Source organism: Onychomys torridus, chromosome 1, assembly GCF_903995425.1.
Source record: "Onychomys torridus chromosome 1, mOncTor1.1, whole genome shotgun sequence".
Taxonomy (NCBI): Eukaryota; Metazoa; Chordata; class Mammalia; order Rodentia; family Cricetidae; genus Onychomys; species Onychomys torridus.
Window position 1 is genome coordinate 57866077 of NC_050443.1, and position 72089 is coordinate 57938165.

At 37.5% G+C, this 72089-nt stretch overlaps 2 pseudogenes; one reads left to right on the forward strand and one right to left on the reverse strand.

Moving 5' to 3' along the window:
• Positions 1-7467: 7467 nt before the first annotated feature.
• On the reverse strand, positions 7468-18968 carry LOC118571303 (annotated as a pseudogene).
• Positions 18969-18975: 7 nt separating this feature from the next.
• Positions 18976-55546, forward strand: LOC118571382 (annotated as a pseudogene).
• The last annotated feature ends 16543 nt before the right edge of the window (positions 55547-72089 follow it).

Here is a 72089-nt window from a genome sequence, read left to right on the forward strand (position 1 = left end):
TCTCTTTTGCCTACTTTTTCCTAGAGGAAAGGTCTTACCAAGTTGTCTTTAAACTTAAGTGAGACTTTCCAAAGTCCTGGGATTATAAATATATGCCACCACACCCGTCTTAAAACTGAGGTGTGGTGTGTGTGTGTGTGTGTGTGTGTGTGTGTGTGTGTGTGTGTGTTATTGAGTATAGAACCCAGACTATGCTAAGCAAGTATTCTGGCACTGGACAATGAACCCTAGTGCTAGGCTTTTGTGCTCACATAAACTCCAAGGAATTACACTATTGCTATCCCCATTTACAATCACGAAAATGAGAATAGCATTCTGGCTCTATATGTCCTATCTTATGGAACCAACACTTGCACATTCAGTGGTGGAATCCCTAACAGCTCACATTCAGAACTTCCTATCTTAACCCCCACCTACTGCTTTGTCTTTTTAATAATAATGCTGCTATCATAAAACAGCAGAGGCCCAATGGGAAAAAGTAATTACTCCACTACGCATCCCTAATCCAATCAAATTTTAGTATCCATAACGTCTAATACATAACCATGCACACATCCAATTTTACATATTCATAATAAGTAAAATTATGAGTGGAATTAGATTTTCTGCATTTCTCCATTAACATTCTGTAAGTATGCCATTTCTCTGGTCATAAATTAGAAAACCTGAATAAAACAGATGATTTTCAAGCGACATATCAGTTGAAAAACTGACCCAAGAGAAGTGGAAGTTTTCAATATTCTATTTGTTAGAAAAGGGAAAATAAAAGGCAGTACAATAAGGTGAGTTTTCAGGTGAGTTTATCTAACCTATAAATAGTAGGGAACTCCAAGGTCATTAAAACCAGATGCAGATAAAATATGGGCAAGTTTTAAATCTATTTCTACTAGGTTAACTCTAATAGGTGGAAAGAAGATACAGGGAAGGAAACATATCACATCCATTCCATATCATTCCATATCAAGTGAAATATTAAGACAGCAACCTTACAAAGTTATGAGAAGAGTAACACTCTAGGACCACATAAGATTTACTCCAATAAAACCAGGATGGTCAACATCAGAAAATATATCTTCACGATATAATACGTTAAGAAAATAAAAGAATAAAGCATTTAAAATACTGATTTTTTAAATAAAAATTTACTACTATTTTTTAATAAACTGTTAAGTAAAATTGAAGAACAGATACATGTCCTGCCAATCTTCTGAAAGTAAAATAAGAAAAATGCTTGTATGCACTGCCCTTCCCGTGTGCCAGGACTAGTGTAAGCCTTTTTTTCTTATTAGTTAAGATTCTTATGATGACACTGTCATCTAAGGACAATCTCACTTTCATTTGCAATGGAGGTACAGAAAGGCTTTAGAATGCTCCTTTGGATCATATACTCTCTCCCTGATGTTCAAACTCCATCCTCAAACTTCAGTACCTGAATACTTACTCACTAATCATTCACTGCTGATAAATGCAAAGGAGGAACAGAGACCAAGTAGATGTATGATAAGCTGATGCTTGACTTTAGTCTTGGGAAGATGTGGTGCAGTGTTATGAGAAATTTGCTGGGTTTCATGGAATGGATACTCCCTATACCTTTTATTTGTATCACATACATTTCATTGAATAGATTTTCACAATTACTGTGAAATTGATTTTATGGGTCACAGTTTTGTCAACTAACTTCAGCTTTTCCTGAGATATGTTTAGGGATCATGGCAAAGAAATTAATCCCAAAGTTAACACACCATGCTGGATAGAGAAAGAAGAGATGCATCTCAATGGTAAAAAAGCTACAGGGGCCTCCAGAGGAGGATGCTAGAAACTGAAGGAAGAGCAGAAAGTATGTGGGGAAAATGTGGTCCTATAAACCATAGGGCAAACCCTCAAAACAGAGCAGGCCCACACCCTGAGAGGTCTGAAAGCCCCAAAATGCCCCTGAGCACTATTCCCATTTACATGAAATAAAGCTGAATTTTTCACCTAAGATTACATATAGGATGAATATATTATAATATATTACACCATATTATTTTCACAGTTCTGGGAATTGAACTCAGAGACTTCCACATATTAGGCATATATTCTACAAATCAGCTACATCCACTGCCCAACTGTTCTTTAAATACCCCAAACATAGTATTTTACATTCATGTAAAGCTCTCCTCCACCTTGCTTCATCTTTCCCAAATTTCTCTCTTTTAACTGTGTCTTCCATCTACCTGAGGCCTTTTCCAATTAAGCAGCTTCTACTTTCTTCCATAATTCTAGAAACTGTTTTGCATCAAGTTTTTCATCATTTACGGCAGCGGAGGGGGGGGGGGGATGTCATTCCATAATGTCTGCTTTGATCTCCAAACAAAACAAAAGATCCCCATTCCATCCTATTCCATTCTACATAAAATAGGCAGAACAGCTTTGATTCTTCCTAACCACAATATGTGTTCACATATATTATATATAATTAAAATTCATTTATGTATGCTCAGTTGACAGAAAACTGAATCTTATGTGCCCAGACCATGCATTCTAACTTCCACTTTTCTTAAAAAGTCCCATGTTCTGAAAGATGGAATTATCTCAAGAAAAGCATTAATTATGTCAAGGCTCTCATGAGATGTAGCACTGATTGCTACCCAAACACAAAGTCTTAAAGAAATGAATCACATTTGTCTCCACCCAACTAATCATAGTACAAGTTTCATTTCCTTTTTTCTTGGGAAAATTGACCTAGTTTCAAAGAAAAGTTCCAAATATATTTTAAGCAATAACTACATTATTGCGATGAGTGTAGAGCCTTGGGCAAAGTCCTGACATACACAACACAAATTTGCAAGTAGAGGTTCCTTTGTGTTTCTTAGTAGTGCAATCAGTTCTTCTAAACCATGGTCACATCTCATATGCTGCACAGTCCCCAGGGGCAGTGAAATTAGAGGTAAACTACACAGCCATTTGCTGCTAAGAATTTACAAAGAAACAGAATATAGTGCATAAGTGCATGCATAATTATCGCCAGCAACAGAAAAAAATCATGGAAAACTTCACAACCAATTAGCCGTCTGCATACATGCTAATTGCTATCTACTAGAAGTGTGCCATCAAGAATGGCATGCTTGTCTATGTGAATGGGAAACTTGTGAATGAGTGAGAGTGTGCATCCCTAGGTAGAAGAAATTCTTATCTCACAGGTTCAAATTCTCCAGGCTCATGAATATGACACATTAATATTCATTAAGTGGAACACATTATCATTTTAGGAGATTACTATTTTCATTCCATCACATTTTCCAATTAGAAGTCCCACTTTTGCAAATAATCAGCTTTCTGTTGCCAAGGGCTTTTCAGCTGCTTTCTGGTAAGGGGGTCTGGAGCCAAGTTCAGTATCCATTTAAGAAACAGGAGAACACTGAAGTACAATTCTATTTTATAATGACAGGTTAATCTCGCTGCCATGAACCTGATCAAAGAGAAGCCAAATACAAAAGCAAAAATGGCAAGACTCCTTTTGAAAAGAGGCACTCAGACAGGGAAACTGGTGTTCACAGGTCTCCTGGTGGCCTGCAGTTATGAAGAAATAAATGCACTATGTGAAGGAGTTACGAACTCTCACAGCGCCAAGAGGAGAGGATGAGTAAGGGAGATCCCAGAGGTTTAGAAATGAAGGCAAGGGTAAGACTGACAGTCATCCCTAGAAGCTAATAACAGAACACAGAATTCAATTAACAAATATGCACATTTCTCCCAGATTAAAATTTAAACTCTAAAACTTTGATGTTTTATCAAATTTTATGATCTTGTTAGTGAAAACAAATGTTAGTTGAAACAAATGAATATGAATTAAAGGCTGGTTTGCTTTTAAAAATGCCAAATACATTTGGAATGATGTATTTTGAAATATGACTGCTTACCAATTATTTGATTCTAATCAAAGCAGAATTTCTAAATAAAGTAACTTAATTTTATATAAAATATACATTAAAGAATTTAAATAAGAATACTTCACAGCTGCTTTTACAATAAAAACTTATTGTTTTACTTTTGTATATTAGATATATGGAGAACATATAAAGAAATATATTTTCTCAGTTTCCCTCTCTCTCTCTCTCTCTCTCTCTCTCTCTCTCTCTCTCACACACACACACACACACACACACACACACACACACACACACAGGAACATCTATTCTCACAACTGTTTTTGACACCAAACTGGGAGTTCTAACCAAAAAAAATGAAGTAAGTAGTAAAATACAGACGTCCAAATTGTAAAGAAAATTCAATATTCCTCTGAAACAGTAAGTCCAATTAAATTAAATATGTTCTTTTATAAATTGCCTTGACCAAGGGGTTTTAACACAGCAATAGACTGTTATTTTGTCTTAGTTACTGTGTCCTTTGCTTTACAGAAGCTTCTCAGTTTCAGAAGGTCCCATTTATTAATTGTTTTTCTCAGTGTGTGTGCTGCTGGTGCTATATTTAGAAAGTGATCTCCTGTACCAATGCGTTCAAGACTATTTCCTACTTTCTCTTCTGTCAGGTTCAGTGTAACTGGTTTTATTTTATTTTTTTTTATTTTGATATTTTGGCCATGGAATTTAGCCTTTTGTGCATACTAGACAAACACACTACCACTGAACTATGTCTCAGCCCCCCCTTTTTGTTTATTTATTTATTATGTATACAGTGTTCTGCCAGCATGTGTCCTTGCAGGCCAGAAGAGGGAACCAGATCTAATTGCAAGTGGTTGTGAGCCACCATGTGGTTGCTGGGCATCGAGCTCAGGACCTCTGGAAGAGCAGCTGGTGATCTTCACCACTGAGATATCTCTCCAGCCCAAAATTTCCTTTTCCTTTTTTTTTAAGATTTATTTTATTTATCATGTACAGTGTTCTGTCTGCATGTATCCCTGCAGGCCAGAAGAGGGCACCAGATCTCATTACAGATGGTTGTGAGCCACCATGTGGTTGCTGGGAATTGAACTCAGGACCTCTAGAAGAGCAGTCAGTGCTCTTAACCTCTGAGCCATCTCTCCAGCCCCAAAGGTGATACTGAACTTTTTTTTTTTTTTTTTTTTTTGGTTTTTTTGAGACAGGGTTTCTCTGGGTAGCTTTGGTGTCTGTCCTGGAACTCACTCTGTAGCCCAGGCTGGCCCTGGTTTTATATTAAGGTCTTTGATCCACTTGGACTTAAGTTTTGTGAATGGCGATAGATATGGATCTATTTGCAGTCTTCTACTTGTTGACATTCAGTTATGCCAACACCATTTGTTGAAGATGCTTTCTTTCTTCCGTTGCACAGTTTTGTCTTCTTTGTCAAAATCAGGTGTTCATAGGTGTATGGGTTAATGTCGGGGTCTCCAATTCAATTCCATTGGTCTACATGTCAATTTTTATGCCAATGACTGATGGAAGAAGATGTAGAGATCGATAGCCAATCACCAGACAGAGCTCCAGGAGTCCAGTCAAAGAAAGAAAAGAGGAATTCTATGAGCAAGTGCATCAGGATCATGATGGAGAAACATATAGGGAAACCAAACCAAGATAGAGGGAACTCATGAGTTGGATCAATGCCTCTGGAGCCTACATGGGACTGGACTAGGCCCTCTGCATGGCAAGACAGTTGTGTAGCTTGATCTGCTTGGGAGGACCCTGGTAGTAGGATCAGAATCCATCTCTGGTGCATGAGCAGGCTTTGTGGAGCCCACTACCAATGATGGGACACCTCTTGCAGCTTTAATGCAGGAAGAAGTGCTTGGACTTGCCTCTACTGAATGTACCTTCACATGGGAGGCCTTGCCTTCTGGTGGAAGGGAGTGGGGCATGAGTTGGGAGGGGAGGATGGAGGGACAGGAGGAGGGAAGAGGGGGAATTTAGACTGGTGTGTAAAATGAATGAAAAAAATTCTAAATAAAAAAACAAAAACACAGCAATGGAAAAGTAACTAATATATACAGATAGCATTGAATTCCAAGTGTATATATGTGTGGCATTAAGAAATGCAGCTGGGTGGTGGTGGCACACGCCTTTAATCCCAGCACATGGGAGGCAGAGGCAGGCGGATCTTTGTGAGTTCAAGGCCAGCCTGGTCTACAGAGCAAGATTTAGGAAAGGTACAAAGCTACACTGAGAAACCCTGTCTCAAAACAACGAAAAAAAAAAAAAAAAAAGAAAGAAAGAAATTCAAAGTTGTCTGTGGATATATTGATATTGCTGATTAGGAATCTCCTTTTCTAACTGACATGAGTCTCTATGCTCAATCCCCAGTTCAAAATAAATAAATAGATAAATAAATAAATAAATAAATAAATAAATAAATACAAAAGCATTTCTATGTCCAGGTTCTCCCCCTCTCTTCCTTCTATATACCTCCTCCTTTCTCTGTCTCTCAGTACCCATATTTCCTTCTCTCTTCTCTCTAATATGTATACATGCATTTGTAGATAGAGAATATTTGTATATAGGATGATAAGAAATACATGAGAATATGTAAGAACTAATACAGATATTTAACAAGTGTGAAATATGTAATATACTAAACCCAAATCATTTCAATAAAATTGCTTTTTTTATATAGAAACACAATGTATTCCATCACGAGCACTTACACAGTTAGTCACGGAGAATAAAAGGCCTGATGGCAAGACAGGTCAACCAAAATGGAGACTGTGTCAAACTATAGTGGTCAAGGACTAATCCCTGAAAAAGCATCTCTTATCAAGTATTAATTTAAGTTTAAAAACAAATACAAATTAGCAATTCAATTTTTTCAACTTGACAGCTCACCAGTGGTACGACTGTCAGGTAAAAACATATATCTTTACAACTTGGCAGTCCCAATTTTAAACATGCACACACACACACACACACACACACACACACACACACACACACACACCAAAAACCATTCCACAGAAAAGAAAAGAATAATATGTAAACAGCTCAAAAAATGCATTAATGAGCAAAATATAAGAGAAGTCTGGATTTATACAGGAAAAAGAGTGTTCTGGAAAGCCATGTGTGAGAACCTTACAGTATATATCTGTAACTTGAGTCTCTCTAAATTCCTGAATAAAAAATGGTATCTTGCAATATTTATACTCAAGGCTTAGGTACCTACCTCACTTGGCTCTATTCCTTATCGACTCTGGCCTCTTAATTGAGAATCTGAAAAACTTGCAGATATAGTTTAAGAAAAAAAATAATCCCACATAATATGTCCCATTTCTGAAGCTACCTTAGACCTGGGTTAGCTATTAGAAAATTCCTGAAGAAAATTTTAAATATAAGTCTGTGGCTTTGTTGAATTAAGTCCCTCAGTCAGTATTTAGAAAACACCCATGATTTGAAATAATGGCATTGTTGGTGGAACCTTTTGTAGATGGATGGCTGAACAAAGTCTGTGACAACCCAGTGTTCAATCCATCTAGGGTTCAGAGGAAAACAAGGGGAGTCTAAACCACAAGTGCAGACATGTCTAGGATCCTTGTCCTTCTGGATCCACACTTTCTTCAGGGACTTTATCACTAAAAATATTCTCTGCCACCTGCCACACTTGCATGATACTGTCTCCTGATACAGCACAAATCACCCAAGTTTCGTTGGAATTCTAGGAGAAATCAGTGTGACCACTATGAATAAATGACAGTTCTGATGGGCCATCTTCTGCATCTTCTGGGGACTGTTCTCCAATTTTTCTTAAATCTCAGACTTTCAGCTTACGATAGAAGAAGCCAAAATAGTCTCACTGGGAGGTGAAACTGAACTCAGAATATTTCATCCTTTTGTGATTCAAAGGATGCAACTTGGGTTTCAGATTTCTCAGATCCCACAAGGCAACAGTCTTGCCTGCTGATCCTGTGGCAAGAATGAACTCACTATGAGAGTTGAGAGACAGGCAGTTCGCTTCAATGGCAGTGTGAGCATTGACTGAGTGGCTTGGCTTAGAAGTATTGTTTGGATGAGTATTCCAAATCATAAGTTGCTGATCATTAACAACTGACCCAAACTGAGACTTTGGAGCAGATGCCAGGAAACGTCCTATAATACTGTACACCGTTTTCCCTTTTTTGGACCTGCACTGATGATGTCCAATAGGCAGATGGTATGGTTATCTGAAGCACTGAGTACCCACTGAGCTCTGGATTTCAAGAAAGACTATAACCTTCCTTCTGATTTCCATGGAGATACAAATCTGGGTTGCACTCTCCAGAAGGCTCTGGTTTAGAAGGATGCTTTGTGTACTCAAAAACAAGATCACTGGATGGAGTCTTTGATGCAATGATGCAAGGGTTCTGGGGCATATACTGAGCCCTGCTTATTTCTCCTTCATGGTTGATCTTGATTTCTATTCAATTTTTCCACTGACAGAGCCCAAACTTCCAAATTCCATTTCACTGTCATAGTATGATGCATCAAACTGAGCATCACCATTAGGGAGTTTGACACTGGCTATCACCAGGAATTTTTTTTTCATCCAATGTGTGTATTCCCAGGTCAAGCCAAGGAATGCTGAAATCTTTCCTATCATGCCTGGTTACATCTGGAAGCCACTGGAAAGTTAAACTGGGCCACTCCAGTGCATGGGTGATCACCAAATCATAAGGTAAGGGGTGCTCTTTTGCTGTATTGTGTACTCCTCATTGATCACACATTCTTCCATCACATTGCCAAAGGCACTTCCTTGTCAGCCAGGACAGCAGGCAAGCCAGTGTGGGGCTGGGAAATACTGGGGTCTTGAGCTGCAACGGGGGCAGGCAGGCTACAGGCCTCAATACAATCTTTCACTGAAAATATTTTTCTATATGATTTTTAAAAGAATCCTAAAATCAAATTAAGAGGATAATTCTGACTATGATAATCAAAACAGAATTTAATTTTAAGAGCAAATATAGTAAGTATAAAATTTATACTCTGATGATCGTATTTGTGAAATATATTTAAAATTGTTAAATAAGTACAATGGTATTCTTTCTGTGGACCAAAAGACTGAACATTGTTCAGATTGTAATAGTTCTGAATTGGTTTGTGTATTGTGCACATTCTCCACCTGACTTCTATAGAAGCCGACCTCCAAAATTTCTGTAAAACCCAAAGCCTCAAGTTTGCCAAAAAAAAGTCTTGACTTAAGGGAGTAAGAGAGAACTCACATTTTCTAACTTTAAAACTTAACTACAAACAATAGTTGGATGTATTTATTCTGTAGCCAGGAAATAGGCCTCACCTATATCTCCATCAGCAGATGTCTTAATACTAAGGTTCTCCCAATTCAGTAATAAATGCATTTATTAAATTTCATAAAGGCATAGGATTGGTTGATTTTTGTTTTCTCAAATCTGAAACTCAAGCCTTTTCATCATATTAACTACTGCTGGATGCATTTCAATGAAAATTAATGGTGTGCATTTCTCCAACCCTTTTCAGTCTCTGTGTCTTTTTGTCTATGTCACACACACATACACACACACACACACACACACACACACACACACACACACCATGCAAAACGACAATATGGTATACATATACAGCAGAATTTTAGTCTGTACTAAATCATAATGAAATCATGTAATCTGAAAGAGAATGGAGTTAACCAGAGTCCATGAGTGCAATAAGGCAGACTCAGAAAGACAGCTATCACATTAAGGATACTTCTGCCATACATGGAATCTGAATGTAAACATGATAGATTATAGATAGGTAGGTACACAGATAGGTAGCTGATAGTGACATAACTTGAGAGTGGAAGAGAGCTGTGCGGGGATCAAAAAGGGTAAATGGTGGGAAAAAAATCCCATGCTTTCTCTCATATTTAGAAATCTGACTGCACACACACACACACACACACACACACACACACACATTTGTATAATAGATATATCTTTGACAAAAATGGCAGAATGGTGAGTATTTTCAGGGAGGCATGAGATCAAGAGGAAGCAAGGAAGACCAGGAGGGAATGGCGGCAAGGTGCAGTGATGTACATGCACAAAAATACTACACAATGAAACCCACTTGTTTACACTAAGTAAAATACTTTGCAGAATAAAATTAACATTTTAAGTGTTTGTGGCATAAGAAAAGACACTAATCAATGAAATATACTGAGAGTTCAAAGGTTAATCCAGATAATATCTGTAAATTGAATTTCATTAATGAAGTAATGATGGCTTCACAGGCCATAAAGACTACCTTTTGTAAGTAAAAGCCTTGGGACCAATATGGCAGGCCAATGGAGAAGAAAGGCTTTGTACTTCTGCCTCTCATTGTATACAAAAATTAATGCAAAGGAAATCCAAGATCAGGTTTCAGAGAGAAAAAAATCATGGTTTAGGTTGAAGCAAAGAGGAGAATATTAAAGACAATGGTTTTTACAGCAGATCCTTTCAAATGCCACTAAACAGGCACAAAACAGAGAAATAAGTAAAGTTTACTTTCTCAAATTAAAAATGTTTTTACTAAAAATTCTTAAAAGAAATGAAAATCAAGCTACTGCAGGGGAAGAATATTCACAAATAATATCACATATAAAATAAGAGGTCAGTGCAAAGCCTATATGAAGAAGCCTATAAACTCAGTTATAGAAAAGAGAAACAACCCAATTAAAAATGTTCAATGGCCTTAATAGGCATTTTCCAAGGAAGATGAAAAAACGGCCCCCCAAAATACTTGTAAAGATACTAAACATCACTGGTCATTAGAAAAATGAAAATAAAAATTGCAAGTAGAAATCACTCCATATCTTCTCCACTAGGATAGATAAAATGAAAAGAAGTTTGGGTACTGAATGTAGAAATTGAAAATCTTGTAATTTCTATTGAAAATACAAATGGATAAAAGGCATTGTGAAGGAAAAATGCCTGTTAGTACCTCAGAAAGTTAGGTCTAAAGCTTTTATCCATCCAGGAAATTCCACACCCAGTGGATTTGCAAGAAATTGACTCATGCTGGTGAAGATATAGAGTAAGAGAACACTTATTCATTGCTGGTGTGAGTGTAAACTTGTACAACCACTATGGAAATCAATATTATATCAGAAAGATGGGAATTAATCCATGTAAAAGTCCATCTATTTGTCGGGCAAAAGTGGAGCATGCCTTTAATCCTAGCACTTGGGAGGCAGAGGCAGGTGGATCTCTGTGAGTTCGAGGCCAGCCTGGGCTACCAAATGAGTTCCAGGAAAGGCGCAAAGCTTACACAGAGAAACCCTGTCTTGAAAAACCAAAAGAAAAAAAAAAGAGTCCAGCTATTCTACTCTTTGGCATATACCCAATGGATGCTTCATTCTACCACAGAGACACTTGCTCAAATAATGTCCATTGCTACTTTATTCATAATAGACAGAAACTGGAAACAACCTAGATGTTTCTCAACAGAAGAATGGGTAAAGAAAATGTGATACATTTACACAATGCAGTATTACTCAGCTGTTAAAAAATGATTGTGAAATTTGCAGGCAAATTGATGGAACTGGAAAAAAATCATTCAGAGTGAAATATCCCAGACCCAGGAAGACAAAAATGGTATGTATTCTCTTATATGTGGATAACGGTTGTTAAGTCATATAACAATCTGTCTGTCTGTACACTGTGAAGACGTGATGCTCTCATTGTTAATAGAAAGCTGATTCACTGATAGCTAGGCAGGATTTGGGGGCCGGACAGAATGCTGGGAAAAAGGAGGGCAGAGTCAGAGGAGTCTCAAGCCAGATGCAAAAGAAGGAACATGGGAAATTTATAGATGAGGTAAACAAGGCTTGGGGCAGCACATAGTTAATAGAAATGAGTTAATTTAATTTAAGTTGTAAGAGCTGGTCGGAGACAAGCCTAGGCTATAGGCTGAGAATTGATAATTAATAATAATTCTCTGTGTGATTATTTGGGGAGCAGTTGATGGGACAGAGCTGATCAGGAGTCTATACTGAAAACTCTGCCTACAGATAACAAAGATAGACTCCATAGAACCACAGATGGTAGGTATACAGTAAGACACTAGAGTAAACAGATGCATCTTATTAGGAAAGATAAAATAATAGAGAGATATGGATGGATAGGGAGGATTTAATAGAAGTATCAAGTGGAGAGGGGGAAATTAAAGGACATTTGAGGGGGAGTATGGAAAAATAATGCAGTGGAATTATGGCTAAATAATCGGGGAGACAGTCCCAAATGATAATCTCTTGTCACCGAACAAAGCTTCCAGTACCCGGTTTGGGTTACATCTAATTGAGATGTTGGCCAAAAGGGCCCTGTGGGAATCCCCAAACAAACAGGCTGTTTCTCTCCACAAGCTGACACTAAGGCCCCTTTGCTGATGACAGCACCTATGCAGTTCACTGAAGATGGAGATGTTGAGCTGGTGCTTCATAGAGCCTTTACTACTGTGTTCTGGCACTTTGGGCATAAGAAGGTACTATACCAAAGCTATCAAAACAGAAACAGAAACACCACGCTCACAACAAAACCTTTATCTACAATGCCATACTACCTCCAAGATATGCTAGGGCCATGTTTACACAAAGTTTGTAGGAGTTAACAACCAATAACTTATTTGACTTAAGGCTCACTATACAAGATGGAACCTATACCCAAAACTATTTGGATGACCAAGAGCCTGAGATTAAATTGCGTAGGGTAAAACCAAATAACACTAGTCTAAAAAGTGAAAAAAATATAGGAATAAAATGATTCCTAATGATATTCTGCTGTATGTATCAATCAGCACCTTATTTAGCTATTATAGGAGAAACTTCCTCATGCACTCGATGGGAACAAATATAGAGACCCACAACCAGCAATTACACAAAGCGTGAGACCTTGAAACTTTCACAGTTCATGGGATGTCTCCTCAAATCTCTCCCCTCAGAGCTCAGGGAACCCTGTGGAAGAGGAGGTAGAAAGACTGTAAGGTCCATAGTGGCTTGAGGATACCTAGAAAACAAAACCCTCTAAATTAACATGAGCAAACCTCATATGAACTCACAGAGACTGAAGCAGCATGCACAGAGCCTGCACAGGTCTGCACAAGGTCCTCTCTGTTTAAATTATGGCTTCCAGTTTAGTATTTTTATGGGATTCCTGAATGTGCCAACAAGGGGGTTTCTGATTCTTGGGCCTTTTCTCGGTCTCTTTTCCTTCTGTTGGTTTGTCTTATCCAACTTTAATGTAATAATTAACTGAACTGTCATTTATACCTGCTGGGAGAGGGAAAAATCTGTTTTATTCAATGGAGTTGATACCGATTATATCAGGGCTCATCTCATGTTCATCAGTAGCTGAGCAACATATAATAGACTTCACACACACAAAAAATGTGAATATCAAAACGTGTATGTGAACATTTCATTCCATATTATTTGTAACAGCGAAGCAAGAGAAGTAAATCACATGGCTGTCAACTCATGAATGGATTAAAAATTGCTTAACTGATAGAATAATGGTATATTCACACTAATGGTATATTCATAGTATTTGACACCATTTAAGCATAAAATGGTGACATCTTTATAAATGTTATAACTAGATGAACCATAATTTTATCCTTATATTCACAGAGAAGTGTATTCCTCACCCCTCTTAAAGGAAATTTCTCTTTGCAACAGACAGACAGGGGTGATTATAGAAAAATACAACCAATCACAATGTACTCTGCTGGAGCCTACTTCCAATGGAAACATCCACCATTCCACTCCTGCTTATAACACTCAGGAATCATTGCAGAAGAGGGAGCAGAAAGATTGTAAGAATCCTCCCAGAGGATCAAGGGGTTTGCTGTGAGGTTGTTTCCTAGAATGTCAGAAGCTACACTCGTTAAGTCTCACTACCATGACTACTCAAACATGAGCTGAACAGACACAACAACACTAGATATTCTAAAGCGGACAGGGAAGGCCCAGAAGGCCTCAACTCTACACAGAAATCTACAAGCAACCAATAAATGCCGAGAGCAAGAAAAAAGTTTTCTCCAGTTGTGAGCACACCAACTGGTTATCCAATACCAAATGGTCATCCCAGAAAATATATGCAAAAGTAACATCATACAGTCTGATCAGGTTACGTTTAGGTATATATACACTTGCCTGTATGTAACAACAATTACTAAAAAAAAAAAAAAAAAAAAAAAAAAAACAAAAAAACAAGGCCATGAATTTGAAAGAGAGCATGGAGGAGTATATAGAAAGGTTTGAAGGAAGAAAAAGGAAGGGGGAAATGAAAACATCCACAATAAAATAAGTAATTTAAATAATCCAAGTGGTATTAGTCTGTCCAAAAGAACATTTTCAATTTTATTTATGTAAAATGTTTGGAATACATAAATCCATAGAAACAAGTTTATTCTTGTTTGCTGAAGGTTAGAAAATTTGGTGTAGAATGGGGAAAGAAATGGACATGACTTCTAATGAGTGTGTAGTTTCCTGTAAGGAAATAAAATTGCTCTAAAATCACATGCAGTAGGTCTTATAGATGTCTGAGTGCATCTAAAATCATTGGTTATGTAGTAAAATGATTTGAATTTATAGCATATTAATTGTATCTCAACAAATATGAGGGGTGTGTGTGTGTGTGTGTGTGTGTGTGTGTGTGTGTGTGTGTGTGTCTTAACTCTTCACAGAATTTCTCTTCTTCGATCTATGTTTCAATTTATAAGAGAGATATGCAATAATCACTTTCCTAGGAGAGATCAGTATTATTTTACCGAAACTTAGAAACCACCAGACTTCTCACCAAAAGATTTAAAGCACAGAAGCTGTGATGCTGTTGATTTCCAAGACCAACACTCTGAATAAACTTCTCTCTAATAAATAAAGCATCTCCTTTGTCATTCAGACCTCCACAGAAACAGCAAGCCAGTGGAGGGCACAATTTCTAAATTGTTATTTAGGAGAGAGCACAAGCAAGTAACACAGAAGAATTACAACTATTCACACAGACGAAAGTTCCATGTATACTTAAGAAGGCGTTTGTTTTCAAGACAGGATTTTTTTTTTTTTGGTATAGCTTTGGCTGTCCTGGAACTGGCTTTGTAGACCAGGCTAGCTTCCAACTCACAGAGATCCACCTGCCTCTGCCTCCTGAATTCTGAGATTAAAGGTGTGCACCACCACTGCCTTGCAATACCTAAGAGTTAGCCTATTCCATTGTGGAAAGTTGATAAATGGAATCACAGAAAATAAGAGCTGGGAAAGTATAGAGATAATCCATTCCAGATGATTAATTTTGAAATATGAGGATATCAAAAGCCAGGAAGAGGAAATATTCTGTTCAAGGTCATATAGTCACACTTCTTTTCCTTAGGTGTCCTGTATAGTTATAGACAGGAAAAATTTTAAATTAGGTTGCTTTAAAAAATACTCCTGCTATCTATTACTATAGATAGTTGTAGCTGCCATATGAGTGTGGGGAACTGAATCCAGGTTCTCTTGAAAAAACAGCCAGTGCTCTTCAACACTGAGCCATCTCTTCATCTCCATACAGAACATTTCAGTGAATGCTCATGCAGAGGAAAGAGGCAGGAAAAGTCTCCTTGCCTGAGTGTGCTTGACCTGGAACACAGCTGCAACCTAGGAAACCTCTGAATGTATACAAGAAATTCAGAGACCAGTCAGATCCTCATTCCAAATGTAATCTTTAGAATAGTTATCCTTGCATGCATTGAAAATACTTTTGGTCCAAGAAGATGGTTCAATGTGTAATAGTGTTTGCAGCTCAAAGCTGATGACTTGAGTTTGGTACTGGAATCCATGGATAAAGGAGAGATCTCACTCACCAAAGGTAGTTTTGACCTCCACATGTGCTCTATGGCATGTGTTTATCTGCACAGGGACCCAAACGCGCACACACGGCGGACACACACACACACACACACACACACACACACACACACACACACACACACACACACACACACACACACACACACACACACACACAAATAGAGGGGGAGGGGAGAGAGAAATATGCAATAAGAACACATTTAGTTAAATTAGTAAAACATTTGCTGCTTTAAATTTTAGGCCATTTCCTATCCTAGCTCTTTTCAGATCCATGTAAACTTACTGTGCCTCTTCTTCCACTGAGCACTTTTAATACTGAGACAAAATTTACACATATACCTAGAACTGTTCTTTCTCTAAATAGGTCATTCCCAGGTCTGTATGCAAATAAATCCTCGGGCAGGGCAGAGAAGCTTTTGAAGCATCCACAGTCTCAGCCACCTCATCTGCTCTTACTCTTCAGCACTGTGATGAATAATGCTTCTAAGAAACCATTATCTCGTTGGTCATTGGTGGCACATGCCTTTAATCCCAGCACTCGGGAGGCAGAGGCAGATGGATCTCTGTGAGCTGGAGGCCAGCCTGGTCTACTGGAGGCCAGCCTGGTCTACAAGTGAGTTCCAGGACAGCCTCCAAAGCTACAGAGAAACCCTGTCTCAAAAACCAAAAAAACCAAAAAAAAAAAAAAAAAAAAAGAAAAGAAAAAAAGAGAAAACCAAAAAGAAACCATTATCTCAACTCTTCTGACCTCTAGCTTAAATTCAAAAGATAAACTCAAAATCGGTCATGATGTTGATGGGTTATGTAGTGTTGACTTTTCAAAAAGTTGACTGTTCAAAACATGCATGGGATAGTAACAACTAAAATTAAGACTTCCATAGACTTATAATTCAAAGTCACATTACTTATCAACTGCATATGTCATTCTGTGCTTGAAGAAGCAATGATCAATTGAAAATATCCAGGAAGAGAGGCCTGGAGTCATTATCTAGCTCTCATTTTTATAACAGCCCACTAAAACAGATGACCATAAGTCCCTCACATGATTAATGGGTGTGTGAGGAATAATAAGGACACTGTAAGTTAGAGTAAGTTACTTTGAGAAGAACATGGTCTTGGCCCACAGGATGCATGTAGATTAGTCATAGGGATTGCCACACCAAAAATGATAGATACTGGAGAAATACGGAACCAAAAGAGGTCATATAGGTGTAGTGAGTCAGAGATGTCTTGAGGGCAGGAACTTATGTCATTCCCCACAGTATCCTAAGAAATGGTCATTATTCAGAGGTAATAAATAAGCCATGACCGCTTTAAATTGGGTCTAACAGGTGAATTATTGCCTTCCTCTCCCATGAGATAAATATGTTTCTTTTTACATATTACTTAATTGTTCAAGGATGCATATATTATAGGACATAGAGTGATGTATAAAACTAGTTCTATGTAACCCCAATGGTGGTATTCATTTTCCTGAAGGCACAAATGATCCAAGTTTAGCCATTATCACTTTAGTTTTAAAAACAACCAAGATTCCTTATCCTGTTGGGGTGAAGAGACCACAAAGGATCTTACTGCTAAGGGTGGAGATAACCCTGATCCCAGAATGCAGTCTGCTCTACCACATTCTGCATTGCACAGAGCAGACTACCTTCTGCCTAAGGTTGTGGCAATCCTTTACAGCTACTTTAATTTCAAATATTGATTAAGGACAAATGGATCTGGGGAAAGATTGTTTTTGTCGCCAGCAAATGATCATTAAGAGACATTAAATATCTTAGACAAATTGAGTTTCTAATTGATGTAGCATATACAAGTCACTTACTTTATTTAAGTAAGGTTTGTTTTTAATATTGTTTTAACAAAATGTGTGTGTGTGTGTGTATGCATGTGAAAAAAAAACAAAGAAAAAAGAAAGGAAAGAAAGAATTGAAAGACCTTGGAAAGATGGCACAACAGCCAAGACGTCTGTCCTGAAAGTTCTCCCCATCCAAGATTCCTTGCAGCAGAGCCAATTTTCAGTGGAGTCCACTCCAGTTTCTCAGAGTCCACGGTCACACTGTAATGTGACTATAATTGATACGTGTAGAGTACTTCAGGGGTTTTGAGTTTGCAAGGTATTTTCACTTTATATCATCCTTGGGGAAATTCTGTAACAGAGGGTTGAGAGAGAATTATGATCCCTGCTTTTACATGTGAATCAGTCATGGAAAGACCAGCTCTCTTCCTCCCTCCCTCCTTCCCTCTCTCCCTCTCTCCCTCCCTCCCTCCCTCCCTCCTTCCCTCCCTCTCTCCCTCCTTCTTCCATCTCTCTCTCTCTCTGTATTTGTGTATTTGTGTGTCCCTCTGTGTCTCTCTTGTCTCTGTCTCTTGCTCTTTCCTTTCCTCCCTCTCACATGTACTTACATGTGCATGGGTATGTGTGCATGTACATACATACATCAATCCCATAAATACAGAAGGAGGAAGGCTATTTGAGCAGACTCTGACTCCAGATTTGTTGTTTTACTACTATATTAGGCAAAGTTTTCTGTGGTAAAGGATCAGTTATTCATGCAGCCTTGAACAATGTATGAAGGTTGAATGTTTCAAGGTTACTGCAGAGAAAGAGACATGGGTGCTGTTCCATGTGTACTCAGTAAGGAATTAATAAGTGTTGTGATGAAAAAGAAAGAAAAATGAAAGCTAAATAAGACAACCAGAACAGAGGGCTGGGAAAAAGTGCCTCTTAATATATTCAGAAATAAAACTTATTATATGTATTAGTGGGATACAATTCATTTAATAACAGTAGGGGAAGAAGTGTATAGTAAACGCTTTTCAAAGTATTATTTATGCACTATAATAAAATACCATACACCAAATAGGGATTCTTAAGATCTTTTCATCCTGGTCTATGCAAACAGAGCTATATACTCAAAGTGAACTGTAGTTCTGATTCTAACCAATTTCTAAATCAGAGCAGCAGAAATATCTGTTCCCCATTCTGCACTTTATTCCTCAAATACAGAAGAGTACAGTAAAGATAAGAAATACCCCTGGAAACATGACAATGTCTAGACAGAACTTTTTAGAGAAAAATAAATTGTACATAAAAGAAGTACTTGTTGTAAGAACAGTAGGCATGGGATTCTGGAACACACGGAGTTTGCATTACCACAGTGGCTCCATGCATCATCTGTCACTTTCCAGGGAAAGGCATGCATTGAGGCGATGACAGATTATAGGACTGGTGAAAGCCCTCCAGTCGACCAGCATCATTACCTTCGGCCTGCCTCAGCTATCCGTCAGCAATTGGAGCAGGCCCCTCAGAGCCTTTGTGACAGCTCATTCAGGCCCGCTTCCCTTGCCGATCCCACAGACTTTGAAGTCTTCATACTCTCAACAGGGGAGTAGAAAAGTGATTTATGAGCCCTATTGAAACATCACAAATAATTCAAGAGATTAAGGAATATGGAGAAAGGAAAAGGAAAATACCCAGTTCTAATATGCATCCATGATATACTTATCAAGTAATCACTGAAGTCTACAGTATCTTCTAAAGGTTCATGTAAATATTTCCCATGAGGTTTCCGTTCTCTGTCTTATGTTCCTCTAATACCAGACCTTCCTCCTAAGTCAGTGTGCATCAAGGCAGTTTGTCTTAGAAGAGAGACGGTGAACATCTTTAGCTTACCTGTTCTCATTGATCAATGAGTCATGCCTACCTGGAGAACCAGTTAGAAGAGCATCAGGATGCATTCTGCTCATGCAAACTAGAGGCTTGGTTAATGATCACCATGCTCATTTGTCTCGGGAGAAAGTGGATTCAGAACTGGTGCTGTGATTTAGAAAAACCGAAATGCTAAAGGGAAAAGTGACATTGCAGATATTCAGGCAGTTAAACTTTCAGAAATATTGTCATCTATTTAAAGACTCACAGGTATGGCCAGCTGAGATATGAAAAATCAAAAGGACATACCCATGTTTACTTATGTTAAGATTAAGTGATGTCCTGAATATAAGGGAAGTGACAGACAGCACCTGGCAGAAAGCAAGAGACTCAGTAAAAGGCAACGATTCCTACTCTTCATCATAGTTCAAGGTAAAACAATCATTCTTTTGTCTATGCTTTCACAAAAAACAGCAACAACAACAGCAAAATTGATGTTGATTCTACAGTAAAGTGACTGTGCTGCAACACAGCTTTATTCATTTTCTTTTGTCTTTGTTTATCCAGAGCTTTGTGGAAACTAGAACTGTGATGTCATTGTATTAGATCCCCTAGATGGAAGCAGGACCTAAGCAAATAGTAAGCATCAATACAGGTGAGGAAACAGGGGAAAAGATCGTGATGGTAGGGGATGGGAAGGAGGGCTAGAAGATACAGTGAAAACAACAGTACAAGTACATTTTCTCCACTTTCTAGAGTATTCAATTGGAAATACAGCTCAGGTGGCTGAAGCATTCTTCCTGAGCTTATTTTTCTTTGGCCTGTTCTGTCTCTGCTGCAAGATAGAAGTTCAAGCCACAGAGGAAAGCTGAAGCAGAGACACATGCTTGAAGTTCCCTGCCCCTACATGCCATTATTGTCACATTGAACTATAGGCTATTCCTTACTTGTGACCCAGTGTACCTTATTATTTTTTTTATATCAAGCCCAACTTTCAACTTGTCATAATCTTTTCTAAGAAAATTAACTCACCCCACCTTAAGATCTGTTTTGTCTTGAAATACATTATCATCATAGTCCCAGGGAAAAGCTGATGGCCTAGGCCACCCGAATTGCCCCTGATGTTTAAAGCACAACAACTCTGCCCTAAGGCACTGTGTCTTGAGCCTCAAAGTTCTATATCTTTTATATGTTTAATGCTGAAAACAATTTTGGGGTTTTTTTTTTCCTTAAAATTTTCATTTCTGTATCTACTTCGAGGTTTTCATTATTTTTAGTCATCCTTGCTCTCATTTGTATAATAATCCATTCCATTGTTGGGTCAATGGCTCCTTCTTTTGCTTTCTCCTTTTTTATCACACTCAATGGATTTCTCAACTGTCCACTTAGATGCCTATCTAATTCCCTGGTGTCTCAGTTCTTTGAGATCTTCATCTCCCTCATAGTTCCTTTTCTAGTTTCTACCAATTTCCAGCCATCTTCTTCGCAGTTTAAGCCTTGTTCCTCCTTCTGTTTCTTCATAATTCCATCCAGACACCCAAATGAGCACACTCTCCTTTCCATTTGGATTTCTAATTTTCTACCTCTAAAGCATCCCACTCATTTGACAGATAGTTTCTGCTTTTGTTTACATAGAGACAAAGTAATCTATGAAGAAGGAGGAGGTAAAGGATGAGGAAGAAGAAGAGAAAGAGGAGGAAGAGGAAAAAGAGGATGAGGAAGAGGAGGAGGAAGAAGAAGGAAAAGAAATAAATCTAGCATGCTCTGAATTCTGTGGGCTGCATTTCTCAAACATAACTGGACTTCTGACATAAAACATGAAATACGCCTAATAATAATCTCTCCCATCCAATAGTCAAACCCTAATGGACTTGTGTTTTAAAATCTCACCATTCTCATGCTGTCCCTTTACTCTTCTCTTGTCTTTCATTTACAGCTTATTAAAAAGAGTTATGTAAAGTTTGTTTGTATTTCTGGCATTTCCCACTCACTGCAGAATAAAGAATAGTTTATTTCTCATCCTGACATCTCTACTTATGCTACCATCACCAAGATCACCTGTGTTGGTCCAGACTATTGCCAAAAGCCATACCTGTGGTTATTTCCCAATGGTGATGGACATGTTCACAGATGCTTCACACAGAAGAGTTCATTACTCCTTCTCTGAAATGATACTGTATTTTGTTGGATTTCTGTCCACTGTACTTCACATTCAAAGTACATTTGGAACCCTCAGCTCTTTGCAACCAGAGGTGAAAGAATGCTCACTCACATGGTAACCACAAAGAGTATAAGTCCTTCTTTACTTTGTCTTTAAAAATATCTGTAGATAATTAAACCACATGATGATTAAGGAAAATATCTGTGTATACTGAATTATAATTTAATTATAATCAGAAGTCAGTCTTGAAGAATTTGTAGATAACAGCATTCTAGAAGGTATATATTAGACACAAAGTTAAGGCAAGAGACAATTTGACATGGCAAGGAAGGAGAGTTGCCATTTGCCTAGACCACACAAAGTCACCAAATGGGGAAAATAGGAAGCTATGTAGGAAGAAAGCAGTCATCAGATATTTATGAGCTCATAATAGCATAAAAGTTTTGGACCGTGTTTTATTAAAATACTACCACATGAAAGCCTACACAAATCATAATTAGACAGAAGGCATGTTTCAATATGTATAGTTTTAATACTACTTAATGATTAAAAAAATATAAATATCCACAACCATGGGACTAATTGAGTTCCACAATGAAATAGGATGCTACAGTTAAAAGTGTAGCGGTGAAGTCATGATGTTGTATGAGTTAATTCCAGGATTTGAGAGGCAGAGGTAGGAAGTCTGTGTGTTTAAGGTTGGTCTGGGCTGTTTAATGAATTCAAGCTGAAAAAGGACTACACAATGAGACTCAAGGGAAAAAAAGGATAAATGAAAGAAAGGGGAAGGGAAAAGAATGGAAAGGAAGAGAAGGAAGGGAAAGGCAAGGTAAGCCAGAAGGAGGAGAAAACTATACATGGTAGCTCATGCCAGTAATCCCCAAAAGGAATCCAGGCTATTGTAAGTTCATGGCCATCTTGAGCTATCTATTGATATCCTGTTTCTAAAACAAAAAAGAAAAACAAGAATAAATCCTACTATATTATGAAAAAGAATCACTCTATGTTACTAAGTCACAATACATGATTCAGAAAAGCTTGAATAATACTTTTTTTTTAAATCAAATATGAGCATACACATGCTACTCTCTGAAAAATGACTTGGGAGGCAGGTTCTGCATTGTTATGTTGATGACATGGTTTTCTGGGTTTTTAGGAGTTGAAGGGAGTTTCTCCTTTTGTGTATTTGGCACTTTTGCATTGGAGAATGTGTTCATATATTAGTAAATAAGTTAAAGCTAAGCATAGTAGAAGAATGAATTACCATCCAAATACAACAACAATCCAGAGCTGATTTCTGAACTGCAGGCACATTGTCAGTCAGTGAGACTACCAGTTGACCCCACAACTTTATTTTGACCAAAGTCAAAATCAGCATCTTCTTGTCACTCATCAGGTTAAGTCTCAAATAGTATCTGTTTAGAGTCTTCTGTGGTCTTCCATGTGCTTCCTGGTAACCTCAGACCTTGTAATTCTCCTCTGTTCCTTTTATAGAATTCTTACTTGGCACAGGAATGCCTGCTTGTTAACCATTGTGTCTCTGCTGCTTGAAAAAAAAAATGAGTTTCAAGGAATATTTGTAACTTAATAAAGATAGTCTTTCCCAACAATTACCTCCTAAGGTGCCTACCTTATTATTAACAGAACTAAAATACCACTTAGAGGCACTTCTACAGCTCTGTTACCTGTTGTGGAAAGTAATACAGTATTTCCTATCATTCACATCTCTAATTGCTTCTTTTGATTTCATGATCTGCTTCTTAGTTCTAGTCTCTGAGATTTTTAGGAACAAGCTATAATTACTGTTTCCATAATGTCAATTATTTTTATGGATTTTAAAGTGGAAGATTAATATTGAAAAGTGATATAATTTAAGACATGACATAGGGGATATATATATTTAATATGATTAAGAAGGAAATGTCTCCATAGTTTAAGCCATAAAACAATTAGCTAAGTTATTGTATGCAAGCATGCATGCATACATAAATACATATATACCTACAGTGAGAGAGAGAGAGAGAGAGAAGTGAACAGGTGATTCACACACAGATGAACCAGTACTTGAGAGAGGGGAAGTTCATAGTATTTAGTCAAAGAAGCCTAGAGGAAACACAGTTGAATCATGAGGAACTGTAAAGCCAGGTCCCCTGATGTCAAAATTTCATAATCACCTTTGGGGCTGAAACTATAGCAAGAGAGTTGCTATTACAAATGAGCATAAAGCTGGCCTTACTGAGGACCCTGTCACAACTAAATTGAGGTGAGGCTAACACACACACACACACACACACACACACACACACACACACACACAGAGAGAGAGAGAGACAGAGACAGACAGAGACAGAGACAGAGACAGAGATGGAGAGAGGAGTGAGGTCCTAATAGGTAACACAATTTAACATCTTTCAACAAAATTATGTGTTAAAAGATTTACCTGCAAAAACAAAATTTAGGGAGTTAAAGGTTTCAATGTTTGAGGCTTACATTTAAATTTTCTTCATAAGTCATAAACATCTAGCAGATACATCAACTTCAAGGTTACCCTGGAGTTGGACACTCAGGGTTTCCTTACTTTTGCCCACAAGTCCCTGTTCAGGAAGTGAGAGACTGCCTCAGAAAGCTAGTAAATCCAGGACTGAGCTTACGTCCCAAAATACCACTGCCTTAAAGTAAAGCAAATATGGTAAACTCAGCAGAGGACTGTTGTCTGCTCCAGTAAGGAGGAAAGGCAGTTGTGAAAGGGGACTGATAAACAAGAGCTCCTGGGAGCATCTCATGTCTAAACATTGAAATTTATTTTATAAAGGAGAAAAATTGAAGGACACATATAGAATATAAAAGAAAGTTTATCTTTAAAATCTGAAAAATTCTACATTAGAAGTATATAGATACCTTGAAAGCAAAGTTGAAACTGTCTCAGGAATGAAGGGAAGTGAGGAGAAGGGTGAAGCAGGGTGTAGGGGAGGTACAGGGGGCTCAGGTGCCCTTTCTAAGTACATTGTATACATGTATGAAAATGTCCTTGTGAAACCCAATTGTATGTGCAATAATTATATGCAGTTAAAAATTTTTCAAAAGTTATGTTTTGACGTTTAAAAAATGAAATAAAGAGGTAAGCAAGTGGCTTTGAGTTCAAGGCCAACTTAGTTACATAGTGAATTCCAGGCCAGCTGTGGTTATATAGTGATACCCTGTTTCAAAAGAAAAATACAAAGAAAAGAAATAAAATTTCAGTGCACAGTGTGACTAGGAAATATGTTATAGCTGAATGAAGAAAGTATGGATTCATAGATTGATCTGAGAAAGTGACCCAGCAATTAAAGTATTCTTCAGTAAAAGTTACTGAAAGTGAAACTTATTTCTGGTTCTAGTTTGCTCAATGGATAAAATTGCAATACTTTTTGTCTCTATATTTTTAATGTTTAAAATAGAAAATATTAACTTATGTCTTAGGTTCTCTCTGAGCCACTATAACTCAATGAGATGACAGCTATGAAAAACTATTCAAAGTGCATGTATATACACTTACTATAATTATTATGATTTTGTTAATAAACTGAAGACACCATTGCTCCAGGACCTTCCTCTAGAAGTGCTGTCCTGTCACTTATTTAATAATTAGAAAAATGTTTCGAATTTATATATGATATTTTCAAGGTACCTTAGATTTTGCTTTTAGAAGGATTATTTCTGTAATTATAATAAATATTTTTGACACTCTTAGTTCAAGTTCAGGAAAACATCCTAAACTGATCACCAACATTTATGTCCCAACACTCTATCATTTTGAATTACACTCACTGTTTATGAGTAGCATGGAAGTGCAATGTCAAGTTGACTCTGTAGAAACATGTGAGACTGGAATGAAAAGAATGGAGGTTAATTCCTACCTGAGAGTAGAGAATAGACCATTGATATACACAATACTTGACAAAGGCAGCTTAAAAATGTAACACATATGTGTCAATCCTCAATATAAATTGGTTTATTAAATTTTCTGATATTTCAAGTAATTTTTCAAATTTCAATTCAGCAAACTAGCAAGCCACCAACCATTCTTGTTTACATTCCTTTCTTTCTTTCTTATTTATTTATCTATTGCACAGAATATATGAGCATACATGTATGGGCATTTGTGGTGGTCAGAGGACACCTGCATGGATTCAGTTCTCTTCTTCCACTATGTGGTAATTAGCTTTAAACCTGGGTAGTGTGGCTTGATAACAAGTACTTTACCTCCTGGGCCAGGCACTGACAATCTGGCAAACATCTTCAGGGCTCATCCTGGAAAACTTTAACTTCGGGTTTCTTGCTCAAGTCCAACTACTGTCTCTCCATATCTCAGTCAGTCTCATATCTATTTTCTTACATCTGCTCTAAACTGCACCCATGCCTCTTCCTGAACTATACTGTACTATAGAGTGTAGACAGTAAGAAGCATTAAGACAAGGCTGCTTAGGTGAGAATTGGAGGCCATCTCCTCATGCTCTAAGAACCTTTCATCTTTAGGTTCAAAATGTCAGAGAGATTTGTAGAAAATTACCAGAGCACTTTAGGAAGAACTATCTAAGTTTTTTGTTTGTTTGTTTGTTTCTTTTGTGGTGTGTATGTTTCAATGGACTAGATGAGAGAAGTACTCAGCATACAACCACAAAGCAAGACTTTGCATTGATTATCCTGGCTCATACTTCTCCCTAAACAAACAACAAGGGCTATGGCCTCCTCCAGCTAGTCACTAAGTCCCAGACTCCTCCCTTGAAAGAAGATGATGGTACTTCCCTTTCAGAGTTATGTATGAGCCTTGGATATGACACTATATTTCTGAACATGTACTGGTTTTGGTAAAGACAAATGTGTTAAAAATAATATTTTTAAAAATACAAAAATAGATAAGATTTTGGATGAATGGTTAAATGCTTTATGACACCAATTACTTTTCCTTCTGACCTCATGGGTTCTTACAGGGTCAAAAGTCCAGACAGCTTTGTGTAGCTCTTCTGCAAGTCTGCTGGCAGGGTGTTAGCCAGGTTGTAGTCTCCTTTAAAGACTGAACTGAGGAAGGCTACTCCCTTCTCTTTCTGCCTGTCATTAGGAAAGCTTCCCATGGCTCCTTACCAAATAGATCTCATTGTTGCAGCAACATACTTCATGAAAGTCCCAAAAGGAGAGTCAACAGAGACACTCACTTAGGAAGAGAGAAGTTAGAGGTGACATCCCAACACTCTGCCGTCTTCTGCTGTTTAGAAATAAGTCACAAGTACATGTACATGGCAGGAAGAAGATTATATAGGATATATAACCCCCTATGGTGAGAAGTTGGAGTCATCCTAACAGGCTGTCTGTCATGGATAAGACCAAATCACATGTGCTATACCTAATTTATATTTCCCTTTTGTACCATATTCCTCTCCCTTGACCCTTCCTGATATCACTCTGACATGAGCCATTTGACAATCTCATTTATACAATGTCATACCAGTCTCTAGTCAAATACCAATAGGTAGATAGGTTAGATGCATGATACATATGCACATGAACAAATACATATGTATTTGAGAATACTTATGTATATATTAAGTGAATTGTAAATAAGATCATATTAACTGATTTTTCTACACAGTAATGCATCAGGGAATTGTTCCAAGTCAAGTGATATAGTAAAGCATTGCATAATTTTCTGTATTATTCACAACAGCCAACCATTCCTGTACTAATAAGAATCCATTTAGCTACTAGGTTTATTTTTTCAAAACAAACAATGCAATAATTATTACTGCCAGTGTATTCTTACCTACTGAAGCATTTGTTTCTCTGGGATAGGTTACCTCAGTGGGATGTCTGGGTTAAAGATGTTTTTAATTTAATAGATATTGCCAGATTGCTTTCCAAAACAGGCTATAATAGTGCACATTTCCACCAGCAATATATTAAAATACTCCTTTCTTTGCAGCATGCTAGCAATAGGTGCTATTGCTCTGCTTCATGTTTGCCAGTCAGATGAGCATAAAGGGATATCTCAATTCTCTAATTTGCATTCACTGATGATTGGTGAGGTTGAGTATCTTAGCATTTGGTGGCTGTTGGGAAATACCTTTGAACATCATTCCTTCAAAGACATTGCTAATTTTTCTATTCGGATATTTGAAAGGGTTCTTTATATGAAATGGATGGAGCTCATAATATTTATATTAAACTTTGCTACAGATTCACTATTGATTATTCACCTTATGTACAGAATATTTTTACATATGAAGTTTGTTTTTGAGAATAATTATTGTATTTATTTGTGTGTGTGTGTGTGTGTGTGTGTGTGTGTGTGTGTGTGTGTGTGAATGCATGCCTGCATGTGTGGGGCAATGTGGGGAAAATGGGTTATGACACATATGTACAAGTCAGAGGATAATTTGTGGGAACCAATTCTCTTCTTCCACCATGAAGGTCTGTCTTCAGGATCAAATCCAAGTTATAAAGCTCAATGGTGAGTGCCTTTACATGCTGAGTCATCTCACTAGCCCACAAAGGTTTTGAAAATTTGTGGACAAAAGCACATGATTTTCCTTTATGATGACCTTAAATAATAAATCGAGTGTCCTAAATATTTTTTTATTTTATATTTTCACTAATCTTTGAGCCCTCTAGCTTTATTGGATCTTTTATGTAAGCCAATTCCCTTTCTGTTCTTTTGCATGCCTTTCTTGATGTATTTTTTTTCCATCCATATAAATACTTAGGCTAATCTTATCCAATTTTATAAATAAAGATTTGGGAATTATAATGGGCATGTGAATTCTATGAACGACAGTATCAATCAGCCAGACAAGGTGCACCCAGTGATGCAATTGTGACATGATGGCTATGGGGCAAAATCACTCCCTGTTCAGATTTGAGGCATGCTTCATAAGAGAGAATCAGTGACTAGCAATGTACAGCCATTTCAAACCTACAAATGAGGAGATCCTAGGTCCTAGAGAGGCACCTAATATTGCTGCTTAGCTGAAGTGGCATAGCATCAAACATAGTGGAAATGTCCGTGTTTATTCTTACAGACAGGTGACTCATAGATTATAGGAAAAGGGAAGGTATAGTACACAGTCATGTACCTACTGGTGATCCCGCTTACAGTTCCAAATTGTCCCAGGATAGTTCCAAACTCTTGGTCACATAGATGGTCCTTTAAATTCTGCAACAACAACAACAACAACAACAACAACAACAAAACCAGGACTATTGGAAAGAGATTAGAAAGGAAGAAATGCTAGCAGATGTGGGAAGGAATTAAGAGAGTAGCCAGATTGTATTATATACATGCATGCATGTAACTGTTAAAGAACAAAATTTATTTAAAATAAACATTTAAAAATGCAAAAATTCCCAATACATTGATTTCAGAACAACTGACATTTGCATTAACCTTATCAAATATTTCACGTACTTCTCTTTGTTCAGATTTTAATTACATCATTAAAGAACTTATTAGGAAATATATTTATTTATAAAGTGAGTATTATGTTACATTATTGTTATGTTTATTCCTAATAATAATATTGTTGAATTTCCTGCATGGCTTTTTGCTATTATTAATATAATTTTGATTCTGCTCTAATTTTGAGTGTGTTGTTATATCAGAAAAAGGTTTATTAAAGTTCCTATTAAATATGAAACCATTTACCAAGTTCTCTTTATCAATTGAAAAAGAACCATTTTTTTTTTTAAATTATAGTCTCTTTGGTTCCTTGGTTACAAATAATTGTATGCAAAAATAAAATAATTTACCACTGTTTCTCTTATTTTTACAGCTTTTTAATTATATTTCTTATTATATTTCTGTAGCTTCCAGGAAAATGTTGGGTGGTAATGATATCCTTATTTTTCATTTAAATTAAAATGACTTTAGTGATTTGTTATTGAAAATAAAACTTGTTGATGACTGATAATATTTAATTAATATTTTATCTTTATTTTGCTTTATAAGGTCTAGCTAATTATTTTTACCATTTGATTTCCTGGAAGAAATGCTGCTTTGTGGAATATTCCCATTGTATTCATGAAATTTAATAATTCATTTATTTAGGCTTTCATAATTCTCACAAAACAGTCTTGGTTTTTCTTTGTTTGACATTCATTTATCTTTAAAAAAATGAGCTTCATTGACATGCAGTTTACATAATCACCCAATTTAATATAGGTTCCAAAAAGTTTTAGTGAGTGTGCAGTTACACCACCATCACCCAGGGGAAGTTCTGAGACTTTTCCATGTTTCCAATGTAGCAAATTCTTACCTGACTCTTACCCAGAGACAACCACAACTCCTTTCTCTGCCTATAGATCGTCCTTCTTCTAACACTGAAGATTAATTAACCACACACCACATAATCTCTGTATTTTCTTCACTTGTGTAATGTTTCGATATCATAGATTTGGTATCAGGCATAATTATTTAATTCTATGTTTTATGGGGCTCGTTTTCTTTTAAAATACCCCTATTTGAAGTTAAAAATTAAAGAAAAAATTTTGAAATGATTTGTAAAAATATTTAACCTTTTGATTAGCATTAAAGAGCTTAATAATGTGCCAGGCAGTGGTGGCGCACACCTTTAATCCCAGCACTAGGGAGGCAGAGCCAGGAGGATCTCTGTGAGTTCAAGGCCAGCCTGGGCTACCAAGTGAGTTCCAGGAAAGGCACAAAGCTACACAGAGAAACCCTGTCTTGAAAGACCAAAAAAAAAAAAAAAAAAAAAAAAGAGTTAAATAATGTTGAAATAATCTTTTTTAAATAAATAAGACAATTTTTATCTTTGAGCCCACTGATAACATTACCATGTCATATATACAATTACTTTTCTATTGTTTCCATAGCAATTGATCAATTTAAATTTATATTTCTTTCTGGATCAATTCCCATAATATATACCTGCTAAATGATAATCCCTCTCTTTTCTAGGATTTCTGGTGTTGGGCTTGTAGTCTCTTATTTCAAATAAAGTGTTTATTTCATTTGCCACAAACTGAAAATATGAAACTCCTTATTATAGCGCACTGAAATTTTTACACTCTGTTCAAATTGTTCCATATTCCATGTTCTTCTAGGGAATGCTGTGTTGTTCACATCAGCACTTCTCTACATTGCATTCTTTATAAATATTCAATATTTTCAATGTTTTAACAGAAACAGTGTCACATCACTTGCTCCCTCCATTTCTTCCTTCTAGTCTTTCCTAGCTACTCTCCTGCATTCCTCCCATATGCTCCCTCAAGTAGATAGTCTCTTTTTCTTTGAATATGTGTGTGTGTTTTTAATATCACTTCCTTATTATTTCTTTGAATTTCTATAGTTATAGAACATGGTATGACAGCTTGACACATGTGAATATTGTGTAATGTTCAGTTTTGGTTAAATATGTGTATCTCCTCATATATCATGTCTTTATGTTGAGGGCATTAACTGTGTTTTCTTTTGCCCCCCCCTCAATGTGTGTGTGTGTGTGTGTGTGTGTGTGTGTGTGTGTGTGTGTGTGTGTGTGTTCATGTTCACACACATACATATAGAAGCCAGGAAAGGACTTCATGCATCTTCACCTATATACTACTGCCTTATTCCCTTGAGACAGGTCTTTCACAAACTCCAAAGCAGACTCTCTCTCCCTCTCTCTCCCTACCTCTCCCTCCCAACCTCCCTACTTCCCCAACTCTCTCTTTCTTTCTCTTGGTCTTTCTCTTAAACAAAGCATACAGTACATTTTCACCATCTGGCCACAGTACTCTACAACTCTTGTTTTTTTGTTTTTTGTTTTTTTTTGGGGGGGGGCTATATGTAATTCAATACCTTTGATCAACTGTCTTGCCATTTCTGTTCACATGTTCCTGAGCTGATGACAACCATTGTCTACTTGCAGCTTCTTTTTAAGCTGCATTTTTAAGTTCCACATGTGAAGAAGATCATGGGGAATTTTGCATTTGTTTTCTTTTGAATTCTTTCTAGCTTGTGTTTTGTTTTGTTGATTGATGCTTTGCTGATGTTGTTTTTCTAAAGTCATGAGATGAATGGCATGAACTACTTTAGGTTTCATTATCTTTATAAATTCATCAAAACGTAAATTATGCATTGTGTCAAATTTTATGGGTTTTGTTAATCTTTTTATTGATTTTGGGTAATTTGTAATAAGAAGTTTGATTCACTGTTGATTTAAGGAATATTTATTGCATTACTCCCTGTGTTAGATTAGACTAGTAATCTTTTGAATACTGTGTTTAATTTATAGAACATAAACTATCAAATTTTCTTTATAATCAAGTTCAGAATAATTTATGCGAATGTTATATGAGCTTACAGAACATATATTTCTTTTAGTCATGGATAAGTCTATATTCTATTCTTTTTAATCATCAAGGTTTTTCATGTCCTTAGTTATTGATGCCTGCTTGGTCTACATAACTTCAGAATTAAAGTAATGAAATCTGCTTTATTGGCTAATTATTAAGTTCTCCTTAATTCCATTATATCATTTTTAATTTATCTGTTATATGTATACAGGTCTTATAGACTAATCATCTTCTGTATTCACTTCATCCATTATCATTATGTTATGTGTTTACATTTGGTGACTTTGATTTTAAATTTCATCTTGGTTTGGAATGGTCTTTTTGGACCATGGTCTTTGCTGTGAATATGTGTTGCTACCATTGGTTAATAAAGAAGTTGTTTTGGCCTATGTTAAGGCAGGATATAGTCAGGTGGGAAATCCAAAAGAGATACGGGAAGAAGAGGGCTGGGTCAGGACAGATACCAGTCAGCCACCCAAGGAAGAAGATGTCAGCAGACCGATAAGGCCACAGCCACATGGCAAAATACAGATTAATAGAAATAGGTTAATTTAAATGTAACAGTTAGCTAGCAGTAAGTCTGAGCCATAGAGAAAACAGTTTGTAATTAATATTAAGTCTCTGTGTGTTTACTTTAGAATCGAGCAGGACATAGAAAACATCCGACTATGTCATCTGGGTTAAATTAGTAATGTCATTTCTCTCAGTTTTTCCTTCAAATAATTCATCTCATGCATCCTTCATTTCTTAGGTCACAAAACAACTTAACCACATCTTTAAAAAATGAATGGCATAGAAAGTATTTAGTACCAAATATATGTATTGACTTTAGTCCCTTTTTATTTATAGTTAAAGTTCTTAGTGCTTTCCTCTTTTCTTCTTTTCAATTGAACAAGGTTGACACCCATTCATTTTTCTGACTTTTTAATTTGGAAATTCTATTATACTTTCCACTCTCCAGGTGACAACTTATCCCTTCCAAAGCCTTACAGCCAGTATTCTAATATGCTTATTTTATAATCTGCTTCTATGCTTCATCCCAAACTCCATTAACAACACATTTCTCACAATTTTTAGATGAATGTTTTCATTTTCTCTTACTCATTTTATTTCTTATTACCTTCAAACCATCCCAAGTTAGCATGAGATCACTCCTGTTTTTCTTTCTACTAGCTATGCAGAGCTAACTGTGGTCAGATGTGAGTTACTCTCACTTTTCTTGCACATACCCCCTCTACCTTAGTAAGTCACATTAGCATTGTGTTCAGCACCACAGATAGATCTGTCATCTTCCTCTTAAGATCTTCCCATCATCTACATGAAGAACCAAGGTTAATTACTCTCTATTTGTTCTTTTCTTCCTCTATTTTTCTCTCCTTGAAATCACTATCTGATGGATTTGGCTGGTGGCATTGGCAATATGGTTCTTTATTTGGATGGAATGCTACCATCAGAATGAGAAGAAAAGATATTTCTGTTGGTTAAGTCAACAGCTTGTGGTGTTCTGTTACAGCAGTTTCTCTTTCTTTATATCTGAATGATTGTAAGATTGTTCCTGCAGAATTGAGGCTCCAGAATATTACAGGAATGGATCTAAATGTGTGCTTTTTCTTGTGCAATCTGTCCAGTGTTAGTGTCATTTTCATGTATAGACATATTCAATAGCCCTATACTTCAGCAAATATTTTTAATCATTTCTTTGATATTTGAGATTATAGTTACATCATTTTTCCCTTCCCTTTGCTTCCTCCAAACCCTCCTATGTATTGCTCCTTAGTGACTTTCAAATCTATGGCCTCTTTTCTCATTATTATTGCGTGTGTGTGTGTGTGTGTGTGTGTGTGTGTGTGTGTGTGTGTAAAACCCTAAATACATAAGTACAAACTCCTAAGTCTGTATAATGTTATATGTATGTTCTTGTTTTTAGGGTCTACCAAATGGTGTGTTTTTTTCTGGGGAAGACTATTTCTCCTGCTCTCAGTCAAGTAAATATTCTTAATGGTCACTTGCTATCCATTTCAATATGCTTTTCATTTATACCCCCAGAAACCATAAATTGCATTTCTGGACAACAGAGATTTCTCCAATCTTTATTCATTGTTTCAAGTTTTCTGTCTTGTCACTAAGATATTTCTTCTCACAAGCATCCACAAATCCATCAGAGACACAGCAAGGATTCATTATTTGACCACATTCTCCCTCAATTGATTTTCTTTATCTACTATGATTGCCACAATTTTCCTGAATATAGTACTAGAACCATGCCACTTGTGTTACTCAAGAAATTATAACTTTTCTGTCTCTGTTAGTGTTTATCTGAACTTAACTGGCATCATAGTACTCTCACTTTCTCAAACAATGTGTTACACAACTACCATGACTGAGAACTAAGTTAAGGAAAACGACAGTTGCCTTGGCTTATCTTATAATCTAATGTGAAGACAGACAACATATAAATGCATAAACAAAGTTCTGAAAATTCATTCTAATATATCCCATGAGGGTAAATAAAAGACTGACATTTGGAAAAGCTACGGGACAGTTGGGTGTTCAGGAAATACTTTTGAAAGAATAATCAATACTGAGAACTATGGTATTTGTCTATTCTTAAAGTTATTACTCATGTATTTGGCTTAGTGTTAATGAGCCACCTTACTGACCAAGACAAAATTGCAAAGAGACAAGGAGTAACCTGTGTTAGACAATTATCTTAATAGAAAAGATGATTCAAATCTGCCTTAGTTGGCCTCCTTCATTAATATCTCATATTATCTTATCAATGTATATAATAGTGCTTAATTGATCTTGTCTTGGAATTTATTAGTATACATTTGGTTTCAAGAAATATGTATTTAAATAGATTCAAGTTTATTCTTTTATCAGCTATTTGATATGTAAGATATCTGTAATGACACCTCTAATTTATAATATTTAACTGGTGGACCTTTGGAAGGCTAATGAATACAGCAGCTTACACAATACTATGATGCTGGAAGAGGGTAGAAAAATATGGTATATTTATTATCACTGTGTGGGAGACATGCTCCTGATTACCACAGATGAAAGGTGAGCAATAGATAGAACTGTGAAGAACAATGGGTTTAAAGTAGGGATGACTTTCCCATCAGTACCCCATTGTGGCTACTCCATTGGGAAAAATGATCTTTGCACACATTGTGGTGTCTCCCTGGAGAAGTGCTGAGCTTTGCTAACCTGGGCTTGAAACTGGAAAAGGTTCATAAAAGTTTATGTCACATAAAACAATTTAGTTCTTCTTAGCTCAGCTTAAGATATCATAGAAAGCCCAAAGTTCCAAACAGCCAGCTCATGCACTAAGGACAGGTCCTGGTCCCACAGCCTGGATGCCTCCCAAACAGTTCAAGCTATTCAGTTGTCTCACTTATCCAGAGGGCCTGATCCAGCTGGGGGCTCCACAGCCCTTGGTTCATAATTCATGTGCTTCCATTCATTTAGCTATTTGTCCCTGGGCCTCTCCAATCTTGGTCTCAACAATTCACGCTCTTACAGTCCCTCCTCTTTCTTGACAATTGGACTCCTGGAGCTCCACCTGGGGCCTGGCTGAGGATCTCTGCATCCACTTCCATCAGTTATTGGATGAGAGTTCCTTGGCTTACACAGGGACACTTTGCTCAGCCTGGAAGGAGGGGACTGGACCTGCCTGTACTGAATCCACCAGGTTTAAATGAATCCCCAGGGGAGTCTTGGCCCTGGAGGACATGGGAATGGAGGGGAGGGGCTGGGGGGAAGGTAGGGGCGGGGGCAGGAGTGGGGAGGACAGGGGAACCCATGGCTGATGTGTGAAATTAAAACACCAATATAATACAAAATTTTTTTTTAAATGAAGACTATTCTGGCAAAAAAAAAAAAAAAAAAAAAGATGTCATAGGAAGCACTCTGTGGCTAGTAGATCCTGTTGGCCTCTTTTGGTTGGATTTCTCTTTGTTTTTGTCATACCTCTCTAGAGACTCTAGGGGTCATGGTCATGAGTATTATTTTCTTTACTTAGGAGAAAAAAAAATCACTGTCCCCTTATTCCAATTTAGCAGAGTTAACATAACTTAATTTTTTTTTCAAACTTTGGAGAACTTTTGTGTTTCAATTTAAAAAAAAAAGTAAGTGGATATTCACATAGAAAAGTTGAAAATTACAAAAAAAGAAAAGAAAAAAATGAAACCACTTACCACTTGCATACATACTGGTAGCACAAAGTAGAGTCCATGAGTTCAAGCGGAAAATGTGGGGAGGGCAGGAGTGGAGATAAATAATGGGACGTGGGCTTGATCAAAACATAGTATATGCATGTGTGACATTCTCCAACAAAACTCAAAACCGTTCTGTAGACAGAACTAGTTTTATACAAAATCAGAATCATGGCAAAAGGATTGCATTGTGATCTGTTATTTAAACTTCATTAAATAACTTTTCTATGATATTGACATTTATTCTCAACATAATAAGTAGTTTTACGAAACTGGACTTTGCCAATTATAGCTTTTTAGACATGTTGTTTGACTCTAAGCTTTCACCATTTAAGTCATATTAAAAAGAATGTTTAATAAAATTATTTTCTAAGTATTTCTCTACTGTAATTACCAAAATCACAAAGGGTAGAAATCTTTTGAAACTCATGACACACCTTTAAATTATTCTGTTATACTAATGATGCATTTGCTCTGAGTGGTATAGGAATTAGTGGGTATTCTGTAATCTCCCCAATTACTGAAAACTGCCTTCAATGTTTTTAAATAAATGAGATGTGTTTGATGTGAATTTCTCCTGTCTGATTTAAAGCATTTTTGGTTTTTCAAATTTTCACAACTGGTTCTATTACTCAAATATGTTTGGTAGCATGTTTATTTTAGGGAAAATTGTATTAGACTTTTAATTGTCTAAATGTAATGTTGGGCACAATTTTAAATTGTACCAAATATTATCCCACACATATGTAGTTTCTTGGATTTTTCAAACTGCATCAAATGATCTATTATTTACTCACTAAAACCTGTCTGCAAACAGATGGTTGTTACTTGCAGCAAGGACCTTAGGACACAGAGGTGCTCAATGGCCTGACTGAGGTCAAACGCCAGCTGGTGAGTGACAGAACTGAGTTTTAAAATTTGACCATCTGCCTCTTGAACCCACTTTATTTTTTAAGGCTTTTTCCTAGAAAAACCCTGTTCAGACTAATAAGTAATTTCCTTTTTCTGACACTCCTCCTTCTAAATAGTATTATGTTTGCTATTTATTGTACGCATGCATGTTGGCACCTGTGTATGTAAGTGTATGTATTTGTGTGAACGTATGCAATTTATAGCACTCAAGTGGAAGTCAGAGGACAGTTTTCAGTAGTCTGTTTTCCCCATTTACCAAGTGGATCCTAGAGATTGAACTCTGGTCATCAGACACAGTAGGAAGTATCTTTACTCCCGAGCTCATGCTTAATCACCACTGTCCAAAATCAGCACTCTGGAAGCAAGCAACAAAAGCATTTCAGTATCATTCTAAAGTGATGGGCTTAAAAATACGGATGTACTTCATTTATATGTTGATGCTTGAAGTATCACTTTTGATTTGGCTTCTGTGTAAATCCTAGTAGAATGCAGAATTCCATATTTCCATACTGTCGATGATCAAGACTCATTTTCTACATTTCCTAGCTCAGAATAGAATCCTACATAGCTCTAAGAATTTTTGAGACTACTTTACTAAATAATCATCACCTCTAAAACCATCTAAACATGTGTCCTTTTAGCCACATGTAAATATGGTCTTCATTGCTCAACAATGGCTCTTTGCAACAGGCAGAGATGGTTACAGAAACACACAAACAAAGTACTGAATTGTGAAGCCCAGTCTGAATGGATACAACTATAACACAATTCCCACACGTAAGGCTCTGGGATCATTGCAGAAGAGTAGCCTGAAAGATTACAAGAGCCAGAAGATGAGGGCATTCTCTGTGAGATTGTGTCTCCTAGCAATGTCAAAAGCTATACCCATAAATTCTGACCAACATAACTGCCTGAACATGAGCTGAGCAAGGATCACACCAACAGAGAGTTATACCAGAGTGGATGGGGAAATCCCACAGTCTCAATCCTACGCCTAGAACTAGGCAACAAAGAAACACTGAGACTGGGAGAGGTAGTCTTCCCCAGGTAGGAGCACACCAGTTGGTCCTTAGACACCAAATGGTCAAACCCTAAGACATGCATGCAAGTGGCATTGTACAGACTGAACATGTTATATTTATGAATAATTACTACAATAACTATTATTGAAAAGAGAGGCCATGGATTTGTAGGAGATTGGGGCCGTGGAGGGGGAGGTGAAATGTTGTAATTATATTATAATCCCCAAAAATAAAACATTAAAAGGCTCTCTTCAAAATGATATTCCTGGTTGGGGCTGAAGATATGGCTCGACAGTTAAGAGTACTTGTTGCTCTGGTTAGGTTCCCAGCACTCATATGGTGGCTCACAATCATTAGGGGATCTGATGCATTTGGTGCATGTGCATACATTCAGAAAAAAACACTAACACATATAAAATAAATAAATCCATTTTAAAAATTAGAATTGTTGGTTAATTGTGAGATTAATTTTTGCCCATGAGTTCTCCAGTCCCAGTGGACAGAGAAAATTTACTTTAAGTTTTACAGTGGTATTTCTACTAAATGTGGGGTTATGCCCCTCATGTTTCCTTAGTCTCTTCTCTCTTAGACGAAGGTCTTATACATTAGCACACTCATTTATTCTGTACATATACACACCTAACTGAATAGCAATAAATTACACTATATTTGCTTTATGTTTTAGCTCTTTTTATCTTTAATATATAGTCCATTAAGGGAATGCAATAAAATTGCTTTGTTTTAAAGTTATTTAGCTTTATTTCTTCCTACTTAATTTTCCCAGCTACTCAATTTAAGGACTTATCTCCTCAGTTTACCTTAAGTAATTAGAAACTTATTTTAGTGTAATTTATTTTTCTCTATATTTGATGGCTTCATACAAATACATGTAATGTATTATGATTATATTCACCTACCATTACCCTCTCTCAAAATCCTCAATATCTTCCTAAAACCTATTCTTTTCCAAATTAGTTGTCTTTCCAAACTTATGGATTTCTTTCTTTTCTTTTTAATCTACTGTGTTTGGCTAGAGTTACATGCATGAGCATGGGTAGAGGGCTCATTTGCTAGACCACAGAAAACTTACTAGTTTGCCAGACTAAAACATCTCTCCTGTCCCTAGTAACCATCATCTCACACCAGCTCCTCAGTAAGGGGTGAAGCCCTATGGGTACCTTCCCCAGTCATGATGTAATGCCAAAGGACCCCATCTCCTGCAGGTCTGTGGAGTTCTATATACCTATAACACATCTCTGATCACAAATGCTCTGTCATATCCAGACGGCAGTATTTCACAGCACTCCTCCTCTCCAGTTCCTCCATACTTCCCACCCTTTTTTACTAGATATTTCTTGTTTATTGGAGAGGGTTATGCAAGTGTCTGGTTTATGACTCAATTGCCATTCATTTTCAGCATATTCACTAGAAATAAGTATCTGTGTTAACTGTAACCCACTGTGAAAAGAAGCATCTCTGCCTAAGATTGAGAGCAACACTAACCTCTGTGTACAAAAAGAAACATATAGAAGGAAGGCAGTTTGCCAACATGTGCATTCAGCAAAACAGTGGTAAAAGGTTCCTCCCTGCCCAGGATACTGGACCACCCCAACAGTAGCATTTTGGTGTGGCTAGAGTACCAAATGTGTTTTCCCTCACATGGAACAGGCCTTTAATCCAATGAGTTGGTTTCTTACCAAATATTCACGGCACCACTATACCAGTGGAAATATTAGAGTTCACAAGGTGCAGAGCTCAGTAAGACTGCTGATGAGTTTTTCTCTCCCTGCATACTATATAGCAACTTCCGGCATCATGGATGGTATCCCACAGGGGAGGATCCTCTAGCCAAGGTACAGTTTGATTAAATGTGTTGTAGACAAAGTATATGATGTCTCCAGGAATATGATAGTACCATGCAATTCCAGTAGGCAACCAAGAGCAATAGCAATAGCATGTCTTGTTTGGGATATCTACAAGCTATCTGGCCAACAATTCATTGGGTGGTGGCCTGCTCCTGGCATAGGGATTCTTGTTTTAAAAATTCATGGATTCTGGGGTCAGTGGTAATTACCCATGCAGGGTACTTCCATCCTAAGCTCTTTTTATTTTTCATTGTATTTTTGGTTAGCTTACACATAAGTAGGTTTGCAGGGGCTGGGGAGATGGCTCACTTGGTAAAGTGCTGGCTATACAAGCATGAGGACCTGAGTTCAGTCTCCAGCACTTACATAAAAAGTTCGTATCAGTAGCATGAAACCAGTTCTGGAAGGGTTGAGACAGGAGGGTCCCTGGGGCTTTTAAAAGAAAAGTAGATCTTTTGGTTTTGTTATCTGCTTCCACATCTTACCCTCATCATTCCGCTATCATGCCCCATTTAAACCTTTTCATGTCTATCTCCCACCACTTAACTATCCTGTGTATTGTACTATTTCCACCTCTTTTTATTGTTATTAAATTTTTAAAATTTATTTAAACCAGTTTTCCTTCCTCCCTCTCCTCCTGTTCCCTCCCCCTAACTCCTTTCTATCCACCGCAACCACTCCTCAGAAAGAGTAAGGCCACCCATAAGAGTCAACAATGCATGGCATAGCAAGTTGAGGCAGGACTAAGCTCCTCCCTCTGCATCAGGCTCAGTGGACCATCATCCCACAATAGGGAATAGGTTCCAGAAAGCCATCTCATGCACCAGGGACAGATCATGGTTCCAATACTAGAAGCTCTTCAAACAGACCAAACTACACAATTGTCACCCTCATGCAGAGGGCCTAGGTTGATCCCATGTAGGCTCCCTAACTGCCAATGCTGTTGGTCTAGAGTTCTTGAGCTCCCATGATCTCAGGTCAGCTGTCTCTATGGGTTTCCCTGTTGTGATCTTGACCCCCTTTGCTCATATAATCCTTTCTCCCTCTTTTCAACAGAACTCCAGTTCAGCCTAGTGCTTGGCTGTGGATCTTGCATCTGCTTCCATCAGCTACTGGATGAAGGTTCTATGATGACAATTAGGATAGTCACCAATATTATTACAAGAGAAGGCCAGTTCAAGTGCCCTCTCTACTATTACTAGGAGTTTTAACTGGGTTCATTCTTGTGGATTCTTGGGGTTTTCCCTGGTACCAGGTTTCTCCATAACCCGATAATACCCCTCCCCGCCTCTATCAAGATAATAGCTAGAACTGGAAACTGCTGAATCAGGTAATTCACACCTAGAAGTACGAATGTCGTTTGTTCATTCTGATGTGTAGACCAAGCTTTGAATTTTAAGTTTCTGAGATTAAGTTGGAATGACAGTCAATAGAGCCCAGAAAACAAGAAGCCAGAGAAGGGTAGGAGCAATTATCAAGAGAGGGATGTAGGTCTCATTCCAACTTAATCACAGAAACCTGAAAGTCAAAGCTTGGCCTACACATCAGAGTAAATAGACAACATTTGCCATTCTGGATGTGAATTAACTCATTCAGTAGTTTCCAGTTCCGGCTATTTTTCCTGGAAATTTCATAATTTCCTTTTTTACAGCTCAATAAAATTCCATTGTGTGTTTGTGTTACATTTTCATTATCTACTCATCAGTTGATGAGCAACTTAGCTGATTCCATTTCCTGGTTATGGTGAGTAGGGTAATTTACATCTCCCCGATGGATCATGATGTTGAACACTTTTTAAAGTGTTGCTTAGTCACTGATATTTTTTGCTTTTGATAACTCTATGTTCAGTTCTGTATTCCATTTTATATTCTACAAACTAATCATCTCTCAGATGTATAACTGGCCAATTTTCTCCCAATTCTGTAGGCTGCCACTTAGCTCGATTGACAGTTTCCTTTGTTACAATTTCTTTTAAAAGATTTTTAAGTATAATTTTATTTCAAGAACATATCTACATATATCATATTAAGATCAAATCTAAAGAACATGATATATTAGAAAAGTCTAATTTCTATCTATATTTTTCTGCCCCTATATAAAAATCCCAAAATACACTTTTCCTAAATTTTTAAATAGAGGCTATGGCTATATATTTATATTTATATAGATAAAGGTATAGAATACATACATTACATTCATGCTGGTTAAATATTGACAAAATATACAAAAATTTCTTTCCATTTTTATTTTCCTTGCTTAATTTAATAATTCTTTTCTCCCCCACATACAAACATTATGCAAATGGACTTTTAATTATATAGCCTTAAAGCTCTTTATTGTATATATATATATATATATATATATGTATATATATATGTGTGTGTGTGTATATATATATATATATATACATATATATATAGTGTGTGTGTTTTATTAAATTAGTACCCTAATGATAGATACATGGCTATAAAGAACTATTTCCATTATTAATATGTGAAAGTCATATATGTGAATATGTCTCTTTGTAGTTTGCGAACACATACTTTGACAAACTAATATAAATACGCCTGCTTAATCAAAGAGAGTATATGCAAAGGATTTTTGCTGGATATTACCAAACTGGTTGTGAGATGCTATTGGTAATGTATGAGTCATTGACATGGCAATCAATAGCTATTTGTCAAGTTTTTGAACCTGGACAATCTGAAAGAAGAGAAATGGTATATCTTGTTTCTATTTTCATTTTCTTATTATTATGTTAAAGAAATTTTACTTTTTACTTTCCATAAATCTGTGCTTTTATGTATTCCTCATTTGTCTTTGAAGCTGATCATCTTCCTTACTTTTATTTTTTAATTTATTTTTGATAATTATATAAATGTTTACAGTTTTTATTACTTAGAAATTTTTATGGTCAGATTACTGACACTTTCAGGATGATTTATAAACAAACTGAAAGTTGTTTTGGTGCTTGCAAAAAAAACCTATATATCTATACAGCTGTAAGCAAACATGTCTCATTTTATAGTCTATACTTTATGTTACATATATATTATAGGTGTATTTAGTGATTCTATCATATATTATACTGTTATCCATTATATTCACATGGATCAAATTTCTCCCATACAGAATTTGAATTTTTGAATCAATGTTAGATAAATTATCTCAGTTATATCTATAAAATAATTGGTCCATATTGTGTTTCAATGTGTGAAGTTTTACTTTCACATTAGAACCTCTATTTCATTTTTAGCACTTAATAATAAACTATGATGAACAAGCCAATCGTTTTCATTTGGTTATTCATATATTTTGTTAAAACTCAAACAAATTAACATTTTTCACATGATGTAAAATGCGCAGAATTATAGGTTAAATTTGGTGTGTGGGTTTGCTCTATTGTTTATACATTTTTTCACATTGGTTTTGCTCACAGTTTTTTAGACAAAGAAGAATTATTATTTATTCTTTGTTTTTTGCAAATGTAAAATGCTCACAAGTTTTTAGTCAAAGAAGAATTATTATTTATTCTTTGTTTTTTGCAAATGTACTTTACAATTTACTTTTCTAGCTTGAGGAAAAAATTTACAACATTTTAAAGTTCTCCTATAATTTTAGTATATTAACTTAGAAGTAATGTTTTAGTGATATTAAATATTTCATCCATAATATAGACTATAGTTATGTTTTTCTATTTGCTCACCTCTACTTTTATGTTTTTGAGATTATTTTATGAATTTCCTTATTTAACATTTTGTACATCTTTCCTAATATTTATTTTGTGTAAGAGTCAGTTCTCCTCTTTCTACTATTTCCCAGACAACCTTGTTAAAATGTCTGAAGATCCATGCTTTTGTGCACACGAGTACAAATATTTCAATTTTATTTCTTTTTATGATAGGTAGGCATTGATTCTTTTTTGAATTTCCAGTTAATCATATTAACATCAAGTAAGAATAAATTTATCTCTTCCTTTTTAGCTCTAAAGCTTTAATTGCATTCTTATCTAATTTCATTAATAATAATTCTAATACAATGATGGAGAGGTTTGGGCAGAGTGTGCCTTAATTTTTTCCCCAACTTCAGAGGAAAAACCTTTATGTTTAAGTTTAAAATTGTCTAAGCCTTGGGGTTGCTGTAACTACAGTTTATCCTATTAAGCACCTTAGAATTAAAATATTTTAGTTAAATAATTAAAAATAAACTTAATTATGTAAATATAAATCTGTATCAGACAGGGTATAACTATGTATTTCCAGCTAGCCAGGACCTCACAACATAGTGTAGGCTCGCTATAAGGCCTGTCTTGGCATCTTGAGTGCTGAGATTAAAGGTGGGTGCCGCCATGACTAACTTTTAATAATATATTTTAACAATTTTCAAGCGAGTATATTTTATCAGCTTATCAAATTCAAAAATCACAATGAAATCATTCACATACATGCACATGTATGTGCACACACACACACACACACACACACAGAGGAAAACGGGATATTTGTATATAATTAGAGTTTTCCCCTTTAAAAATGTATTATTTATCTCCTCCGATGGATTATTGTGAGGTTTTAAAATGTAAACTAAGATTATTAGTGTTTCTCAGTTTGTATACATCAAAGCCCTAGTTTATGACCACAATAGTATAGATTCACAACAAATGTTAAATTAACAGAAAGAAGTGATAGTTACTCTTTGCATGTTTATAAACATTTACATTGTGACTTATTTTAATGAGATGTTTTGGTTAACCTTTTACATTTTTGCTTTACATAATTGCATATATATATATATATGCTGTTGCTTTTTAAAACACATCATTATGGAAATGTAATTTACACATAATACAATTTGTCTATATACAGTTCAACTGTATTTGTAGAACTGTGCAATCATGTTAAAAGTTTGGATCAGTTTTCTCTAGGCAGTAAATTCATTCCAGTTAGCAGCTACTCTCTGTTAGCCTCCAGTTCCTGGAAACAACTGATCTACCTTTTGTTTCTATAGATTTGTATATTGTGGGCTTGTGTTGTGAATGTCGTAATACAATATGCAACCCTTCTCCCTCCTTCCTGTGCTTAGCAACATGTTTTCAAGGTTCATCCATGTTATTCCATGCATCACCACTTCATTCTTTTTATTATCAAATATCATTGCATTGTAAGAATATAGTACATAGATGTGTCCATCCATCAAGCAACAGAAATGTGCTCTGTTTCCATATTTTGGTTATTAATTGCTAATAATGCTGTTAGAAATATTCATGTGTGAAATTGGATTCATATTTTTAGTATTTAGAAATTATATCTCTATCCCTATATATCTATATTTAAAACTATATATATATATATATATATATATTTATATATCATGCATGTGTATATTTGAGGAGATTTGCTAGGTTACATGGTCCCTAGATACTGGACACTCTAAGCAGCTGTGAAATGTTTTTCAAAGGGACACCATCATTTTTAGTACCACTTCAACACATAAGGGTTCTAGTTTCTTTCATTCTACTGTCTTATTGTATCGGAATGATATCTAATTGGGGTTTTAGTTTTCAACTCCTTTTCAGTTAATTGTGTTTTGGGTATGTTCATTTGACTTCTGACTACTTGTACACATTCTTTGGAGAAAATATGAGATTTTTTTTCCCCTTCTTTAGTCTAGTGTTGTGAGAGTCTTTTATACATTTAAGATCCCAATTCCTCATTACACAGATTCTATCTCTCCCTGTTTATTTCTTGTGTTTTTACTCCCATTTTCTTGAATCATTTACAAGTGACAATTTATTTTAATTTATATGAAGTTTAATTGTCTATTCCTTATGTGCCTTGACCTTTGATGATTTAACTAGGAGAGGCTGGCGTAATCCAAGGTCACAGAGATTTATATCTTTGTTGGGGCTTAGGCATGGTAACTCAGGCCTGCAATCCTAACACCTGAGAGGTTTAAGGGCTCCATCAAATCATATTTGAATTAAGAAAATAAAATGAAAAAGAAAGAAAAAGATAGACCTATTTCTAATGGCTTTACAGGTTTGGATTTTACATTTGACCTATGATCTATGGTTTTGTGTGGGTAGAGAAAACATTCAACTTGGTTTTTCTCCCTTCCATTGTTGCAGATTGAACTCAATCAGAGCCTTGCACATGCTACTCAACCATCCTGACACCAAGCTACTGCATTCCCAGCCCACAGCTTCTTCTTCTTCTTACTATTAGTATTGCAATGAATTTTCAGTAATTTCAGCTTCATTAGCAGTAAAACTTCCTGTTTACTCCACAATGATCTGTCCTTGGCAACAGAAAAAAAAAAAGAATAAATTGATTATTTCTAAGCTCTCAATTTTGTTGTTTCAACCTAGGTTTATCTTAATACATTTATTTATTAAAGCTGTATAAAATAAATTTTAAAGTCAAAAGGTTTGAATTCTCTAACTTGGATTTTCTTTTTCAAACGTATTTTCTCTGATCTGACTCCTTTCTACATCCCAAACTGTGGCTTTGCATTCAGAATATGAAATGAATGCACATTCCTAATTCTCATGTTTGATTTGTTAGACTTTTTTCTTTGGTTCCTCTGAATCTGTTGAGAAACCATCATGAACTTTTGATCCTCCCTACTGCTTCTTAAAGCACTATCTTAATATGCCCCCCACATTTGCATCACCAAAATCTCAGATCAATGCTAAACAATGGTTGTGAGTGCATGAGTCTTTAGAACACTCCTGACTTCAATGAGAATTATTTTAAAGGCGTTCTGCTAATTATGATGATAGCTATTAATTTTAAATGAGGCTCTTGATCAAACCCTTCCTGATTCATAAAGATCTTTTGATCAAGAATGCATATAGGGTTTGCCTAGATATCTTAGTCTCCATTTTCTTAACTCTGAAACTGGGGAATTGAGGCAAGATTGAATTAGTGTCCAGTTGAATCAATGCTGGCTTTGTGACTAAAGACAATTCATTTAATTTTCTTCTTTAGCTTTTCTAAGCTATTCTAGGATACTGGATCTGTTAATTATATTTTCAAGCCAAAATTCCTTATTGATGAAACTGTATAGATAATTGTATTTACCCCATAGTGTTTTGGCATTAGAACTAATATATGTAAATATCATTGTAAAATAAGCAACCAAGGAATAACAAATTTTGTTTATTTTGATACCTACAAGCTATTTCTCCCTTAAAAAAATTATAGATTGCCCTGTGTTTATTGTCAGTCTTTACTTAATTATATAAGAAGCTGTGCTGATAAGCAAATACTTCCTAACTAGAAGGGAATGGAAGTTTAAAATTTGGCCCGTGTATATATACATGTGTTTATACATTTGTATTTTTTTTTTTTACAAATATGTGCATAGGTACATGAGAACAAGTTTGCAAAATATAAGTAACTCAATCTAAAGATGAGCTGGCAGCTTCCTCCTTCATACCTAGCTTTCAGAGAATCAGAAGTTACTGTGCAAAGGGATGAGGTAGAAAAGGCATTAATGGTCCTACCCATCTCTGAACCCTACCAACTACAATAGTAACCTCTTAGGAAAAATCTGCTTACTGCTGTAATAGAGGCACAATGGTTATGGGGATAAATCACAGCTCTCTGCTTGGATTTGTGTCCTACTTCACAAAAAGGTAATTCATGCCTGGTTCTACAATCCTGATTTAAAATTCATGAATGAACAGATCTTACGTCTAAAAGGGAAATTACTACGTTTGCTTAACTAAATTGATATGGTGTCAAACCGTCTTCTAGATATGTACGTTCATGACCCTAGCATTAATTCTACTCTCCATCTAAATCAGAAAATCTTCTCTTTGAAATAGATTGCAGTGAATGCCAAGACTCATGGTTGCTGAAGGTGTTGAGAATAAGTGAAGGCTGAGTGCTTAGCCCTGACAGGTCATTTTTACCACTCTGTATAAGGCTTAAGGAACAACAAATACATAGAGAAGATATCTACAATGTCATTTTCCTGGTGAGACAAAGCCATTGCAGTCATGAAGTGATAACATCTAAGCTTAATTCTCCTGAGAGCCTGAGATGTTTTGCACAAAGCAGCAAGCCTATCCTCAAACCAACTTCAGGGACTCTTGTCTTACCATGTGATTGACCCTCTCACTCATGTACCTACCATCATGTTCCTACCCTGATGTCATGTGACTGATCTAAGGGGAACCCTTACCAGAGCCAAAGTGGTGTCAGAAACATGTTCTGGAACCTCCTAAGTTGTGAGCTATATAAATCTCTCTTTGCATAGAAATTTTCTGGCTTCAAGTATTTTTGTTATAGTAGTTGAAAACAACTAATAAATCTTTCCATTTTAGTTCCAAAAATTTACTTATACCAAATAGATCTACCATGCAACAATGAATATAACTTGACAATGAAACTGAAGCAAGTTTTTCTGTGCTATTCTCACAAACCAATATCAATATGAATTGACTATTCCACCTAGATTCTGAGATTTTTTGAGTTGGTAGCTGTCATGTAGTGATTTCCTCTTTGGAGTGAGTGAAGATGGGTGCTCATGAAGAAGTAAATAGAACATATAAGACTCAGGAAACTAAGCGAGTGTCAAAAGTCCTAGGAAACTCCTAAAATTTACAGGATTCACACAGCCCCACTGTAGATGAATTTCTAAATGGTCTTTTTAAATAAAAGACACAGAGCCAAATGTAGGGGTGAAAGCCTTAGAGAGATCAGGAAAAGCCACAGTTAACCTTATCTCACCAATTCTGCAGCTTCCAAATCCATGTTACTTCCTGTCTACCCACACCTACATGCCTTGCTGTTCTGCCATCTTATTAGCTCTCTCCACTCAGCTACATCACCTCCTCTTCCTGCCCAGCTCTGTCAATTTCTGTCTGACTGCACAGACCTCCAGAACTCCATGGTTAACTAGGGTTGGAATTTAAGGCATGTGCCACCACACCTGGCTCTGTTTCCAGTGTGGCCTTGAACACCCAGAGATCCTGCCTGCCAAGTGATAGGAATAAAGGAATGTGCTAACATTGCATGACTTCTGTGATGTGGCTGGCTTTTCCCTCTGATTTTCAAGCAAGCTTTATTTATTAAAGCACAACTAAAATATCACCACATTTCAGCACAAATAAAATATCACCACACCACACCCCAGTGTTACAAAGGCATTAACAATGCTGAAGAGAGGAGACACTGAGCAGCTGAATTGTTTGCAAGTCATGTCAGGAGCCCAGGGATATAGCTGCTGTGAGGTGTCCCTTATGCTAGGCTGGGCTTTTGGTAACAATGCTGCCTCTGTGTCATCCATGTTCCTGAAAGTACCCCCTCCCCCACAATATTGTAAATAACCCACTTAACTCACTGGTTCACAAAGCTACACATAAGTGGGATCATTTCACTGGTCTGTTTTTTGGTGCCCTACCTGGGGTGAATAGACATTATTTGCCCATGCTTCTTTAGGGTAAGTGACATCAAAAGGAATAGTAGTGACAACTAATTTAATCTCAGGCAAAAACCATCTCTATCCAGTCTGTGACATCATTGTGACTTGTTTATCTGACTATTTTTTATAGCTTTTCACATAGTCAACACTTAAGGCAATTAATAACCATGTGCTATAAATGTAATGAACCATGAACATGTACCATGTCTCTCACTAGACAGAAACATCCTTGGGTCAAGCACTGTGAGATATTCAAATTAGTATCTATTATATATGCATACTATGACATAGGTATGAGGATGTGCATAAATAGTTTTGAGCCTAACTGAATGAAAAAACAAATGAACCAATAAAATGATTAACAATTTCATAAACCACTTTCCTATTTGTATTGGTTGCTTTTGCATCACTGTGATCAATATACCTACAAGAAACAAAGGAAGGAAAGTTTATCTGGGCTCACAGTTTCTGGGAGTCTCAGCCTGTCCAAATGAGAAAAGCATTAAAAGGTTCACAGGAGATGGGAATGTATGGTAGAGACTCCTCATGATACTGCAGACCAGGAAGCAGAGAGCCAGGCTGTGACCTTCAAAAGCTCTCTACTGACCAAATGCTACCAATGAAGCTTCATCCAAAAGACTTCAAAACAATTGTCCAAGTTAGCCCCAATCAACTGAGGAGAAAAGCAATCAGAACACAAGTGTGAGTGTTGAAGAGGGCATTTCATAATCAAAGTTTATATTCAAAACATAGCACTGCTTTTACTGGTGCATATCCATTCTTAAGATTTAAACATGAAGGAAAAAACTTACATGTGATTGTACGTGTGAGTAGGTAGGTACTCGAAGAACCACATTGCCCAACAACATGCATGTCTAATCCCATACCCTTTAATACATATGCATTCTAAGCACTTCACTATGAAATGGTTTTTCCAGGTCCATCTATTATGCTATGGTGGACAATCTGTACAAAGATTAAAGCATTATGTACTGTGGATCCACATGTGTATATTTTGTTTATTGAAGATTGGTAGCTTTTAGTACTAGAATTTACAGCTTGAGTTCATCTTGAATCTCTAGTTCACAGATAGTGTGGGAGGATCTTCAGATGCCATAGGAGAACTGATTATTGGAGTTCTGCTGCTCATTTTTGTTTTCCCCAGACACCTTAGTGCCCTCAGATCCCACCACAGTTTATCCTAAAGCATGTTCATCAGTGCGTTTACAGAGGTTCTAATTAATTCTTTGTAATTGCATAGCGTTTTCTCCTTCTGTTTCTCACTGCTGTCCCTGCCATGGAAACAAGATGTTCCACCTCTGGAGACTGCCCTGGTAAAAGCCTATTAATAAATAATTAAGTTTGGAGGTTCCTGCAGTGGTGAATCATGACGAGAGATCACGTGGGAGCCGTTTCCATGGCAACTTACCAACAGGCATTGAGCTGCCCTTTCTCTTCTTCACCTGGCATGAGCGGGGCCAAAACACAAATTAAAGAGATTCATTTTTTTGAGAGATTTTTTCCCCATTTTCCTTTCTTTGGAAATCATCTGCCATCACCTTTAATAATAAAAAGGACACACACTATGAGAGTGTGATGGATGTCAACAGCAGCTGTGAAAAACCCTCAGCACCTCTCATCTCTGTTCTCAGCTCATTTCTTCCGGAGGGCTTTCTGTTCTCACCCAAGTCCTATCATACTGGCCTAGAATAGGATGGTTTAAATGAGAAATGTCCTCCATAGGCTCATGGACTTGAGCCTTTTGTCCCCAGTTGGTAGCATTGTTTGGGGGAAGTTATGGACCTTTTAGTACGTGGAGCCTGGCTGAAATAGGTATGTCACCTGGAGTGGGGTTAGGCTGTTTCAGCTATACCCCATTTCCAGTTTGCTCTATTGTTTTTCTCTGTGTTCAGATATAATTTCTGAGCTTCGAGCTCTGACCCCTCTGCTATGCCCTCCTGCATTATCCACCTGGGCTCACATTCTCAAATGAACTCCTCTTCCTTCTGTGAGTCGTCTTTGGAAATGGTATTTTATTGTAGCAACAAAAGGTAACCAATATAAATGTTTGTCTATGATGTCCTCACCAGGTACTTCTGCCTGCTATGCCTCTGGCTACCACTTGACAGTTCTTCACCAACTTTTCTGACTCTCTCATATTAATTGCTGTACTCAAAATAAAAATATTGGGAACAAAAGCACATGGATTTGAGAGAGAAGCAGTTTTGGTCCATGAGAGAGATCAGGGAAGAGTAGAGAGTAAGAGAGCAGGCAGGAGGAAAGAGGATGTCTCCTCTCTCTGCTCTGTTGCTTTTGTATCTAGGTGGCTGTTGAAGGTAATGCTTCTTTCCACAGCTGGATTTTAGATTGTCATCCAGCTGTGCTATATGCTTAGATGCCCTTGCCCTACTCCTTTGCTTTCTGAGCCCTGACCATTCATTCCTATGTAGAGAGTGTCTTCCCTGAAACCTACTGTTTTTAACCAAACTCTGTCTCCTTCTAGACCTGTAAGTCACACTATTCCCACCTTGCTCCTGTTTACAGAACAATGGCTGCACATTTCACGTTCTCTGTGATGGTTTCCTAGAATGAAGATTGAAATTACAGTTTGGGGGTTATCTCAAAAGTCAACCAAGTTCAATTAGGAGATGGACATAATATCGGCAGCCACAACTACATTCTTGCCCTTTTTCATCTTGCAATGCCAATCCCCACAACAATATTTTTAATGAAGCATTTTAATCATAGTGGTTCAGCACTTGACAACTATCCCAGAGTTTCTCCCATAATTTTCTAACATCTACAGTCATAATCATAGGCAGTTGTTGATGGTGTTCTAAGCAAAGGACAAGGCAAATCTGCAGTAAGAAATAGTCATGTGTGAATTTGACAATGTATCTATACCAGAAATATTGGAAGATATGTGGCAAGTCCCAAACAAATCACTGTTTCTTGAGCAAGGACAGTTGTCAGAGTAGAAGCCCTTATCTTCATCCTAAGAAGAGTAGAGCTGGTTCTTCACAGCAGGATCCTCTCCGGGCTCCTGTTTCTTGCTCCTTCTGAGACATGGCTTTAAGACAGTTAATTTTCTGTCCTACCCTCTAGACATTGCTCTCACATTTGTGTCATATCAGTGTGTGTAAATCCTACAGGAGAGGACAACTCAATGAAAAAGATTACCTTCCATAAGATCCAAGATTTTTGTTTCTTCCTTTTTATCTCCAAGAATATTTCATTCCTTGCTTTGGGAAGCGATCTCTTGTCTCTCTTTGCCATCTGGACATTCTACCTTATCACTGGGTTTTAGAAACTTATCAAGTATGTGTTCTATACTGGACAGGACTTCATTCCAAGTGATCCTTCCTTTATTCACATGTCTACACTTCTAATTCATTGTGCCATCTTAGTGTTATCTGTGATTTCTGAGATCTTCTATTGGCTTCCCATCCTTGTTAGCCACGGTATGCTCTTGAAACAGCTTGACTGATGGATTTCAGTTAAAGTAATGGGCCTTCACCCCAGATAAGTGCTTAGAAGCAGCAGATGAAAATTTGCTTCCCTGAAATGCAATAGATGTAAATCAGATTAATTGTCTCTGTGACCCTGGGAACATCCTGGATCTCATTTTCCTGCCTAAGTCATAGGGACTTTCAGGTTAACTTTTGGCAGCTAAAGTGACTAGGACCAGCCATTTGTCACCAATAAATGCATTGAAAACAGAGAAGGTGGAAAATTTTGACAAGTACATTGTGCTTTGCTTTCCAGTAAAGAAAATTCCAGTAACTTGGCCCCTTTATCCAATTATTTTCTCCTCTACTATACAAAAGTTTCCATATGTAAGCACAGGGATACAGGGGATCTTTTTTTTTCTCCCGTTCCTCCAGGAAAGAAGCAAGGTCATGAAAATTTAGGGTCTTCTCTTGTCAATTCTTCAATTTCAAAGTAGAAATTGCATGAACAACCACCAGCCTTAACTTTTTTTAAACCTTAAACCTACTTTCAAAACAGGTGAAATCTTATTTTGTTAATAGAAGTAGAAAAGCATGTATTAATATAAATAATTATACTTATTATTTATAGAAGCTTCATTGATAATAGCTCCTAACTGAAAATGTTCACATATATGTCAACAGGTGATTTGATTTAAAAAATTGTGATTATATCCATATGAAATATCAAATCAATTCCGTAATAAAGGCACCAACTATTCATGTGAAAAACTGAATAAATCCAAAAGTAATTATGCTAAGTGAAAGAAGCTAAATATAAAAGGTGCCATTGGTACAACTTCACGTGGATAAAATTCTATAATATGTGGATAGTTTGCTAGAGCCAGAAAGCAGATTGATGATAGCCTGGGACTTGGGCTGGCTTGGAGTGAAGCCATGCACATGGAGAGTGACAGGATAGGAAAAGACGGGGCTGGGGTAGGTGGATCCGTTATCTTAGCTGTGTTATTAGTTGTGCTGTTGGCTTCACAGCTGTGTACACTTGCCAAACTTAACCATGCTGTGTGCTTCAGAAATGTGCAATTTACTGAAGATTAATTATGTTTCAATTAAGAATAATTTCAAATAGAGATTTATAGTCAGAATACTTATATTCAAAAATATAAAAATCCCAAAGTGTGTGATGCAGGCAATTTACAAAACTTCCTTATTTATGTCTAGGTTTCCATGATTGTGAAAGGGAAATAAAATAAATTTAAGGTGTAGAGGGAGTGTGTATCTGAACTTGTTTATCATGTGAAGCACTTGAAACGATATCTAATGTGTAGTGCGTACTCCACGATGTCAGTTGCTTTCATACATATTATGTGTCTGGAATTTACAACTTACTTAACCTCTAAATAATCCAGTAATGTACTTAATGTTCAACACATACACCCAGAATTGACTTCTTCTCTCATAGAGTGAATGAAAAAGATGTGATTGCATTTATAGATTGTCATGTTGACTCCCCAGTAAGCCACAATGCAATGTAAGGCTGAGAATAGTCCTACTCATGTCCCCTCTGCAGAGGTAACAGGATCAAGCAAAAAGAGCAAGGGGCAAAGAAGGAGCCAATAGAGGCCAATTCATGTGCTCTCCCTTTTTATACTCCTACTCCTGAATAGTTTAGTCATTGCATTTCAGAGTGTGTGCATTTTCTGTAAAATCCCACAATTTCTCTCCTTTGGGTGACTCTTTCTATTTCCATATTGTGGGCTTACACATCTTATATCTTCTGCTTCCTATAGCAAGGGAAGATAACAAGATTCCATGATGAAGCTAGAAGTTCAATGACAGTCGATGTAAGTGACCATAAGCACAGTAGTTTGGAAGTCCTCTGCTCTAGAGTCCTTGCCACTGCTTTTATTTCATGACCTGGGAGCCCTAAATTGGCCAGGCTTCACTCCTTGTCCCCTTTGTGATTCTGCCACTGTGTCTAAATCTTGACTGGTCCAGGGCCCAAAGAAGACCCTGGAGAGGCTCAACAGCCTCCTCAACCTCAATGATTTCATCTGTGAGCTCTGTAGGGACAATAGCTTAGAGAGTGTGAGCCTGCAGAGCATGAATGCTCATGTCTCCTAGGTCCAGTACACCCCGAGCTCCAAAGTCTCTGATAGGTACCACTTCTACAGAAGACTAGCTGTGAATGTGTTCCTTACCAGAATGTCCAAAATACTAAAATGTGGTGGTAATTACCCCTCATTACACTAAAGGATTAAGAAAATAGGATTCTTTGGTGCTAATATTTGACATACCAGACCAAGGAAAAGTGACAGGACATGAAATGAAGTTAATGAATTTAGATGTTGAGAGGCTTGGAATCCCAGAACAAGAGTACAGCTGTCTAGTAAAGTTGCCTTCTGGTAAGTCTGCACATATGTGCTGAGACCTTCATCTTATTGGAGATGCTCTTATAATACCCTCTGCAAAAGTTGGGTGAAGTTTTCTGCAAGTGGAGAACTTGGAAATAGGAACATTAAATTTTCCCTAGCAAGTAATGTTGATAAAGAGGAGAAAGTGGTTACCATAGAGACGAAGGAGCAAATTCCACTAGCTTTTTTCACATAGGCTACTCCACTATCTCCTACAGTAACACCCAGTGTGACGGCAGTGGTATCCCTTGCTTTAGAGTATAAAATTGCTGACACATGTCACTTAAACTTCCATTTGGCCTCCAAGATCAAAGATGAAGAAGAGCCTTAGGTGTTGAGAGAATCTGAGAGCATGAAGCTCTTAGGGACTGTTTTTGAGATGCCAGTATGTTCTGAAGTCTTTTCTGTTAGCAGATTTGTACCTTAGTACATATGTAGATATCTTCTGTAAATAACTTATTTTTTTCCTCTCTCTGTTCTCTAAAATTTGTTTAAAAAATCCTAAGTTAAAACTGGTCTTGTTAACATAAACACTTAAGCCTTAGAATTACTGGTGAGTTATCATTTATTTTATTTTAACTTTTTACTGATTCTTTGTGGATTTGACATCATGCATCCCAATTCCTTCTATCTCCCTGCCCCTTTGTATCCACCCTCCTTCCTTGTAACCTCACGCTATCCCCCAATAAATAAAGTAAAAGTTAAAAGAAATCTCATCGTGGGAGCTGTAGTATGACACAGTAAGTCACACAGGATATCCTTTTGTTCATACATCTTTACTTGCAAGTATTAATTGCAAGGAGTCATTGATCTGGTTCAAGGCCTCTAGCTTCTGCTATACTATCAATACTGGGCCCTCAGTGGAATTCCTCTTGAATATCCTATTATTGCCCTGTCTTGTGGAGATCCTGCAGCTTCGCATCTGCAAGACTAGCCACTTTACAAGTTCCAGCAGTTCATAGATGAGGTGGATGTTGAGGTGGGCCAATTCACATCTCTGGTTCTGGGCCTGGGTTTTAGCTGGATTGGTCATCCTGCCAGATCTCCCTCATGCTCATCACCAGGGAGAGCTCTCCACACTGCCCCACTAGCTCACCCAATGCAGCAGGCAGCAGCAATGAACTAGACCAGTTCTCCTGCTCTCATGCCCATCAGGGCTGGCTCATCTGCATCCACATTAACTGGTGACTTTTTAGAACTAAAGGATCTTGATGCTAAATACAATTTTAAGAAATATTTTTCAATTTGAATAAAGTTAACTGAATTTTTGAGGGGAAAATGAATAGACCTTGTTAGTATTTAAAACATTGACTAAAGCTCAGCCCACAAGGCCACCTGCCTCACAGAACTAATGTGAGAATAAAGAGAAGCATTGAAGACACTGAGCACTGATAACTGCAAACGCCATCCAATGAGAAATTTTAGGGGTCACTATAGCTGGGAATCTTAACGTATGAATCCGGCTTGGTCACCAGACAGTTGATTGCCTTTGAAGACAATGTATGATATCTACAGAGCCCAGTTTCTTTATTTAGAGAAGAAATTATTTGTCTCCTGAGGGAATCCTGGTATATAATGATGTTTTTAAGGAGTCAAACTCTCTTCTTATGGCCCTTTGAACTGCCCCAGCCTCATTAAGTTCAGTAGATTCTCAAGAAACAAGTTGGAAAGGAAAAAAAAAAAAAACAGTAGATGAGGGATTAGGAAGGAGACCACTGGTCTCAGAGGGCGTTAGGACTATATAATAGCTAATGGTCTTTTCAAGGCTGCATGTTCTCTTTTTTAGGCTGAATCACTGTAATTACTAGGAGGACTCTTCACTTATTCTGCGGAGATTTACTCATTCCCATTGCTTTGTTCTAGCCTTCCTGAACTCTTTCAAGCATGCTCTATTGGTAAAAGAATATGAAACCAGCTTGCAGAAGAGTATGGTAGTGATGATTCACCAGTCCAAGTTCAGTCTCAGAGAGTCTGCAGAACCCTGGAGCAGTGGCTTGAGAAGACAAGCCAGGTGATAGGGTCCCTGTAAATGCACAAACATAACACTCACTACAGGTTTCATTGCAGCCTTCATCTGCCCATCTGCTTCTGTGAATGAAACCATTTATGTACTTTTCTAACCAGATCAGGCTCATTTCAAAGTTTTTCATCCCAGGAACTAGTATAAGAAGAGATGGCCCCATCACTTCCTAGATTTATTCAGAGGAAGTTCAATGCATGAAGAATAATATGATTTCAGAATTACTCCAACATTGCTGTCCACAGACTATAGCCTATGGCACAAACAAAACTGCCCCCCTGAATTCAAGAGTACATTTTTACCAAAACATACTCATGCCTATTTCTTCATGGTGTCATACATGAATACTTGCAACAACCACCATATGCCCTGCCAAGCCTATGATATTTACTAACTGACCCTGCCCAAGCAAAGCTCATCAACCGCCAGTACAGGAGGAGAAGAGAATTGTTCTGGTGGTCAACTTTAACGCAAATGTGAAAATATTCAAGGGTTTTCAAAAGAACAGTTAAGCTTATTCCTGATGTTCTTAGCTAATCTGGGACGTATTTGCTTTCTTCAAATCAAATTGAAGAAGAAAGCCCAGGTACATGGCTACAGCACCTTGGACCAGCAAATGCAACTGATCACTTGTGATTTCTGCAGTATATCTTTGTATTGGAGAAATGTTTCTGCCTTCATGGTCATTAAATTCTGACCCAAGCTCTCTCAAGAAGGCATTAAATAACAAGATACTATCAATATTTTCTGCCTTTCACAAACATGATACAGGGGGTGCTCTGAGGAGATGAGTGACAGATCATTGCTTTCTAAAGGCCCTTCCAAGTGCCTTTTAATACCAATAGGTTTTAACTTCTTGATCCATTAAATCTTCAACATTTTATATGTCAGTAATTATTGTGCCCATTAAGCAGATGAATATGAAGACTTAAATAAACTACAAGGGTTACTGAAACCCAAACCATTACAAAACTGATAGCTTTCTCTTTGTGTGGTAAGTGCATGGCTTTACTTGCAGGTATTTGGGAGAATGGAGGAGGTGTGTAATTTCAAGAACAATTTAGTAATACCATATGGGTAGTATGTCAGTGGAAGAGCATTTTTCTGTGTTATACAAGTTTCCTGGTTTAGTTCATTGTCCTAAAAAAATTAAAACATGTTTTCTAAATCAATAAGCCAAACACTTATTTCATAATTCATTCTGTTTTCAGATCAAAAGATCAAATACATCTATCCTTTCTCACCATGTACATGTAGACTTTTAGGAAGAGCTAGAATACAAAGGACATTGGAAATTAAAGTGACATGTTGCTAAATATTTACTTGATTTATATCTGGAAGTCTAACAATAAGAATAAAGCTGAATTATAAAACAAAATGATAAAACCCAGACATTTGATAATGTTCAAAGGTATATTTCAGTTGTTTGAGGTCCCCTACCTGCTCCCATTCTCCTCTTTTGGGCTGAGGAAGATAGACCTATAAAATTATACTTATAGGGACAGGGATTAGCATTCTCACCAGCAAGCGGCTGGTAGTTCTGCAGGACCTTAACACTGGCCTATTTAATCATTGCAGATCACCAACACAGCCACAAGACATCAACAGTGAATACTATTGTTTTCTCAAGCACTTACTAAACCCTGTGGGTCACTGTCTCCCTGGTTTACCTTGTGGAGAACTTCATTAGCACATTGGAAAATACTTCATGACTAAAATCCTGATCACATGTCTTGAAACAAATAAAACAAATATAGGAACCAATATTATTGACATTGTTTTATGTGATTTAGCCAACAGGCTAAACAGTGATTGATAGGAACTGGGACAGAAAGGTATTGGGCTGAGAAAGAGAGTAGAGGAGGCATGCCACATTTTTTAATTGGTGTAGAGATGAAAAGGGGTAAATCAAAATCTTCTGTAATATTTGTGGAATAATCAAGTTTTGAATGTCATGAGAAGCCAGGAACCTAAGCATCATTGGGTTAATTAGACTAGACTAATTATTATAACAAAACAAAACTTGTACACACATATATATGTACATATGTGGATATGTATATATGTATGTATGTATGTATGTGTAGAATATATGTTACAAATTAACCCTGTGGAAAGTCATTCTCAAGCCTGATGGAAATTCCTGTTCAGCTATAGATGGAGAAATCAGGGGCAGCTGCATTTTAACTCAAACAGATAAGAGGAAGCCATGAGAGAGAGGAACGACCAGTGATGGGTTAAATGTCCAATGATGTAAAAAGAATGATGTGTATAGCCAAGACACAGAGCTGTGTGAAGGTCCATGGAAACTGAGATCCAGATAACTTAATCTCAGTGGAGATCCATTCTCTTACTGAAGCTTTACCAGTGTCACAGCTTCTGGCCTTGGGGAAAGCATAAGGAGTATTGTTCCATGCTCCCTTGGGGAAAAGAAAACACATGTGGCCTTTCCATCTCTGTTTCCCTAAATGTGCCCTAGTTCTGATTTTGAGAACCCTGACTATTTCTCACGGTGTGGCTTATTTCTCCAAGAATGCACTATTTGCATTTTTCCAAACTATTTTTTTTCTTTCTATTTCTTCACCATGTTTCTAAACCTTCCAGGTTCACTCTGCTAAGCAGTTCAGCATCCTTGTCAAATTTAATTAATACATCATGTTTCCCCCTCTGCATCATCAGGAAAGATGCTGAATAATATAGGTCCATGTGATTGTCCTTCCAAAGGGCTGTCACTTCTGCTCCCTTCCCTCTGCATGTAGCCAGCTGTTTCTCAGCCACTGCAATTTCTCACCTTCAAGTCCATTTAGGTACCCCAATGGGGTATCTATTGTGGAGTGCTGTATGTAACACATTAATAAAGTCAAGATTGGGGACATTCACTGTATTATAATTGTCCTCTCATCTGCTAATTAAACCTAATAATGAAGCTGAAATTTTTCTGGCAAGGTGCCTTCATTACTAATGCTACAATTGGTTTTATAATTTTTATTCTTTTTATTTAGATGGAGAGAGAGAGAGAGAGAGAGAGAGAGAGAGAGAGAGAGAGAGATTTGTTATAATCTGAATATTTTTAAGTTGCTGTTAAGAAAACTAAAGTTTAACTGTGAGGTTGCTGATTCTGTCCATACTATAAAATAACTATTCAAAATTACAGTACTTATTAAAGCCCAATGATAGGTAAAGCAGAGGCTGGGCAGTATTGAGAGCTTGGCTCTCTATTGGGTTTTATAGAGCTGTATTAAGAGAGAATTCCCATTGAATATCACTCCAATTGCCAAGGCCAGACCAAAATCCCTTGTGAATGATCAATGGCTTAAATGAAAGCATAGAGAAAGGCAGCTATCACAGAGAGCCTTACAGAGGTGAAATGGGTTTTAGGAAGAGGCTGGACAAAGGTTTTAGAGTGATTGCCATGAGTTCTGGTTCACTGTATTACTGTAAGATTCCAACTTATCACCACATGGTGATTACTGAGGACATTTAAAGATAATGATGCCTGGTTATTTCTAAGTTACTCAATGAGCAACTAAGTACTGAACATTCTCATCTTTGGAAGCTTCAGCCAATATATATATATATATATATATATACAGAAAGAGAGAGAGAGAGAGAGAGAGAGAGAGAGAGAGAGAGAGAGAGAGAGAGAGATGCATTCCATAGAAACCACACTTCAAATTTTGGATGTTGATCTTTTCCTGAGCTGCCAATATACAGTACAATATTTTCTCGGTTCTCCATCACTCCAATGAGCCACTGTTCCCAATCAGTCATGATTGCAGAGGTAAATAACTGATAATCTTCAAAAACTGTAGTACTGAGCTGGGATGTTCTGCAGGTGAGGTACATTTGCTGCTTTTTTTGCTTGCTGTTTTTAATTCACAATGGGTTCTTGGAAAATGCTTCACCATGACATATAAAGGAGCATCTCTATTTTTACCATGGAATAGGAGAATCTAGAACCAAGGGGATTCTTGAAGTAATCAGCATCTCCTGGGAGGTCACATAACATTGCCACCTGCTCTCAAAGTGAGAGTTTTCCATGGAGAGCATTCTGGGAAGTGGGGCACAACCAAAGTGCTGAAAGGGAGTCCAAACTGAGGTTGCACATAGTGCAGGGAGGGTGTCAAGGTGAGCCTTGAATAGGGAATGCCAAGGGAACAAGATTTATGTACTATATGAAAAGCCTTATAAAGTAATGCAAGAACAACTAGAAACTAAGGAGTGGTTTTGGGACAGGCCAGAAGTGTAGCTGAAGTTTTTTGGGCCTGCAGTTGGGACAAATCTTCCCTACTCATGTTCCCCAAATAAACACACAGAGGCTTATATTAATTAAAACTGTGCAGCCATTAGCTCAGGCCTACCATGATTAGCTCTTACATTTAAACTCAGCCCATTTCTGTTTATCTATATGTCACCATATTTTTGGTGGCTTTATCTGTGTGCCATAACATGCTGGTCCCTGGACTAGCGTTTCCTGACTCAGCCTTCCTTTCCCAGAAATTTCCTTGTCTGTTTATCCCTCCTATACTTCCTGCCTGGCTACTGGCCAATCAGCTTTTTATTTATCAACCAATCAGAGTAACACATTCACAGCATACAGAACATCCTACAACAAGAAAGCCTTCTTCTGTACCACTGAGATGACTCTGGAAGCAGGACATGCTCTGGGAACACTGGCTTAGGACTGGCATCAGGAACACCAGGAGAAACTACTTATAAAGGGGTAGGGGAGTAGCTCAGTGTAGAACACACTTGCTATGAAAGCCTGAAGACCAGGTTTTGGATCCCCAGCACCCACATAAGTGCTGGACAGATGCGGCAGCTGTTGATTATCTCAGACCTCAGGAATGTAGCTAAGATCACCAGATCAAACTTGCTAGCTAGACTTGCTAAATCAGCTAGCTCTCCTTTCAAGTAGAAGACCCTAAGCAATCCAGAAAGACACTTGACATCAACCTCTGGCCTCCACATGCACACACACACACACACACACACACACACACACACACACACACACATATGCTCCCACACTTATATACACACAAATATATGCAGGTACAGCAATACATACACATGACCTACCAAACCAAAATAGCTCTTTGTAGTTTGTCCTTCTGTGCTTCCTATTGCTGTGATGAAACACTGACCACAAACAACTTGGGGAAGGAAAATATTTACTCTACTTGAAGATCCCAGTTACAATTATCACTGAGGGAATCCAAGGCAAGAATCTCAAGCAGGTAGCAGAAACTGAAGCAGAGACCAGAAGCAATGTGGCTTACTGGGTTGTTCCTCGTGGCTTAGTGAATTTGCATTTTTATCACTTGCTTGCAGATGACACTGCCCACAGTGAGGTCACTCTCACATCAGTCTTTAATCAAGAACTACCCTCATCCCCAACAGGCCAATCTGATGGAGGCATCTTTCTCAAGTGTGATTCCCTTTTCTTTTTGCCGGACGACTCTAGCTTGTATTGTGATGACAAAAAACTAATGAGCACACAGTTCAAAAGAAAGTCAAATATGGCCTAAACTGATGGATAGTGGGAAAAGATCAATCTTAGCCTTTTCAATGAAGAATGAGGATGAAGGGAGCAGGCAGTGGAGGCTGCTTCCCCCTACCCCCCAGCTGCTCCATCTGGGCAATTGGGGCTGGTGCTGCCACTCACCACATAGAAAACATCTAAGGAAATGAATCTGGGGAACATTTATTAAATTGGATCTCAAATAAAAATTAACCAGATTTTTTTAGGTTTCCTTGTTCCTATCACTTATATAAATATCTCCAAATATTGCTCTCAGAGACATTCACCCAGATTCTAATGAGATAACAGGAAAATTGTACTGTGCTGGCAAAATCCAGGTAGACTAATTCTAAAGTAAGGTGTTCAGTTAAATTCTACATCATGCATGTGTGGTAAGGTTTCCCAAATCTAAAACTCAGGAGACAGTTCTAGAATAGCTGCAGAAGATGACAGTTTTCTGTATTTGTAGTCCCAAGGGATTTTTGCTCCTGGATTTAACTTAAAGCCACCAGCAATCTCACCAGCTATGAAGCCTGTAGATTACAATAATGACTGGCCTTCCAAGATATACCCATGGGTGCTGTAGTGCCATAGACATGATGAGGATAATAAACTGCTTTATTTATAGATGTAAGGGCAACTGTACAGGAGGAAGCACATGCCTGGTACTGTAAATCTGGCCAAGAACTCATGGTTGGGGAGCTCCAAGGCTGCAGGATGAACCTTGTACTATTATTCTGTCTAAGTAGATATAGTATTAAACTGCCCTCTAAATTTCTATCTCTCTATCCCTAGAATTGTGCAGGTCTCAGACCTCATCAGAAAAGTTAGTTTTTACAATGGATGGTGGTTAATGCATGTCTCAGGGTTTATATTGCTGTGTAGAGACACCATGACCATGGCAATGCTTACAAAGAAAAACACTGGGGCGACTTACATTTTCAGAGGTTGAGTCTATTATCATCATGATGGACATGGCAGCATGCAGGCAGACATGGTGCTGAAGAAGCAGCTCAGAGTCCTATATCTCACAGGCAATAAGAAGTGTCCTCAGACATGAGGCAGTATCTTGAGCATATATGAAACCTCAAAGCCTACCTTCACAGTGACACACTTCCTCCAACAAGACCACACCTACTCCAACAAGGCCACACCTACTCCAATAAGGCCACACCTCCCAATAGTGGCACTCCCTTTGAGAGCCATTTTCTTTCAAACCACCACAATGCAGAAACTCACAACTAGTCAAATAAATAAATAAATGAGAAAATGCATAGAAAATAAATGTCCATGGGATGCTTGTGCACAAATGGGACATCTGTATTAACCTCACCTCAAGTCTGAGATACCATTGTAGAGGAGGTGGCAGAAAGACTGTACAAGCTAGAGGTCTGTGCCAGAACAGAATAATATCTACTGGACATGTCCAAACATCTATACTAATGGATTCACTGCAGCTGTGGTTGCCTCCACAAGACCTGCACGAGATAAGGCCATTCAACATTGTACAATGGAGGGATATGGAACTCATGAGGCCCACTCCTAATGAAGGACATATTGGCAGATAATAACGGGCTTCTGAGAAAGGAGGAGTCAATTTTCTTTAAATATGTGTCCCCAGGAAGTCAACAATGCTCTATCAGAAGGCCCCTATCCCTTAAGTATATGGACAACACAAATTGGACTAATTAGGTCCCTTATGAAAAAACAAATGACAGAAATTCCATGGAAGAGGAGTGAAGAAGTGAGGGGTGGATCTTTGAGGAGTTATTGGCATGAGTAGGGGGTGAATATCAAAATATATAGTGTGAAATTGTCAAATAGTTATTACATTATTTACTTTATGTTTATTTATGCATATGTGTACAAGCCATAGTGTATATGGAGGTAAAAGGACAACTTGCTAAAGTTGGTTCTTTCTCATGTGAATGCTTTGGGCTGAGCTCCTGTCACCAGCACTTGTGACAGATTCTTTTGCCCACTGTTGCTCCTGGATTTTAAACACATAAACCTGCTACGTGGGCTAGAAGCATATCTTAGTCCTAGGAGTTGTGCTTAGTATTCATAGAGTCTTGTGATCCAATCTCCAGTACATACCCACATATACACACTGATACACACACACACACACACACACACACACACACACACACACACACACACAGAGAGAGAGAGAGAGAGAGAGAGAGAGAGAGAGAGAGAGAGAGAGAGAGAGAGAAGAGAGAGTTATTGACAAAATCAGTTACTATGGCACAACTTGATGCTGTAGGAACAAAAAAAGAGAGAATTCTCTGACACCTGCCTCCTTAGTTATATATTTCCCAGCACAGCCTGTTGCTCTTGCTCCAGTGAATATCATCAAAACACTGAGGAGACACACAACAACTCTCTTCTTCCTTCTCAGCTTTGAAATAGTCCCTGATTCCTATTAACCTTGAATTTCCATCAAAATCAGCCACACAGTATTTGAAAAATGAAGGTATTTATTTTTGAGCAACTGTCTAGGGTAAATTGGCAGTAAATTGGAGGTGAAAATATTGGAGACACTGAGGCAGGGCAGATGGAGTGCAGTCTGCTGAGAGAAAGAGCTCCAGAGAAATGCCGGGCATCCCTGTACACACCTAATCCTCACTTGTGAGATTCAGAGTCCTGTGGGAGGATGCCATGACTCAGATGCCAAATTATTCTCTGAGCAAGAAAAAAAGAAACTGTTTATGAGTCATCACTTCAGGGAGCAAGACAGAGAGCAGATTTTATGCAAGATTTTGATGAGTGTGCACCTTGGACTTCAAGCGGCAGTGGTGTGTAGAGATTGAACTTCAGAGGCAGAAGCTTGGTTATGCAAATAAGGCCGGTTCTGATTGGCTGACTCACAAAGACGGCCCTGAAGTGAAGATACTGCCAAAAGGCTATTTCTAGAAACAGCTCTGCCATTGATTGTCTAGGTTTCAAAAGTTTGATTGCTTGAGCTCATTCTCATTGATCAATGAAACATGTTTGCCACCAGTTCCTAAGGTTCCTATTGCCTTGGTCATGGAATCAATTTTCCCTAAGATGGTAGAAATATTCACCCTAAGAGTTAATTAGAACATGATGCTCCAAGATCCACTGGTCATGAGGTACATGAAGGGATTTGGACTCTTTATTGATATTTCCTGGGGTTGGGCTTGAAGTAAGGAGGTATTAGCAGAGGTGAAGTGTACACAAGAGATCATCTTTAATCAGCATGTCGTGTAAGGGCATTATTAGGCTATGTGGCCGATCATTCTAATTAAATACGTATTGATAAAAGTAAGTCAAACTTAAAAAATACTCAGTCACATTGTCTGATGTTTTAAGCCCTCTCTGCTTAGATTCTTTAAACACTCAGTGCTCCTTTCTGCTGCTTGCCTAACTGTTCTAATAATGCGATATGTCTTGTTTGCAAAAATATATTACCAAATGAGAAGACCTTCTAGCATTGCTGATTAGCATGCCAAGGGCATGCATATGGCTGTGTGGATTGTGAGCTCATAAGCAAGTCTTCAGTTGTTTCATGGTGGTGCCCTGAGTAAGTAACCAAAGTAACATGAAGGACTCTCAGCCATGTGCTGCTGTCATCACTGAGCTAAACATCTGTGATGACCACATCATCAGATCACCCTATTCTGTTCAGGGAAGCCTCTTCAACCCCTCTCTGTCCTCCCTCCCTCCCTCTCCAAAGTAAAAAGAAAATCACAATTTCTGCATGAGACCTATTTCTTGATATGATGTGGGCAATGAAGACAAATGCTCTGACATTTAAGCCACTTTTATACAATCCTTGAACAACTGGTTTAGACTTCCACTTTGACCCCAACCCAAAATGATATCCATTTGCTTAGAACTTGGCAAATCATATTAACAGTTCATTTTCGTGTGTTTTTATTTTTAACTTTTCCACCGGCTGCCTCTATGCTAATGCAAAAACACAAACTTTATTACGTCTTATTTGTTCCAATTGGGTTGCAGTCTCTGAAAACTATCTCAGCAACTCTGGCAATGGGACTGTTGTTTTAGTCAATCTGATTCTATCAGCCAAGAGTCCAGACTGGCAGTGAACTGCGTGGTAACCACTCAGCTTGCCTAGGTTGCTAGGATGATGCCACTAAGAGTGGTTCTTGTGTTGAGTGAAATGTCAAGTACTCAGAAGCACCCATTTGCAATGGTCCATTGAGGTTTCGGCCATCATGCCTCTCTCCTTCAGTTTCTCCTTTTGCATAGTTTAGGCTTAACCTTAGGGTGACAACGTGTAATCAAGGAGTTTATTCAAATAGCTAGCTTTAGTTCTTTCAGTTTGTGATAACAAACCAGGTAATTTACAAACTACAAAAATGTGTTGCTCATCATGCTGAGACTAGGACGTCCAATAGCAAGGCACCAAGAATCAGAAGGTTCAGAGTCTGGTGTGGGTTTCCCCTCTGCCTCCAAGGCGATGGCTCCTGTGTCCTCCCGTGGCAATGAAGGCAAAGATGTTCTCTCAGTTACCCAACCACTCTCACTCTCAAATTTCTCTCCTCTCATGATGGAGCCCAGGCTGGCCCCAAACTTCTGATACATCTTCCTGCTTCAGTTATGAAATGCTTGGATTATGGGCATGAGTCACCAGGCTCAGACCATCAAGCTCTTTTTATAAGATAACTAATTCCTTTAATAAGGACAGAACTCTTAAGACTGACTTTCTAAGACCTACCTCTTAAGACCGTCATACTGGAGACATAAGTTTGAACATATAAAGTTGATGGTAAAGATGATACAAACATTCAAATAGCAACACATTATGAATGAAAATGAAAGAAAAGCATGATAAAAAATCCCTAATGGATTCCCAATATGTATCTCCTCTCCATGGTCAGCTCCTTCCATGGTTCTCACAATCCCAGCTAATTTAATTTTATTTGAACCTCCTGCTCATCCATCTACTCTTCACTCATCTTGTTCCTTTTCATTGACTCCTTATTTCCCTAAGGCTGTTCTGTGAACTCCCATAATTTATGCATGCATGCACATGCACAAATTCTTTCCTTCTTCCCTTTTGAAATCTCCTAGACACACTTCTACTCACATATTTTCTTCAGTAAATACATTCTAAAACCCAATGCCAAACACTTAACTCACATGCCTTCATGTTAGTATCCCCCCCACCTATCCACCTCAACCTTCTCTCAACTTCAACAACCTTCCTATGGCTTCTCTTCTTGCCATTCTGACTCCTCTGGTTCCTCTCTGCCTCTTGTGTTGGCTCTAAATATTCAATAGCCCAAATTCTCAGACTTAAAAGTCCTATCTAAACCCTATGCTATTCTTACAGTGGTTTATCTCATTTGTGAATCTCAAACCTTTGGTTCCAATGCAACCTCTCTCTTGAGCAAAAAGGCAACATGTTGAGCTATAGGCTGGACATCTTTTGAGACCTATCTAGAAATTAAGATGATTTTAAAATATTTTAAGTCAAACTTCGATTCGGACCAAGCTTCAAAGTCAGTTTCCTCTTCTCTATTCCCTGCTATATTGTGTGAACCAGTTTTTCAGCTATGGTTCCAAAATTCCCCTAGTCACTAATTCAGAAATGTGATAGCTATGTGATGTCTCCCTCTGATTTTGATCCCAATGTCATATTGACTTCTAAATCCAGAAACTGTTCCTATATAAACAGGTCTCTTTTCTTGACAGATGCAGCCATGGTTCAGACCTAACTATCCTACTGGATTGTTATCTTAAACTTGTAAGTAGAGGCTATAACCCTGAGGTTTTTCCTCTCAATCCTAGTACAATGGGTGCTGGGAGCCATTCCCTGGTGGTGGATGTGTCCTGCAGAGGATGTAAGGAGTTGGCCAGAGAAGGAAGTGAGCCAGGCCATGGTGGTCAGGAGAATCTTGCAGCTTGACTGACTAGAAACCAGAGTGTTTATTTATACAGAATTTAGTTAGCAGGGATACATTCATGATGTTTCAAAACATAGATCATATCATTTTTGGTTTGGGACATGTGTTTCATTTCCTTTTGCTCATCTTTTAGTCATCATTAATAAACTATGACAGAACAGAGTTATCATTTCCAATCATTTTCACTCAAGTTTTAACATCATTAGTAAACAGTTGTTATTACTCATTAATCCCATAACCCAATTTTTGAGAATCTAGAGGCATATGACTGCCTGTTCTCAGGCTGGTTGTTTTGGTTGCTTCAAGGACACTAGACCAAAACAAAATCTTCAACAGCCCTGGGCATTTTTCCATGTCTCAAGCAATGTATTATTAACTCTTAGTGGTCAGAGTGCCCAGACAAAATCCTCAGGCTAAAGCTTCTGAAGTTATTATTCAAATTCTGGCATAATACAATCAATGTTCACATGTCTAATCCTGGCATTCTGTTGTTCCTTGGTCATATGACATTATAGTGGCTCTACATGAGCTAACTTCGATAAGGATATCTCCCACAAAGTGTGTCGGGGGAATAGCATGTTCACGACTTTCCTGGGTAAGCTTAGAAGCATCATTCCTGGGAGAAGGCATAAATGATTCATAAGGAATTTTACATCAATCCAACATCCTCAAATTGTACAAATATTAAAAGTGCTCCAAGTATGTAACAGATGGAGATGAAAACCAAAGGTGGCATGGCAGCCATCATGTGGCTCAGCTTTGCTGGATCTTCGTCAAGCAGCTGTGCTGGCTTTACGACTTCAGCCATTCTTTTAGATATGGCTGTACCAAATACGTTAAATCTTGTCACTGACCCACATTAAAATTCTTTGGTGTCTTATATATTTTTTCCTACCCCAGGAATGATAAGCTATTTTTAACAGTGTGATCTTTCTCTCTAAATATGTTCTTACATAGATCTCCACTGTGTGAAGCAACTCACTCTTTACACTTTGGATGAGATAGACTGGGGGAGACCAGAGCCTCCCTGATATCAGGTGAACTCAAGTCACACTCATCATCTCAGCATTCTGAAGGACTGATTGCAAAGCACTAATGCCATAGATTCCAAGTGACGTGAACAGATACATGAAGGTGGTGACATAAGTAGCTGATACTAAGGTCTCCCCACCACCATCACCATAACGTCTAGTGTCAGTCTTCTGTTTATGGAACACACTGGCTCTGAGAAAGTGTCCCTTAAGTCCACATTGAGGAAGTGCAACCTGGGCTCCAGCTGTCGCCAAGCTTTCAGAGCAGATAAATCCAAACTGCCTGAAGGATGGAGAAAGATTCCTTTCAAGAAGGAAAGAATTGATGAGGGGAAAGAAGTTAAATAAAAGAGATGCCAGAGAGAAGTATGGAAGGGAGAGAGGATACACTAAATAATAGTTTTACTAAATCCCTGAGATGTCATTCAATGTATTTTGATCAAATTTCCTCTCCTCCAAACTCTCATATCCACCCTCTCCACCCTTACCTCCATACCCACCTGAGTTTTCTTTATTTTTTTTTTCTTATCTGAGTCTCCAGTTAGTGTTTTCCCACTACTCTCTGGATTGAGGCTTGCTCTGGGATAGACCTACCAGTAAAAATTTCTTTTAAAAATAAAATCATGGCAGCAGAATGTCTGGAAGGCAGTTTGGGGATCAAGGATATCTGAGATGGTGTTCTTAAGGATTTAGAGGATTTTATCTGTCAGGCTTCTTAAGTGGTTCATGCTGAAAACTCTTCCCTTGACCCAATTGCTGAATAAACCCGCTTTAGAAGGTAGGTGAATTACCTTTTGGAAAGTGTAAAGGGTTCAGTTTCATATCCAGACCAGGGAAGGAGGTGGGAGGACATTAGTTCTGGAATGTCCTCTTGCAAATGGTGAGCTTGGTTCCCAGCACCCATGTTTGATGGCTCACCACTGTCTGTAATACCAGCTCCAGGGGGAAAAAAATCCAATCCCTCTGCCTTCTGTGGGCACCTGCACACAGGAGCACAGACCCACTCACAGACGTACACACAAAAAGAATAAAAATTATATTATATTAAAAACTAGTCTTAAAGGAATTGTAAGTCCTACATATTTGCAGAAAATAAAGTGAAGGATTAAGTGATCCTGAAGTCATTGTTTGAGAGTTTCCCCAAGTAGATTAATTTCTAAGGCCTAGGAGCCTCCAGCTGCAAAACATTGATTATATTATTATTTTATTAGTAGTACCTGTATATTAATGACAAAACTCAACTTCCTTCTGGGAGGGTCATTATGAACAAGGCTCTTCATAAAGGATTCTTAGTGTTCCTTAAATTACACAAAGCAGCAAACTCCTTTATGACTATCACAGCAGAAAGTTCATCATGAAGCTACATACATTGAAATTTTTACACTGAAGTAGAGTTGGGATCATGTAAGTACTGAAAACTTACAAGCAGGAACTCTCCCAGCCCCATGGATTCTAGATGTCATGTCTTTGAGCATCCTTTCCAAACTCCTGTAATTAGCTCTATTTTCTTATTATGGTGTATATAATTGACAGTAGTTACAAGCTACAAGTCCCCATGACCTTTCGGCCAGTAGCCATTATGGCTGTTTTTTTTTTTTTTTCTATGCTATTTGAATTGAATTTGATAAAGAAGAGATCTAAATGAATTGATTGGAGTGGGGTCTACACCTAGGCTATTATAGTCAATCCAAGAAAATGGAGTCAATTACAAACAGGACCAGTTTGGATGTTGACAATTTTTGGTATGAAGAACAAACAGAAATGCAACAATCTGTACATAATCTATGTATAATTGCCAAGTCTCTCAATTCTTTTGTCTGTATTGACTGAATCATGTATATGTGGTTTGTGGAAGTACACTAAGATATTTCCAGAGGATGGCAGTTCGGATTCTCTTAGTGTGGTGATGCAAGAGGAAACTGGAGAGAGAGTCTTCAGTTTTACATAAGTGGTCTGTTTCACTTATAGCAGTAACTTTGGGGAACTCATGGATTTTATAATAGAATCTCAAATCTGTGACAGTTTTCCCACTGAGAATTTGTGTCATTGACATCATTCTCTGCAGTGAAAAGCATGTCATCTTTTCCATAATGCATGCATGCCTAAAAGGTTGTGTGTGAATCAAATTTTTATATTGGGAGACAGCCCTAATCTCAGTTTCTTCACTTATACAATAGAGGTGGGGGAGAATCAAATTCTATTTCAAACTCACCAGGGAAGAATTATTTTACTTAAAGAGCCATGCTGTGAATTTTTCCTGTATTTGTAATTCTGGTCCACTAATTGATCTGTTTTGGAAATTTGGATTTTCATCCATCATGCTGCACTGAATCCACCTTTGAAAGTCAAACAGTGGCTTTAGAGAGAGTCTAAGTGCTAGAAACATAAAGGTAGTT